General features: G+C 46.7%; 2 protein-coding genes across 6 annotated transcripts in view; both read left to right on the forward strand.

Moving 5' to 3' along the window:
- Positions 1-1,108: 1,108 nt before the first annotated feature.
- MEN1 (menin 1) lies at positions 1,109-35,966 on the forward strand. Of its 3 annotated transcripts, none has more exons than XM_029612500.1 (10): positions 1,109-1,284; positions 1,839-2,308; positions 2,626-2,834; positions 17,521-17,649; positions 17,799-17,839; positions 18,181-18,268; positions 18,814-18,950; positions 32,750-32,876; positions 32,968-33,123; positions 33,762-35,966. In XM_029612500.1, the coding sequence occupies exons 2-10, from the start codon at positions 1,867-1,869 to the stop codon at positions 34,182-34,184; spliced, it is 1,752 nt and encodes a 583-aa protein (XP_029468360.1). In that variant the 5' UTR covers positions 1,109-1,284; positions 1,839-1,866; the 3' UTR covers positions 34,185-35,966. The 3 variants fall into 3 exon arrangements, with proteins under 3 accessions (XP_029468360.1, XP_029468362.1, XP_029468361.1); XM_029612502.1 differs by having other exon boundaries at positions 1,111-1,284; positions 1,839-1,954; XM_029612501.1 differs by lacking the exon at positions 1,109-1,284 and adding an exon at positions 1,509-1,648.
- A 4,898-nt stretch (positions 35,967-40,864) lies between these two features.
- The window catches only part of MAP4K2 (mitogen-activated protein kinase kinase kinase kinase 2), an 81,395-nt gene continuing 51,121 nt past the window's right edge, over positions 40,865-71,138 (forward strand). Inside the window, exons 1-4 of one of the 3 annotated variants that reach the window (XM_029612497.1) lie at positions 40,865-41,056; positions 57,347-57,433; positions 59,973-60,030; positions 61,088-61,178. In XM_029612497.1, the coding sequence (XP_029468357.1) occupies positions 40,943-41,056; positions 57,347-57,433; positions 59,973-60,030; positions 61,088-61,178 (350 nt within the window). In that variant the 5' untranslated portion in view covers positions 40,865-40,942. The remainder of the gene's footprint in view (positions 41,057-57,346; positions 57,434-59,972; positions 60,031-61,087; positions 61,179-71,138) is intronic. The other 2 variants (XM_029612496.1, XM_029612498.1) reach the window with 2 other exon arrangements.

Raw genomic sequence — 71,138 nt, forward strand, 5'->3', positions numbered from 1 at the left:
CTGCTAGGCAAGTAATGGGTGGTAGCAAAGGAGCTGATGCTAGGCAAAGGGTGCATGGGTGAAAGAGATGCTCTTGCACAAGGGGGAAAAAAGAGAATGCTGGGCACAAAATGGGAGAAAGAGGGGAAAGGGTGGAGGGATGAAAGGGGGATGCAAGATTCCCTCCCTACTTGGGGGGGGGGGGGCTGGAGAGAAAGAAGAAGATGGCCAGGGAAACTGTGTGTGGTTTGAGAAGAGATACAAGGCACAGCATGGGGGGAGAAAGAATAGGCAATCAGGGCACAGAGAGAATGGGGAGGGGGGAGAGATGCAGGGGAAGGAGAGTTGGCAGAAGGGGGATGTTGAGCAATGGGATAGGGGAAGAGAAGGATGGGGATGCTTTACTAGAACAACGAAAAAATGAGCTCAATTTACTTTACTTGAGTTACTGCCAAGCAGAGAGACAGCTATGCATTTTATGCCAAAGGAAAAGGTGCTGTACCAGAATAGCCACTAGTAAGTGTGTGTGGGATGGGGGTGCATAATTCTGAATATTCACCCAGGGTGCAGAAAGAGCTGGTCCCAGCACAGCAGTTCAGGCAGGTGTGCTGGCAAAGGGGACGAAGCAATATCAAGCGGCAGGGGAAACCTTGCTTCTAAATTGGGTGCATATTTTTTCAATGTGCACACATCCCCCTCTCCTGGGCACCAGATGCAATAAACAAATGAGCTGCCCCGCCAGAAAGGACACGCTAGGGACAAATTGTGCTTTCCCTAGCGTGTCCATGGCATCGTGCTGGGGTTGGTAGTTTGTTCCCGGAAATCAAAGAGCAGCAGAGGGAATCTGTTTTTAGGCGCATCGCGAATTTAGTGTCCTAAGCACTTAGGTATGTTGTCTATGCCTAAATCCGGCCGTACTCGCTGCATGTTCTGGAAGGCGTGGGGTAGGAAAAGACTGATGTCTAGAAAACCGAATAAAAATGGCTCGGGTATATGTGGTAGGTCGGAGTCCGTAAAATCTCCAGTAAAAGAGACTACAACACCCACCTGCGCCTGGATCTTCGTGATGTCACTGAGTGCGACAGCTGACGAAGAAACGACGGGTCCGGCTTCTCTTTGTGACGTCATCCGGCGCGACCAAACTAGAACTCCGTCCAGTTCAAAGCAGTTCTAGGCGCTATCGGATTACGTTAGTATAGAAAACTACAGTTCCCCGGAGGCCTGGTAATCTGGGGTGGAACTTAAAGGGGCGGTGGGAAAGCTTCAACTCACAGCTTGGCGTACGGCCCTGGGAGCGCGAGGAAGGTAGTGAACCTTTTCTAGTATTTTAAGGCTCTGCGCTCCCTCTTGCGTGTTAATACTGCTGTTATTAATATGTTTCCTCTGTAGGGTCTGCCTAGCTCTGAGGCTGACGCCTTTCTATTTAAACCTCCTATTGGCGCTCAGGCACCTCTTTTGTTGAATGGAAAATAGAACTACGATGAAGTGCATCAATGTTGCTAGCCCCCAAGGGTGCTGCGGGCGCTTGGAAATTATACACAGGGTGGGCATTTTGCAGAAATAAAATAGGGGGTAGGTACTATAGAGCTTCATGATGAGAGCCGGGTGAGACGGGGTAAGGTGAGATGCTGTGCATTATGGTTCCTTGATGAGAGCCATGTGAGAAAAGGTAAGTAAAGAAGCGATATATGAAAACTCCCCGATGAGACCCATGTGACAAGGTGTAAAGAGAATCTGTACATGAGCACCTTACGAGGGATGATATGGATTACATATGATAATTAAGGCTGTTCTGATGTTACACATATGACTTACTCGTTCCTTCACGAGTATGTGTACTCTTTCTCCTGTCTCTGTAGGTCTGTGCAGTGGAGGAGAAGAAGTGACATGGGCCTCAGCAAGGCACAGAAAGCATTCTTCCCTCTCCGCTCCCTGGAGGGGGTGGTTCAGCTCTTTGAGGCAGAGTTACAGCAGGGTGAACCAGACTTGGTGCTGCTTTCTCTGGTGCTGGGTTTCATGGAACATTTCCTAGCTGTCAATCGTGTCTTGCCCACCAACGTGCCAGGAGTAATCTTCGAGGCTGTGCCAGGCCCTGACCCTGCCTGCCCTACCTATTTCCCTGTACTGGACCTGCCCATCCTGGAAGCACTGTATGCTCGCTTTACGGCACAGATCCGTGGTGCTGTGGACCTCTCGCTCTATCCCCGGGTGGGGGGTGCCTCCAGCAGAGAGCTAGTGAAACGGGTGTCTGACATCATCTGGAACAGCCTAAGCCGGTCCTACTTCAAGGATAGAGCCCACATTCAGTCGCTCTTCAGCTTCATCACAGGCATATGTCCCCCATCCCCTTTTCCATCACTGACTCATCCCTTCATCCTTCTGTCTCCTCATTAGGGATCCTCCTATAGCAAGGCCTCTTACCTTACTCCTTCTCATCTGGTTCTTGTCAGGGATCCTCCCACTGCAAGACCTCTCTTCTTAATCCTCCTCATCCAGCTCTCATCAGAGATTCTCCCTCTCAACAAATTCTATTTTCTTTCTTGACTTTCTCATCTGTATTCTTAATTATTGTTTTATTTAGACCCATTCTCCTTTCTGATCTTTTATATTTGCTTCTTATATTCTTGTTTTTGTTTTTCACTTCAGGTACTAAGCTGGACAGCTCAGGTGTGGCTTTTGCTGTGGTGGCAGCCTGTCAGGCCCTTGGCCTCCCAGATGTCCACCTTGCACTGTCGGAGGACCATGCCTGGGTGGTCTTTGGCACAGAGGGCGAGCAGACAGCAGAGGTCACATGGCACGGGAAGGGCAATGAAGACAGGCGTGGGCAGACTGTGGATGCTGGTGTGGCTGAGCGGGTGAGGAGAGGTGCTTTAGAAGGAACCAGGGAAATCACGATGTAGTTATTTTGTATTGTAATTAACTGACTTTCATACCCAGTTATTTTTTTTATTTAAGGAAGAAAAAAGTGACTTGTATAGTCAAGCGTTAGCAGCTGTTTCACTTCTGTAACGTAATAATGATGGCAGATGGTCCCTCCAGTCTGCCCAACAATTTGCTTATGGTAGTAACTGCCACTCCGTGCAGGTTATCCTCATGTATTCTGTTAAGGGTAGCAACTGCTTCTCTGTGCAGATTTAACTCTTTTTGTTAAGGGAGAGGTTGTCTGTGATGGATCCCAAGTATGTGCATTTAACTACACACTAGAAGTCATCAGTGATACTGATAGAGGGGAACTTGTTAACACTTTGTCCCATCACATTTGTCTTCAGATTAATGATGTGCCTGAAATTCTGGCGTGCATTGGAGATATTCTTTAGTGTGAGTTGTGGAGCAGTAGCATCATCAAATAATCAGAGAAGTAATCTGGAAGTTAGAGAGCAATCTGAGAAGCAGAGCAACCTGGATACAAATCCCACTGATGTTCTTATGATCTTGGGGAAAGTCACTTCATCCTCCATTATTTCAGCTACAGACTTGGGACCTGATTTTATAAAAGTTTTTCTTCCATTCTGTGTCTGGGGGGGGGGGGGGGGAAATGCTTAGTAATTCAGGGATTGTAAATCCTCTGGGGACAGGGAAATGCCTCCTGTACCTGAATGTAACTCTCCTTGAACGTCTATGAAAAGGCGGGAACTAAATATAAGTAAAAACCATAGAAATGTGATGGCAGAAAAAAGACCTTGGTCTATCTGGTTTGCCCATGCACACCAACTATTAATTTCTCTAATGTTTCTTCTTTTGAGAGGCTGAACAATTTTCCATTAGATCTTGCATGCAGGTATATGCCATCAGCTGTTGATACAAAGGCATGCTTTAAAAGGAGCACAAGGAAATTCCAGAAAAGTGGAGGGGCAAGGACACATCCCTGTTTGACCCCGTTGTGTTTGTCTTAAGGCCTCTGAAATTGAGCCATCACATTGAATGGTGCCTTTCATCTTATCATGGAAAACCTTAATCAAGCTGAGAAACTTGGGAGGAGGGCCAATCTTTTCCAGCAACTGGAACAAAACCACTCTACCCATGAGACTTGAAGGCCTTAGTGAGATTGTTGAAAATGATGTACAGTAGTTTTTCTCTGCTCCCTACGCTTCTCCTGTAGCTGCCTCAGAGCAAAAACCATGTCAGTGGCTGACCGCTCAGCTTGGAAGCCTAACTGTGATTCTGGGTAGTCTGCAAGGATATGGAGTCTGTTTAAGAGAACGCGTGCAAAGATCTTGCCGTTCATAATTAGGAGGGAGATGCCACAATAGTTGTTGCAGTTGCTTTTGTTACCCTTGTCCTTGTGTGGAGAGATGATGGCATCTCTCAGAACTTGAGGAACTGCGCCTTCCATCATAAACAGAGAAGTTGGTGAAGGTGTCCAAGCAGCAGAGGTTTTGCACATTTGATGACTTTAGATGGAATTCTGCCCTTTCCAAGGAGACTTCCAGTTTGCTAGACCATCAGTGGTCTTGATAAACTCTTCTGTTGGCTCATCATCCAGTTCCCTCAAGACAGGCAGACACTTGTGAAATTGATGGTCTTGTCTGAAATAGAGTTTTTTCTGAAGTAAAAGCTGCAAATATTTATTTTATTTAATTTATAAAATCTTATATTCTGCCTCTTTCTGTTGGTCCTTTTGGTTTTGAACACTCATTGATGGTCTGACTTTAGGAAGGCTAGCTTGTTCTGTGTAGGCCCAATTGTCTTAATGCCATCATATATGCTTCTGATGTCACATGTATCTGCAGACATCTGAATACCTGAATTGATTGAAGTAATTGGCAAAGTGTCTAGCTGTCTTCATCACAATATTCTGGTTGCCCTTAACTCTTCTAGAATCTTTTGACTTGGGGAGTAAGTGATGTTCTTTGCTTCAGTGACTGGGATCATCTAATCTGAATGTACTTGAAACCAGTCAGTGGTTTTGCTGTGAATTTTACCATTTTTTTGCAGTGAATGCGATCTATTATATACCAGTTGGTGAGGTTGTTTGTGCATCCCCGGTGCAAAGAGATCCTGGCTGTTGGAGAACGAGTAGAATCGCTAGAGGAGCTGAGTCAGACAGAGAGGTATATAGAGGAGACCTTCAGGCACATAGTAGCCAAGACCCAACTCCAGTCCAGCAGCCTCTGTGCTGCTTTGGAGGAACAAGGTTGTCTGGTTGGAGAACATTACATTGGTGTAGCAGGAAGTGATCCTGAAGCAAGAACCTGCTCTCTAGGTGATGCATTATCCTCTCACATTGCCTCCAAGGGCTAGTGCCCAGGAAGGAAGGGTTAGGTCGGCCATCATAGTTGGAGATTTGATTATTCGGAATGTAGATGGTTGGGTGGCTGGTGAACATGAGGATCGCTTGCTAACTTGCCTGCTTGGTGCAAATGTGGTGGACCCTGTGTGTCACCTAGATAGGATTTCAGACAGTGCTGGGGAGAAGCTGGCTGTCATGATACATGTGAACATCAATGACATAGGAAAGTGTGGGAGGGAGATTATGGAAGCCAAATTTAGGCTCTTGTGTAGAAAGCTGAAATTCAGAACCTCAAGAGTAGCATTCTTTGAAATGCTCCCTATTCCATGTGCAGGAATCCCAGAGGCAGGCAGAGCTGTGGAATCTCAATGCATGGATGAGATGATGGCGAAAAGAAGAGGGCTTTAGTTTTATTAGGAACTGGAAAACATTTTAGGGAAGGGGGGAAGCCTATTCCAAAGGGATGGGGGCTCCACCTTAACTAGGGTGGAACCAGGCTGTATGTGTTAACCTTCAAAAAGATGATAGAGCAGCTTTTAAATTAGAACATGGGGGAAAGCTGACAGTAGTGTATGGTTCAGAGGGAGGTATCTTGAAAGAATACTAAAATAATAAAGGAGTCAGAGCATCCCAATACAGGTTCCAATGAAAGCAATAGTAACCCACGTGCCTATAAGTACCTGAGTTAAAAGATTTCAAAATACCCCTGACAAGTGATAAGTAGATTTAATACCAACAAAAACATATTTTGAAATGTCTATATACTAATAGCACAAGTCTAAAAAGTAAAATGAGAGAGAATTTATAGCACTGAATGAAGAGGTAGACATAATTGACATATCAGAGACCTGGTGGAAGGAGGATAACCTATCAAACGCTGCTATACCAGGGTACAATTATATTGCAGTAATAAGGTGGATCAACCTGCTGGTGGGATGCTTTGTTAGGGATGGCATAGAGTCCAATAGATCCTGCAGGAGATTAATTACCCAGTAAAATCCTTATGGGCGGAAATGTCCATGTGTGATTGGGAGGAGTGGAGCGGTGGGTGGTATACTACTGTTTATCTGGCCAAAATGAACAGATGGGTGATGAAGTTCTAACAGAGATTAGAGAAACTAATACATTTGGCAGCACAGTAAAATTGGGAGATTTCAGATACCCTGATATTGACTGGGTGTAGCGATCATGTTACTTGGTGGTTCGTCTTGTCTCACTGCTGCATGGTTGTGCTGTCTATATCTGGTTAGGATTTGAATAATCTAAAAGGAAAAAAAAAACAAACAGTTGGCTGCAGTAGGGAACTACCTTTCCCAGTTGCCATTGCTTACTAGCCTTAGGAATGTCTCAGCCAGGAATGGAGCCACTAACTGACATAGAGTGGCTATCAGGTATATAAAACGTGAAGGCTTTTTGGCAGAGAGAGGAATGAAGGAGGAGGAAGCAAGTGATCAGCTCTAAAGGGAAGCAGAACTTGGACCATAGCTAGCTTGAGAGAGGAATTATCTTTATTTAATCAGCCATACCCGGAGCTTGAGGATTGGCACCACCAAAAAGGAAATCAAAACGATTCATGTGAAACTAATTCCCTTAATTGTATATCAGCCAGATAAAGAACCAAAGCTGCTGGGTTTAAAGAGACTACTATTGAAAGAAAAATACACAGATGGTATAAAGGAGTCATGGGGGAGACGTATGTAGAAACATGAGGGAAAAAACAGGTAAACAAAAGGTGAGGAGAGATGTTAGAAGCAAGATATTTTGCATGTAAACAGACCGTTCTATTTCCTTATTGAGGTGTGCAGGCATTAGAGTCAAGTTCAAAGATCCAGCATTGTTCACATCTAATTAGTAAGCTTGAAAAATCGCCTCCATGACTTGGGGGAAGGCAGTGTTCAAACCCAAAAAACCCCAGGTCAGCGATTGAGTGTGAAAGAGACAGACAGCCAATGGGCAACAAGCGGAGCCTCCACATGGCCTGACTGGAGACATGACTAGTGTTCACGGATTCTAATCCTTAGTGGTTGAATAACTTTGCCTACATAAATCAAGGGACAAGGGCATAGAATTACATATATGATGCCTCTTGTAGTACAGTTGGAGGTATGATTTCAGGGGTCGTACAGTTTCCCCATAATGGGATGTATGAACTCAGTAAGTGAAAGTAACAAAGGACAAACCGAAAATTGTTGGCACGGATGGTGACCAATAGCTGGGGGGGGGGGAGATTGTGGAGAGTAAGGTAATTCAGAATGGACTAAATGGTCACAAAGGTTACGACCCCTACAGAAGGCAAATCTTTTAGTGTCACAAAATGCCGGGTGCAGTCTAAGAATGGACAAATGGTGACGTATAAACTGACATACCTGATTGGTCCTGTCAGAAAACAGAAGAGCACGAGTTATGCTCTCAGAGGAATCTTGTGGATGAAGGATGAACAATAAATCTCTAAAATATGCAATCAGCGATTGTGACAAAATCAGAACTAGAAGAGCAAAGGCACCCAAGTCTAAAGAATTGTCCTAAAGGTATATTATTCCACAATGAATGAGGATGAAAACTTGAATAATGCAATAATATGTTGCAATCTGTTGGTTCTAGAAGAGAGATGTCTCAAAAGAGCTAGGACCTACTGAAACCAAAGTATCAAGGAAAGTGATATGAGACTGATGTAAATGAAATTCAAATTGAAGATTTAAATCACAAGTGTGTAGCCAATCCATAAACATATAAATTGGATTAAAGTACCAGTCCATAAAAGAAAAATGCTGTTGATATATCAAGACCATAAAGGAAAAACAGTTTAAAAGGTGAGGTCTGAATGTGAATAGCTTCAAAGTGGGCCACAGAAGCAGGCGATGGAGAGGGCCATTGTTGCCCCCATAGCCATACCTTTAATTTGCTGATAGAAATAATTCTGGTTAAGTGCTAGTAGGTGAGCGAGTGCCACTAAGAAAGATGTCAGAATTCTTTGATCAGGGGCACGTTGGTCTAATGTGGCTTCAACAATGCAAATTGCTTCTTCCTGCGGTATATTGGAATAAAGAGAAGAAATATCCAACGTGACTAAAAAGAGAGAATCAGAAGGAAAAGGTACAGTATTCAATGTAGTGATAAAGTGACTGGTATCACGCACATATGATGGACAAGTGGGAACAAAGGGGCATGAAAAAAATGCACAAATTTTGAAAGAGGTTCAAAAATGGAACCAATGCCTGAGATGATGGGTCTGCCTGGGGGGGATGGGGTTTGAAGCGATTTATAAATTTTTGGTAAACAGTAAAAAGGAGGTATGACCAGATGTTTTTGTAATAAAAAGTCAGCTTCCCTAGAAGTAAGAAAGTGATTGTCAGTGCCTGATTGTATTAAAGTCACCAATAAAGCAACAGCACAACACAACTCTCTCTCAGCTATCAAACACAGTTCCTTAAATACTTACACCTCAACAGCCGGAACTGCTGCGGGGGAAACACTGTCATCATAAAAACTGTGTTTTATTGAGTCCAAAATTACTTTTTTTTTGTAATTTTTCAATTGCAAATAAAAATGTTTACATCAGTCTTCTAAATTTGTTCGTAGCTACTTAGCTTTTGTTTATAGGCAAGAAATTCAAACAACCTGACACCAGTGTTTCGAGAGCACTCTCAACTGCTCTCTGCTTCAGGGGAACTCGCCATCTTCGTATAGGCTATTGAGAAGTTTCCTAGAATGAATATATTAACTACATTTTCGTTGTAGGAGCAAGGATCCATTTTGCGAAGATGGCGAGTTCCCCTGAAGCAGAGAACAATTGAGCGTGATCTCGAAATGCTGACGTCAGGTTGTGTGGTTGAATTTCTCACCTACAAACAAAAGCTAAGGAGTTACGAACACATTTAGAAGATTGATGTAAAAGTTTTTTATTTGCAATTGAAAAATTACAAAAACAAGTTTTATGGTCTCAATAAAACACAGTTCCTTTGATTTATTTATTTATTTAGTGATTTTTATATACCGCGGCACGTAAAGATATACATCACCTCGGTTTACAGTAAACAATAAATTAGCAACAGGCTTTACATACAACAGGCTTTACAGGAAGTAAACAAATGACAGCAACAGGCTTTACATAAATAACTGAATTCAGGAGTGCCTAATATAACTACTTTAACTATTAAGAACAAATGCATATTCAAATTCAATAACGAAGCAGGAGAGCAATATATGCAATTGGCCTGCTACAGGCCTATTCCAATAGTTAATGATGCCAGCAGTTCCAGTTCTTGAGGTGTAATTATTTGAGGAACTGTGTTCGATAGATGAGAAAGGGTTGTGCTGTGCTGTTGCTTTATTGATGATTGAGATACTTACAGCTTGGCCTTGGTGTGAGAGTAGTTTGATTGTATTAAAGAGCAGATTGCAACAAAAAGAGAAGGTGTAGGATCAGATGGGAGGGGTTTATAGTATTGTAAATCTGAATGTTGGGTAACCTCTGCTATGTTTGAGGAACTGTCCTGTATGACTATGCCTCCTCCTTTGTGCACTGGTTTAAGAACAGTGCTAGAGTCTAAAGACAGATAAGAGAGAGAGAGAGCGACGTTCACATGCTGAAAGGTTTTGAAAACTATGGTAAGGTATCTCTTTACTTAAATTGTGAAGGATTACAGCATTCGAAGGCAGTAATCTGAGGGGCTGAGCAGAACCCACCGGGATTTCCTTGAAATTAGTCATATCAGATGTAAATGAATCTGAGGAGAAAAACAGTTTAAATTTTCAGCAAACATAGAAAACGTTGCAAATAAGTCTGTATATTAAATGCATTGTAAAAAATACAGTAGGAACAAAGGAGGTTTTCAGAGTGGTGGGCAGGCTTTTGTTTTATTCTTGCTGGATTACGTAGTGCTTTATTGGTGGGTTTGCTCAACAACAGTGTTTGCCTGCAAGTAATGCAAAATATGGTGGTCATCTAAACTTTTAGGTTAGCCACGAAGCGCGAGTACCGCAGAGGGCAAACTTTAAAATTGAGTTTGATGTTTAAGGCAGCTGAGGGACAAGGAGCAATGTATTTGCAGCGGTTGGTAAAAAGTTACACGCCAAATTGGAACCTACGGTCTACGACTAGGGCTTTTTTTTTGTGTCCCATCACTCCAGAGGTCTCTAAGATGACTCTTTGAAGGAGGATTTTCTCCATTGTGGGACCTGAACTCTGAAACTGTACCACTGGATGTAAAGGGGGAGTCAAATTTATTTACCTTTTAGGAAGAAGAGTCCAGATGGTCAAATGCTAACTTAAATAAATGAATTTTCAGCATTTTCTTGAATGACTTAGTATGAGCACATAATCTTAAACATTCTGGAATACTATTCCATGAAGCAGGAGCAGCAATGGGAAAAAGTCCTCTCTCATGTTTCTTCGATTTGTGTGGATTTAATTGGAGGAACAATAAGTAGCTGGGACTATAAGGACCAGAGTGGCCATTGCAGATTGTACATCTTTGAATAAAGAACAAATCCATGGATACTCAAAAAAATATCACTGAATTTGTGTATAATTGAAACAACTTTATATTTCACTCTGGCCTCAATCGGGACCCAGTGCAGGTCATAAAGGACCATAAACTTACTTCTGCTCATCAGAAGCAGGTAAGTTACAGAACCAAAAGAAAATAGGGTAGGTAGGTAGGGGTTAGGGCCTCATATTGATCGGAATTCTGTGCAACTTATGATACACAGAGAATGGATGATGGCAGTCCCAAGTACAGGGCATTGCAGTACTCCATACCAGTGAGCTTTAAGGCCTGAAGGATTGACTTGGTCTGATGGTAAAAGTAAAGGTTTCGGATTCCAAAGTAATCTAAGTTTGAAAAAGGTTGCCTTTTCCACAGCATTAATCTGTGACTTCATACATAGATGTTGTCAAGAATTACACCCAAACTTTTTACTTGTGGGCAAAATAAAATACCATGGTCACCAAATGTAAATTTTAAAGGCCTGTCAACTGAAGCAATCATTTTAAAACCATAATTTTTGGTTTTCTTGATGTTCAGATTAAATCTGTTGTGTGACAACCAGGATTTAATCGTGGAAAGAGAGAGTGATTTTATAAAATCAAAAGTAGCAGACCAGGTGGACAGAGTAGAAAAGGAAAAACTATATCTGCATACAGTCCGTAGTATTTTATGTTGTAAACCGCACTGGCCAGGCCTGGTAAATGAGTGAGCAGTACCTAAGAGCTGGGAAATAAATAAGCTGACAAGTTCCTAATAATAATAAAGAAAACCAATTACTCTAAGAAGATTGTCTCCTTGTGATTTCTGGGTGAAAGAAATTTGCAGATGGGATCACAAATTCAGGAATTTACAAGTCATCAAAATTAAGCCTCTAAGGAGCACCTAGAGAGTCATGCACAGCGCCCCAAAACCTGAAGACCACTATTAGTTGGGAAATCTTTTATTTGCTCTTTCTGCTTTGGGAAATGTTTCTCTGTGATGTTTTTGTATTTTAAATAGTAAAGGAGGAAATGCATTTCTGTTTCTATTTCGCCTGTGTACACTGCATACAGATTCTGGCTTCTTGGGGTTTCCAGTTCAATTTCGGTCTGCATATTTCTAATTTGTGGTCATTTATTCTGTATTTAGTGAGGGTCTTGTATTTTGTGTATGCGGCCAAAGTGAAGGATTTTGCTAGTGCAGGCTTTTACAGATTTTCTTCGGATCTAGGCACCAGTGGCTGAGAACTCTCCCAACTTCCCTGTTAGCTCCAGTGAAGTTGAGTGAGAGGGGGGTTGGGAGTAATGGGTTTCCCCTCCGAGATCTGTCATAGCTCCTTATTCTGTGTCTGGTGAGGGGGGAAAGCTTAGTAAATCAAGCCCTTAATGTGAGTCCTCATGAGTCTATTTCATGCTCTGTCTGTCCCTCAGTCCCGTTTTAACCTTAGCTAACCAGTCATCCTCTACCACCTAGCCAGTCAGTCACTCCCAAAGCTAGCCAGCCCACTCACTCCCTGTCAGCTCTAGCCACCAACATCCCCCACCCAAGCCTGCTTAAGGGCCGATGCAATATAAATCGCGGAAGGAGGGTGCTGAAAAGTCAACACCCGCTTTCTTAACGCACGCATGGCGCCCTCAAGGGGGGGGCGCCACGCAATATCTAAATTAGGGGGTCACGCTAGCAAGGAGGTGCTAGGGTCACCATTATCGGCAGCCATTTTCATTACTGGCAGATGGCCGGTTATGAAAATCGATGCCGAGTTTACCGGCATTGGTCTTCATAACTCGGCAGTCTGCCAAGTTTTGTGTTTTTTTTACTTAAAAAAAGAAGTATAGAAAAGCAGTTTTTTTTCTGCTTTTCTGTACTTCTTTTACCTATTCTCAGCTATTAATGCCTGCTCTAGGCAGGCATTAATAGTTGAGCGATAAATGTGCGTCTGAGACGCACATTTATTTTTCTGCCTGCGGAATGAATGAGTAATAGGCTCATCACATGCATTTGCATGTGATGAGCGCTAACTCATTCACTCCGCATCCGATGCGGGTTAAATAGGTGCTAATCCCCCTATTGCATTAGGGGGTGGATTGGTGCCTATTTAACTCGCGTCGGAGTGCGGGTTATACAGTGCGCTCGGCTACCAGATCCCTACACAGATAGAAAAGGACTCAACAAATCTGAGACACCAGATTGACATGGCACCTAGATATTTCACCGTGGAACCTGGGATTTTCTTGCCCTGATGCTGCTGCCCCAACAGTTGTTCCCTTCTTGTTGACAATGAATAGCTCTGTCAGTTTGCACTGTGCAGTGCCTGACGTCCTGCATCTCATGAGACTGTGATACCATCATGAAAGTTCAGGCACAGCGCAGCTCAAAATGCTAACTTAGCCAGGATATTCAGTAGCGTGGCAGCATTGCTGAATGTACCCGGCTATCTTAAAGTTAGTCATAGCGGATAACTTATCCAGCTAACTGAATATCGGAGTTAGCCAAATAACTTATCCGGCTAACTTGACATCTTCCCAGTCTGCTTATTCTCCACTCCCGAGCTTTCTGGCTAAAACCTAGCTGGATATGTCACTTATCTGGCTAAGTGGCACTGCTGGCTGTAGCTAGATATTCAGCAGCAGCACTTAGCCAGATAAGTCCAGCTTATCTGGTTAAGTTGTTGTTGTTGTTTGAATATAGGGCTGCAGGTGTCTAGGATTTGTCTAGTCCTTTGCTATTGTGTAGGGATCTGTAGGAGTCTGGCTTGTTCTGTTTTCCCAATATTAGGTGTGTTGATTTTCAAGGGCCCAGTGTAATATTTGTAGTACTACCTTTTCATAGGCAGAGTTGTTCATGTTTCTTGAAAGTTAGTGCTGTCATGGTATGACAGGCTTGCTACATAGGTGCAACGTTTTGTGTTACATCACAAAAGTGCCTGGTAGTGGAGGGAATTTGTGTTGCTGTTATTGAGGTGATACCAGAATTTGAATATGCTTTTTTTTTTTTTTTTGTATGATGTGTGAGGTAAGAGGAAGTGGTGTTGATGGAGGTTCTGTGAGGTGTGGTCATGGAATATTTGTTGCAGAACTGGAAGTGTAGGATTTCTTTTGGGGTTGTACCCCCTTCTGTAATAGGTTTGGATTAATGGCTAGACTGTAGACTTCACTTCCATATAAGAAAATGATTTGAATGCTGTCAGATAATTTTTTAAAACTTTATTTCAACATCCACAGCTACTACAGAAATACAAAGTGCCCACAGACTTAATATATTATAATAGGTATTAACTCATTTAACAGCTTGTGTAAGGATAACAAAGTATCACTCTCCATAGTACTGGCATGAATGGCGTGCCATCTATACCACAATGAGAAATCTGGCATCCGATCCTCTTAACAATACGGTAGTGTCTAAACCAAAGAAACACAGACATAGGAAAAGAGCTGGCAGAAAAGTTTAATAAGTTTTACTTAGGGGTTGAAATTGGTTGGAGGTTTCTTTGTTCTTTCACGCTCACCTCTCTCTCCCCTTCATAGTCTCCAGTCTCATGCTCCCTTACTCCCTGTATCTCTTGTCATGCCCTGTCTCCTCCTCTGTCCCTCCCTGTTTCTTGCCGTGCTTTTCCTTACTTTCCATCATGCCTTTCCCTTCTGCATCCTTTCCCTGTCTTGCTGGCTCATTGTTGCTCTCATTCTCACTGTTGGGTCCTATCTTTCCTTCCCTTTCAGATTCAAGTTTGGCAAACTTTATTGGCCTTTTCCATTTCGTCCTGCTATACCAGTCTAGTCCAGCAAGTGGGTTCTGTCCCTCCTACCAGCAGATGGAGGCACTGATTTCTCCAGCGATGCATGGCTACTATAGGTAGTGCAGCACAATGAGAATCCAGTTTACTCTGCCTCTAGCAGATGGTTGGACTCTCTCTGGTGCAGCAGAATTCTTGAAGAAGGCACTGATGCTATTTCGGGCCAGTATAGCGAGCCCGTTAACAGGGCTCCTAGTTCCACTTGGTTGAGCCAGAAGGAGGAGGAGAGAAATCTCTCTCACTTAAAAATAAAATAAATAGTAAGAACAGGAAGTTAAGTGAATTTGCGTGAAGTTCCTAACTGACAGGCCGATACAGTAAGGACGCGGGAGAAAAAATGCGGCAGTGCCGGGCGCCCGCTCGTTTGCCGCGCGCACAGTTCGGATCACATACCGCTCGATACAGTATTTAAATAGCATGCAAACGCAAGCCGCGTCCAAAGCGTGTCCAAGAAGCGTCCATGAAGCGCAATCCATTTTACTGTATAGAGCACTATATAGCGCCTATACGGTATCCTGGGTGCGCTGGTACCTGTCATTTCAAACGTCATTTCAAAGGACATTTGAAATGACAGGTACCAGGAAGTGGATCCCAACTTAAAGCAAAAAGAAAAGGATCAGAGAAGTATCAGCCGGCCTAAACTCTTGCCTGCCCAACCTAAAATCCAACGCACTGGGAAAGCCACGCTTCAGGATCGGGCAAACTTTCCCCCAGCCCCCGCTCACCTGCCCTAACCCTGTCCATGGGTGCCGATCTCTGGAGCAGCCCCAGGCCTCTCTCCCCTCCTCCCGGGGACAGCCGGCGGCGAGAGCGGCTTTAGCAGCCCGGGGTGGATCGGGCGCTCCCCATGCGAGGCGCGGCTTCCAGCAGCCCTCGCTGGCGATGGTGCATGAGCGCACGCCGTGACCTTGGACGTCCAGCCGGGCGCTCAGGTCACGGCATGTGCTCATTCACCATTGCCGGCAAGCTCTCTCTGGAGCTCCAAGCTCCAATTTCCAGTGCTTTTATGGTCTCTCCAAGTGTGTACATGGCAAGCAGTTTGTAGTACTTTAACGAGACTTCAACTATTCCACACCATAGCTCTGGTCCCATTCTTGGAGAGAGGACCCGTTCGATACTTCATCTACTTCATGGTCCCAAAGAAGTATGAATCTTTCAGACCCATTCTAGACCTCAAAGGAGTAAACAACCTCCTCAAGATTTCTCACTTCCAGGTGGAGACTTTCAGTGCTCATGGTGAGTATCTGTCTTGCTCAGATCTTTCAAAAGTCTATTTTCACATTCCCATTTGGAAGGAAAACCAGAGCTATCTACATTTTTGTGTTCTCCAGGAGCATTTTCAGTTCTGGGCACATCTTTGGTTTGGCTTTGGCTCTGCAGGTCTCTATCAAGGTGATGGTGGTTATGGCAGTGTTTCTGAGGCAGAAAGGAGTAAGGATTTATCCTTACCTGGACTATTGGTTGATCAAGCCAGTTCATACCAAGAAGGTATTTATGGCCTCCAACAGAGTGGTCCAAGTTTTAAAAAACTTGGGCTGGGTCATCAATTTTGCAAAGAGCAATCTGATTCCTTCCCAATCATTGGAATATCTTGGGGCTCGTTTCCACATGTGGGCAGGCCAGGTTTTTCTGATGATGGAAAGAGTAAACAAGCTTATGTTTCAGATGTACTGGTTTCTTACTCTGTTATCCACGAAAGCCTGGGATTACTTGCAGCTGTTGGGCTCCATGGCAGCAGCTTTGGACCTGGGACCTGGGCCAGGGCTATTGTGAAACCTCTTCGGCATTCTCTTCTCACTCATAGAATTATGAGGTGCAACTGCCATTGTCTGCTGGATGAAGCAGAGTCTCTTGTGGTTGTGGTGGGCAGTCTCTCAGAATCTTCTTGGGGTTTCAGTCTGACATCTCCATCCTGGATTATGATCACAACGGATGCTAGTCTTTCCAGTTTGGGGTGGGGGGCTCATTAAGGGTCTTGGTCTCCAGAGGAGGCAACTTTGTCCATCAACATATTGGAAACAAAGGCAATTTGTTTACTTCATTTGATTCGAGGCAAAGCAGTCTGGGTGCTGTCTGACAGTGCTACCGTGGTGGCATATGTGAACAGGCAAGCCAACACCAGAAGTCAGGCGATATTAGAAGAGACAAATCCTTTTCCCTGTGCAGAAGAACATCTGCAGCTTTTGTCAGCAGCCCACATTGCGAGACAAGAAAATGTGCAAGTGGATTTTCTAAGCAGAAATCTTCTGGATCCTTGCAAATGTCTCTGCCTTGTTGTGGTGCCAGTCCTGTCTTCCTGCCTTCTCCATGTTTCCTTGGCTTGGTCTTCACTTGCTAACCTTGGATCAGACACTGACCTCTCATTTCCTGCCACCTGTCATGACCCTGCCTGGTCTTCAACTACGCTTTTGCCTGCCTCAACCTCGGACTGGACACTGACTACACCTTTGTGTGTGGCCTGTCCCGACCTCAGCTTAGACTGACCATTCTTGCACTGTCTTCGGCCTGCAGCTGGCCATGGGGAAGAGAGCAACCTCATGGTACTCCCTCCTCACCTCGGCCCAAGAATCCACTCGGTGCCATGTTGCACCAGGACAACTCCTGGGATGTTGAACCTCATTTGGAATGGTATGCACAATTCAGATTTTGGTCTAGTGTATATGGTTTTCAGTCATTAGTGTTAGTCACTTCTCTTGTTTCCATATCCCCCTATCTTGCTTTTTTTTGTTTGCTATGAGCAGGAGGATGGAAATAGGAGGATTTTCTTTCTCCTCATTATAAACATGAACATTGTCTCATGTTTAACGTGTTTTTCAGTGCTGTGTCATAGGTATACTGGGTTCTCACTGTACTGTACCACTTATTCATAGTACTAATTATGTCACTAGAGAAGTCTCTGTACTCTGCCTCCATCTGCTAATAGGGGGAACATAACCCACCTGTTTGGGCTGGAATGGTGTAGCAGGACTTGTGGAAAAAATTAACAGGTAAAAATGTCTCTCTAATTTGTATGCATTGCCAAAGTAATACGGAAAGCGGTCTATATCATGCAGAGTTGGCTGTACCTGAAGGGATACTACCTGAGATGTGACCGGCAGATGGAAGTGGCTTTCATGGTCTGTGCCATCAACCCCTCAATTGACTTACATACGGACAGTCTGGAGCTTCTTCAATTACAGCAGGTGATAGCTCCCTTAAGCACCTTTCATTTCATGCAGTCAGCCTTCTGCCATTCATATGTACAGCCATAGTAACCTCTCTCAACCTTGTGATCTGCCATGCTCCTTCTGAGTCCAAATCTCTTAACTCTGCCTTCTTTTTCCTCCTGCAGAAACTGCTGTGGGTCCTCTATGACCTTGGACACTTGGAGAGGTCAGTGCTTGGCATTTTGCAGTAAACAGCTTTGCATATGGCCCCACTCCTTTCTACCTGGCCATAGCCCCTGTATCCCAGGACTGGTTAATTCTGATATGAGGGTCAGCAATGAGGCTGTGATCACTTGCCCTCCCCTACCCCCACACTGGAGCAATAGGAAACAGATATGGGTCTACAGGTTTCTGAATGAATTAGTGTAGGGCTGGAGATTGCAATTTGTGGATAATAGATTACTCTCCCCATCTCACTGGTTAATCACTCCCCAATTATGTCCCTCCAGAGAAAGCATGTCCAGGCTCTGACCTCCTCCCTTACTAATCTGTGACTCTTTCTGACAGGTATCCAATGGCGCTGGGGAATCTAGCTGATCTAGAGGAACTGGAGCTTACACAGGGCAGACCTGACCCCCTGTCACTCTACCATAAAGTATGTCATGGGACGACACAGGGGTGGATGGTCGGGTGTGGCAGTGGCGGGTAGCGTAGGATGGGTAGGAATCAAGAGAAACGAGAGATCCTGTGTGTTTCTCAGTCTGGTGTGGATGAGCAGACTAGGTAGACCATTTGGTCCTTTTCTGTTGTCCTTGTTTCTGTGTTTATTGAGTTTGAGGGACTGCTTGGGGCTCTGGAGTAAAGCCACTGAATTCTTTGCATGTTCTGACTTATGTTGCTCTGAAAAAAAAAAAATACCATAACTTGCAAAGAAGTGTGTGTGTATGTACACAGACTTACAGGAGACGAGATCACAGAGAATCTGCGCTGTGTATATGTGCGTGGGATAGGATGTTAAGCAGTGGTTCTCAACCCAGCCCTTAAGATCCACTTGGCCCGTCGGGTTTTCAGGATATCCACAATGAATATGTATGAGATATCTACATAGAAGTGGGGGGTTCAAAGCAACTTTTCATTTCTCCCTGCTTTTCTCTCTCTTTTTTTTTTCCCTCCTTTGTGTGTATCTCTCTCCCTCACCAGGCAATCGGGGCAGCACAGAAGTTCTACCAGAATGAACACATTTACCCTTATATGTACCTTGCAGCCTATCATTGTCGCAACAAGAATGTGAAGGAGGCCCTGGAAGCCTGGGCGGACACCGCTACTGTCATACAGGAGTGAGATACTGCACCCCTCTCCCCCTTTCTCCCTGACCACAAAGAGTAAACAAGGGCTTCTCAAACTTTTGGCCAGTGTGATCCCCATTTTAGAACTTGAAAATTCATATGACCCCAGAGGGCGACCAAAACAAATAAGCAGGGTTGCAGTCTCCCCTACTACAATCACTCCATTTTCACTCTCCCTGCAATCCAGCTGATCTCAACCTCCACCCTCTCCGGTCAATCCTTTTTTCTCAATCTCCACCCCTACAGAGAACCTCCTCTTTCAACCTCTTCCCCTCCAGCTGATGCGCTTTTATACTGTCCATTCCCTCTTACCCCCTCCAGCCTTTTTTTGGCATTTACCCAGCTGATTCTCTCTCACACCCAGCCCTTCTTATAACCCCTGGTTGATCCTCTCACGCCATCCCCCATTTCCTCCATAGCTTATCCCCATTCCCTCTCTGTTAGTACCCAGCCCCATGGCCTCCCTTCCAATCCTTTTCACACACACACACACACACCCCCAGCTGATTCCCTTTTACTCCCCAGCTCCTTCTTTACATCCTCCAGTTGATCTTCTAGCATTCCCCCTCCCACTCTTCACAGCCATTCCATCGCCACCTGATCCAACCCTCAAACCATTTCCTGCATTTGATCCCTCCCCTCAAGCAGCCCCTCCTCCAAACATCACCCTGGCTAGGGTCAGTGGCAACATTTTCATTTGGGTACCAGGCCAAAGGGGGATGACAACTGGTGGAAAGGAGGCAGATTGATGACGGGTGACACTTTTTCTCTTGGGTACGTTTAGTGGTGAGGGTGGAGAGAGGAGCAGTGGCAATCTCCACTGGCCCATACACCCTCTGTCTTCCCCCTCCTCCTTTGGCTGGTCCCAAACTTGAAACTGATCTGCAAGCAGCAACAGTTAGCCACAGGGGTTAGGAGTTAGAGCAAGTTTTCAGGCCCTGCAACAGCTCTGATTCCTCCTCATGCAGGGCTTCTTGTTATCGTAGAAACTCATGCAATGCTGCTGCATGGCCTGTGAATATGTGTTAGCTCAAAGATCACAACTGACTTCCACTACTAATGCTGCGGCTGCTGCTGGCACTTGAAGAGCACTGCTATTAAGGCATTTGTGACCCCAGCTGAAGGTTTCGTGACCCCATTTGGGGTCCCGACCCCTAGTTTGGGAAGCCCTGATGTAAATCTATCCCAGCTTGCTGTAGCCTCAGCCTATTACCGCAGTGGTGTTCACCATTGCGGAAATAGGCTGAGGCTACAGCAAGCAAACACATGATTTCCTAGCGTGTAGCCAGATGGACTCAGCACCAGTGAGTTGTGCTCTTCTGACAGCAGATGGAGACAGTCAGGTTTCAAAGCTGATATCACCCTAGATACACACCTGCAGTGACCTCAGCCCTTCAGTATTTCTCCGTCTCCAGCAGATGTAGACGTGTTTCCCCTTTGGGGATCACTGTACCTTTTGGAAGAAGAAATTCTACCTTTAAATTGGAGAAAAGATTGAGCCCCACTCTCCTGCGGTGATATCTAAAGGTTCCTCCCCCAGTTGAGAATTCCTGAAGTGATTTCCGAGATCCTTCAGAGGTGTGCCTTGGCCTGGTAGCCGGTTCCCGGCATGGACTTTGCTGGTGAAGCAGCCGAAAGGCAGCGGTGACGACCAAAGCCCCCCCCCCCCCGCAGCTGGAGACCGTCTCAGTACTCATCCGGTAAGCACTGAGCCCAGATAAATCTTCCTTTTTTTTTTTTTTTTTTTTAAACCTACCTTCAGAGAAGAGGGGTTTCAGTAAAACGTCCTCCAGTCTCCTTGCTCAGTGCGCCATACCAATGTTGTTCTTGATCTCATTGGGGCATAGGGAAGTGGGCTTACGAACGGGTTGAGTAGCCCCTTTTGGGCTAGGCCCCACTTTAAACTTGGTTGGCACACCACATTGTAGGCCGTGGTGGTGCTATCTTGCACGCGTCTTTGTGCGTATCTTATTGCCCGCCATAGGATGTTGGTATGCACAGTGCGTCACCTCTGTGCGTGTGCCGCACACATAACATCGTACGCATACTTACGCCTACAATAAAGTAAGAGCAGGAGACAGGAAAAGCTGGGTGGACGGGCTGTGCGTGCGCCTCAGTGCACCCTGCCTAGGCACTCAAACTTTGTGCTCATAAATTTTTAAGCACGAGCTGATCAAACACACAGTTACCACCAATAGCGCCAGCAGCCAAGAAACATAAGCGTCTTGTTCTCTGCGCTGCTTGTCATATTAGGGCTTCCCAGCCTGACCTGGATTCCAACTTGTGTCAGCATTGTGAGGAAGCCCAAGGGGATTTGTCCTCCCCGGACTTTGCTAAGCCCGGCTTCTCCCATTCAGATGATGGATTGGCAGCCTTAACTGGAAGTACTGCGGATCTGGGAAACCCCCTTGGCTGTGTCTTCCATGGGAGAGGTAAACTCAACAGGGTGTCCCGTCCCGCCCGCCCCCCCCCCCCGGGCTAGGCATGGACCTGGCAACCTTTTCTTGGTTGGAATTTTTCCAGGGACTACAGGCCTTTGTACAGGTGCCTCCCCTCCAGCAGATGGAGACAGAGAAAGTTTTACTGACATTGCCACTTAACATGAGGTGCCACCTGCAGTCCCTCAGTATTTCTCTGTCTCTAGCAGATGGTTGAGGTGTAAATCCTGCAGACTGAAACTTATAAAAAAAAAAAAAGCCTCAAACACCAGTTTGCTTGCCTCCCAGGGGGTTGTTGGGTCCTGCTGGGGCCATCCCTCCTGGTTTGTGAGGCAGATGAGCAGGGGGCTGGGGACCCTTGTTTGCTCGGTCCCTGTTTGCTGGACAGGGTAGAAAGCTGGAGGTTCCAGTTCCCTCACCCTGAAGGAGGAACGGAGCCTTCTGCCTGTCTTCTATCAAGGGAAGAGCTATTTGTCTTTAATTCCCTGTTTTAAATTTGGCTGTAAAGTTTTGTACAAAGATTTGTTTAAAAAAGAAAAGGGAAGAGACTAAAGGCAAAGAAGGGGTTGCAGTGGGACAGCACGCTTGCCCATAATTCTTCATCGCAGGTGATCGGGCGGCTCTTCTTTTAGTTCCTGTTCCTCCGGGGCTGTTTTTGTTATTGCTACGGCTCGGGGCCACGTTTTCAATGCTGCGCGGACTGGGCCATGCTGTGCAGTTCTTGGAGATGCACATGCCAATGCTCCCAGTGTCTCTCTGGAGGAGAGCACACCTCGGAGAAGGTGAGAACTGCTTCGGCTGGGCACTGCCAGCCAGGGAAGCGCTTGGCAGTGAGGCAGCTGGTAGATGAACCTTTCCTGCTGAGGGAATGGTGGCCATTTTGTCCACATTTTCTGCTGCCTCGTGTGCTGGATCCCTTGATTCCTGTGATTCTGGAAGAGCTGGGCATAAAAATTCTGCATGAAGAATCGGGTTTGGAAGAGGTGGACCCGGTCATGACTGGCTTTGGGTTCCAGCAAGGTCCTTTCCTTTTCACTAGTCGGTCAGCATTCTGGTGTTTAGGGAGTGGAATACTCCCGACACAGGCCTGAAGGTCAGCAGAGCCATGGATAAATTGTATTCTTTGCCAGAGGAAACACTGGAGCTCTTGAAGGTCCCTAAAGTGGATGCATCCATTTTGGCAGTTACTAAGAAGACTACCTTTCCAGTTGCTAGTGCCACAGCACTAGCAACTTCAGGATCGGAAGCTGGAAGTGCACCTCAAAAAGATATTTGAGGTGTTGGCTCTTGGGATTCAAGCAGCTGTCTGTAGCAGTTTCATGTTGAGGGCTGGCCTGCAATGGTTTCAGCAGTTGTAAGCCGACAGATCCTTGTCTGAGCTTGAGATGCAGCAGGCGGAGCAGCTGGAAGCTGTGGTGGCCTATGGCGCTGATGCATTGTATGATCTGCTCAGGACATCCTCCAGGACAATGATGCGGTTTTGGCCCGCAGGCTCCTCAGGTTGAGAAATTGGTCGGACGATGTCTCATCCAAGTCTCAGGAGCCTTGCCTTTCAAGGAGAAATTCCTCTTTGGTTGAGACTTGAAGAGATAATAAAGCTTCTCGGGGAGAACAAGATTCATAAACTTCCTGAAGATAAGCTGAAGCCAAAAGACTCCTTTCCCTCATGTTCCTGTTTTAGAGGAAATAGGCGATTTCGGCCTAACAGAGGGCAGGAAACTCTCAGCGCCAGTCCTCGGAAAGGCAGCCATCCTGGAACCAGTCCTTTCAAGGAAAGAGGCCTGGAAGAGAGTTCTTCCCAGGGAGGTGGTGGGGCCAAGTCCACCCAATGATGCCAGACTGATCCACTCTTCAGTGCCAGTCATAGGGGGCCGGTTGGCTCTGTTCTTACGAGGAGTGGGCTAGAATCACGTGAGACCAGTGGGTCTTAAGTGTGATAAAACAAGCTTAAGCTTTAGAATTTGCTTGGATGCTCAGAGATTTGTTCCTGGTCTCCCCGTGCACTTATGTGGGCTGGGAGCCATTGTTCCTATCCCATTGGAGGCGTGCAGGACAGGCCAATATTCCATTTATTTCATAGTTCTCAAGAAAGAGGTGAACGTGGCTCTGAAGGTTCCTCATTTTCGAATGGAGACTCTGCGCTCAGTGATTGCCTCTGTGCATAAAGGAGAATTCTTGGCGTCTCTGGATTTGACCGAAGCCTACTTACACACAGGCATATCCAGCCAGACCCTCAAAGATACCTGAGATTCGTGGTTCTAGGGGAACATTTTCAGTTTTGTGCTCTGCCCTTTCGGCTGGCGATGGCCCCAAGGACCTTCACCAAGTGATGGTCATGGTGGCTGCAGCTGTCAGGAAGGACCGGGATCTTAGTTCACCCCTATCTGGATGACTGGTTGATTGGGGCAAAGTCAGAATTTCTTTGCCAGGAGGCAGTGGATTTGGTCTTCAGATGACTATGGTCCTTGGGGTGGATAATCAATTTGTCCAAAAGTCACCTTTTCCCTTCCCAGACTCTGAAATTCCTGGGGGTACGTTTTGATACCAAGGTGGGGAAGGTCTTCCTCACTGAAGAGCAGATTTCCAAGTTGCAAGCTCAGGTCCACAGATTGTTGGAGAAGCGAGTGCCCAGAGTCTGGGATTACTTACAAGTTCTCGGGTCTATGACTTCCACTTTGGAGTTGGTTCCATGGGCGTTTGCTCATATGAGACCACTGCAGACAGCCTTACTATCCCACTGGGACCTGGTGTCCGAGTAGTTTCAGTTGCCACTCCTGCTTACGGAGGTTGTTAGGTCCCAGCCTCTCGTGGTGGCTCCTTCCAGAGAATTTGAGACGAGGAGTGGACTTCAATATCCCGGACTGGACGATCATCACCACTGACGCCAGTCTCTCCGGATGGGGAGCGCTATGTCAGAACCAGTCCATTCAGGGCCAGTGGTCAATGGAGGAATCTCTATGGTTCATCAATTGCTTAGAGAAGAGGGCGGTACGTTTGGCCCAACAGGCATTTCTGCCCTGGTGAGGAGAAAGCTGGTAAGGGTGTTATTAGACAATGCGACAACAGTGGCCTATATAAATTGACAGGGTGGCACCAAGAGTTGAGCAGTGGCTCAGGAAGCCTGGGAGCTAATCAGCTGGGCAGAACAGCATCTGGCGCTGTTAGCAGCTGTTAGCAGCTGTTAACAGCATCTGGCGCTGTTAGCAGCTGTTAGCAGCTGTTAGCAGCGCTGTTAGCAGCCTCTCACACAAAATATGCTTGCACGTTGTCCGTGCCGGACAACGTGCAAGCATATTTTGTGAGCTGTCAGCAGCTTGACCCTGGAGAGTGGGAGCTGTCAGAAGAGGCGTTGCCCCTTATCAGACACAGGTGGGGCATGCTGTGCATGGATCTAATTGTGACTTACCGAAATGCCAAGGCCCCATGGTTCTTCAGTCGAAGGAGAGAATGAGGAGTAGAGGGAGTAGATGCCTTAGTTCTACCTTGGCCGAAAGATGTTCTGCTGAATGTGTTTCTGCCTTGGCCGCTGGTGGGCATGGTCTTACGATGCATAGAGGATCATCCAGGCAATGTGATTCTTGTGGCGCCAGACTGGCCGAGGCGTCCTTGGTTTGTAGACTTAACATAGCAGTGGATGCTCTGGTATGGCTAGCTCAGCTTCCGAATCTTTTGCATAAACGCCTCATATTTTCAGATCAGGCAGCTTGCTTTTGTCTAGCGGCTTGGCTTTTGAGAGGCAGTGTTTGAGAGGCAAAGGTTACTCGTAAGGGGTTATCGCTACTCTCTTACAGTCCAGGAAAACTTCCACCTCCTTAGCTTATGCGAGGGTATGGAGAGTGTTTGAGACCTGGTGCACAGAGCAAGGAGTAGATCCTTTGCGAGCCTCAGTGGTTCATATTCTCGCTTTTCTGCAGAACGGTTTGGTAAAGGGTGTATCCTTCAATTCCCTCCGAGTTCAGATGGCGGCCCTTGGCTGTCTTCGAGGCAAGGTTCGGGGCTCTATCTTAGCTGCCCATCCAGATGTGGTGCGTTTTCTCCAAGGAGCAAAACATTTGCATCCTTGGGTTTGGAAGCCTTGTCCCCTCTGGAACCTTAACGTAGTCCTTAAGAGCTTGCTTGCAGCCCCATTCGAACCTCTGAGACTGGCGATGATGAAGGATCTCAATTTGAAGGTGGTTTTCTTAGTGGCGATTGGATCGGCTCGACGGATCTCGGAACTTCAGGCCTTGTCCTGTAGGGAGCTCTTTTTGAGAATCTCAGCGTCTGGTGTTTCCTTGAGAACGGTTCCTTCCTTTCTGCCGAAAGTAGTATCACCATTCCACTTAAATCAGTCGGTGGGGCTCCCAACCTTTCCAGCAGTGGATCTTTTGGTGCCGCAAGCAAGAGAGTTTCTGCCTGTCGGATCATCTTTTTGTGCTTTGGAGCGGTGCAGAAAAGTGGCATAAAGCGTCAAGAGGCTATTAACTCTGCATATATCTGTCAGGGTCGTCCTATCCCGGAGGGGTTAAGAGCAAATTCTGCCTGTACCCAGGCAGCCTCCTGGGCTGAGTGCCAGAAGGTTTCGCCGCAAGAGATCTGCAGGGCAGCTACTTAGAAATCATTACACACTTTCACCAGGCACTACCGTTTGGTTGTCCAGGCTCCGGAAGCCATGGGCTTTGGTGAAAGTGTACTTCGAGCAGGACTCTCACAGTCCCACCCTGTCTAGGGAAGTTTTGGTACATCCCAGGAGTATAGACTGATCTGGGTATGTACAGGGAAAGGAACATTTGTTGTTGTTTGCTAATTTTCGTTCCTGTAGTGCCACAGATCAGTCCAGAGTCCCGCCCGCTCGAGGAAAGGGAATTTTGGAGAATCCACTCAAACTGTGTTTTGTAATTACTCTGAAGAATGGCACAGGTTTTGTTAGTCCTACACAGAACGCTGTTATCTGTTCCAGTTTTTTTGTTCACTTCCCACTGCTCATTCAGGGGATGTGAATTGGTTTTTGGTATTTGTTTTGATTTTTGAGCTTGGGTACAGCTCAATACTGAGGGATTGCAGGTGGCACCTTGAGTTAAGTGACAGTGTCAGTAAAACTTTCTCTAACTCCACCTGCTGGGGGGGGGGAGGCAAAACCCAGGAGTGGACTGATCTGTGGTACTACAGGAACGAAAATTAGCAGGTAAGAACCAATTTTCCTTTCCTCGCTTGTGCCTATCCAGATGGAACCCCAGCCGGCCCCCTCTCCCCCTCCCATTCCTTTTGGCAGACCTTGAGGCATACTCCGCCTGACCAAGGGTATCCCTAGTGGGGACCCTGATAGCACAGATGACGAGCAAGATTCCTTAGAAGAAGGGGAACTCCCCTGGGATTAGAACCTTTTCGAATCATCTTACGGTTCTCTCATAGAGATGAATTGCTGGCCTTGGTTTCCCAGACCCTGGAAACACGGAGTTCCTGGAGTGGAATCTGTGACTGAATCAAAGAAGAATCCCATTCCTTGCTTAAACTCTCTTGCTACTTCCCAGTACTGGAAACAATCCAGGAGTTGATTGACCTGGAATGGGATGCCCCAGAAGCAAATTTTAAAGGGGGCTGGGCGTTAGAAGCTCTATACCCGCTGGATCCAGCAGTGAGAGAATGTTTGTGTTTCCCTAAAGTGGATGCACTGGTCTGCGCTGTCTCTGAGCGAACAACTATCCCAGTGGAGGGAGGAATGGCCTTAAAAGAAAATGCGCACGATAGATGGAGACTATCCTTAAACAAACCTTTGATGCAGTAGCAATGACCTTACAGATTGCTTCTTGTGCCCTGGTAGCACATTCGTGCCTACTTCTCGCTCAGGAGGTGGATGACTCGGGAGTGAACCCCAGAGCAGCTATGGAACCCACCACCGCCTTTTTAGCAGATGTGGGCCTGGATTTAGTCAGTACTTCAGCCAGAGGAGTTGCCTCAATGGTAGCGGCCAGAAGACAGCTATGGAAGTACGCGTACAACGTTGTGTGTGGCACATGCGCAAAAATGATGCACTGCACATGCTAACGTCCTATGGCAGGCAATATGAGATGCACAAAGATGCACACAATATGGTGTTGGCACAACCTACCATGCGGTGTGCCAACCAAGTTTAAAGCGAAGCCTAGCCCACTGAGGGGCTGCTCAACCCGCTCGTAAGCCCACTTCCCTATGCCCCAATGGGATCGGGAACAATATCTGTACAACGCGTCGAGCAAGGAGCCCGGAGAAAGTCTTACCGAAACCCCTCTACTCTGAAGGTAAATCTTCTTCCTCTTTTTAAAAAACAAACAAAAAAAAAACCGTACCTGGGCTCAGCGGGTACTGGCTGAGTACCGAGACGGTCTCTGCTGTGGGGGGAGAGGGCTTTGGCCATCACTGCTGCACTCTGCTTTCTGCACCCGCTGATTTCAGCAGCTTGAGCAGCAAAGTCCACACTGGGAATTGGTCCGCTGACGCAACCTCCAAGGCCAACTTTACAAAGATGCCCTTTAAAGGATCACTCCTATTCGGAAATGAATTGGAAAAACTGGCCAGTAAATGGGGCAAATCTCCAGGCTACTGGAAGATAAGAGGAAGCAGTTGCAGTGCCCCTCGCCTATGAGGAGCTAGTCCAGGGGCTCTCAAGTATCTTGACATGATTGTCAAGTATCTTGAAAAACTTTAATGATCCAAAGACAACGACAAACCTTTTCCGTCGGGAAAAAAATCAGCAGAACCAGAGGTCACGAGCTAAGGCTCCAGGGAGGAAGACTAAGAACCAATGTCAGGAAGTATTTCTTCACGGAAAGGGTGGTGGATGCCTGGAATGCCGTTCCAGAGGAAGTGGTGAAGTCTAAAACTGTGAACGACTTCAAAAGGGCATGGGATAAACACTGTGGATCCATCAAGTCTAGAGGGCGTGAATAAAGAGGAGGCATTCAAACACTGCACGGAGCGGCAGTAGCCACAGAGGCATTCAAACACTGCACGGAGCGGCAGTAGCCACAGAGGCATTCACGGAGCGGGATGCCAGTGGCCAGTAGTTGGTGTTCCACCTTCACGGAGCGGAAGGATGGAGGGCTGCTATCTCAAAAAATAAAAAAATAAAAACAGGGGTGGGTAAGAGTATGGGGTAAGGGTGTGGCCTGCTTGTTACAGCGGTTGCTACCCCTAATTGAGCTGGACATTCACTTGAATGCAGATACGGCGCTGCTCTCTAAATTGGTGGTGGGGTGGAGGGGAATTAGGGCTGGAGGGTACTGGAAGCCAATAGTAACAGGTGGGAGAGAAAAAAGGGGAAAAAAATGGATAAAGTGCGTAGCTTGCTGGGCAGACTAGATGGGCCGTTTGGTCTTCTTCTGCCGTCATTTCTATGTTTCTATATTTCAGAGGTTTCAGCCCTTTGGAAGAACTCTGGCCTTTCATAGGTGACAGTCCAAGAGAGGGGCAGGTTTGGGTTCAGGATTGTCCCAAACCTCCCAATGAAATTTTACCGACCCATCTTCAGAAGGAGGAGATAGGGGGTCGACTGTTTCTCTCTTTTACCAAAGGTGGGTCAAGATCACTTCAGACAAGTGGGTACTGGAAGTCATATGAGAAGGATATGTTCTGAAATTTCGCAGCACTCCTCGGGATGTATTCATGATGTCTCCTTGTCACTCCCAGCACAAAAAGCAGGCAGTGGTGATTACTCTTTTAAGGCTTCTCAGGATGAGGGCTGTAATCTCAGTATTTACATCCCAGGAAAATATGGGGCGTTATTCCATCTATTTCATCATACCCAAAAAGGAAGGTTCCTTTAGCCCTATCCTGGACCTCAAGAGTGTCAAGCATCACCTACAAGCGAGTCATTTTTGCATGGAAACCTTATGCTCTGTGATAATGGCCGTACAACTGACGGAGTTCCTAACTTCCCTGGACCTATCTGAGGCCTACCTACATATTCCAATCCATCAAGAACACAAACGCTTCCTACGCTTTGTCTTACTGGGTCGCCATTATCAGTTGCGGGCACTGCCCTTTGGCCTAGCCGCCATCCCAAGAACATTTTCCAAGATTATGGTGGTCATGGCAGTTTAGAGAAGAGAAGGAATCCCGGTACACCCATACTTGGATGACTGGTTGATTTGGGCCAAGTCAATGGAAGAAAGCCTTTGGGTGACCAACAGGGTGACCTCCTTGCTTCAGGAACTCGGTTGGGTAGTAAACCTGGACAAGAGCAGTCTCAAGCCTTCCCAGTTGTGGGAGTATCTGGGAGTATGGTTTGATACCAGGCAGGGCAAGGACTTCCTTCTGACCACACAGATATGGAAGTTAATGTCTCAGGTGCATCAGTTGATGAACACAATACGCCCGATGGTGTGGAGGTATTTCCAAATTCTTGGTTTGATGGCGGCAACCTTGGAAGTACTGCAGTGGGCAAGAGCACACATGCAACCTAGTCAACGCTCGCTGCTGTCACATTGGAACCTGCAGTCTCAAGACTATTTTTTTTGGCTCCATTTTCCGATGGGTGTTTGCTCTCACCCCAAGTGGTGGTTGCAGGAGGCTCATCTGAGCAGGGGGGTGTCCATGTCCTCCCCGAACTGGCTGGTTCCTACAACGGACACGAGTCTCTGAGGCTGGGGAGCTCACTGTCAGGAACTCACGGCCCAAGGATGTTGGATGGAGGAAGAGATCCTCTGGAACATCAATCGCCTGGAAGTCTGGGCAGTAAGGCTGGTGTGCTTGCAATTCAGCCACAGACTCCAGGATCAAGCTGTCCGCATAATAACAGACAATGCAATGATGGTAGCCTACATCAACTGCCATGGAGGAATCAAGAGCTAGCAGGTGTCTCAGGAGATAGACATCCTTATGAAATGGGCGGAAATACATCTACAGATGATTTCAGCCTCACATCACAGGAAAAGACAATGTTGGAGCAGACTTTCTAAGCAGGGAGAGTCCAGATCCAGGAGAGTGGATATTAATGGCTGGGGCCTCCCGTCCATTGACCTGCTGGCCACATCTCACAGTGCGAAGGTTCCCTGATTCTTCAGTGACAGAAGAGATCTGTGGTCCCTGGGGATCGACGCTCTTGTTCAGATCAGACCTGGCTAGAAGACGAGTTGCTATATGCCTTCCCTCCATAGCCCCTGCTGGGCAGGATCATTCACAAAATCGATCACCACTGGGAATTAGTCCTACTAATAGCTCCAGATTGGCCCTGGTGGAGACCCCCCCCCCCCCCCCCCTGTGCCTTCCATCGCACAGGGACCTGCTACAGCAGGGACCGGTCCCTCATGAGGATCATAAGACAGAATCGACTCATATCCTCATGAGGGACCGGTCCCTGCTGTAGCAGGTCCCTGGGCGGTGGGAGGCACAGGGGGATCTCCACCAGGGCCAATCTGGAGCTATTAGTAGGACTAATTCCCAGTGGTGATCGATTTTGTGAATGATCCTGCCCAGCAGGGGCTATGGAGGGAAGGCATATAGCAACTCGTCTTCTAGCCAGGTCTGATCTGAACAAGAGCGTCGATCCCCAGGGACCACAGATCTCTTCTGCCACTGAAGAATCAGGGAACCTTCGCATTGGCCCTTGAGAGGGCTCGCCTGATGAAGCGAGGATATTCTGTGGTGGTAAAAGCCATTTTACTCCGCACTTGGAAGTCCTCTTCATCCCTAGCATATGTGAAGGTCTGGAGAATATTTTGAGGCCTGGTGTGAGGAATGCAGTGTCCCACCTTGGGCGGTCAAAATCCCATTTATTCTGGAATTTTTGCAGGACAGCTTGAATAAAGGTTTGGCCCTTAACTCCTTGAAGGTGCAGGTAGCAGCTCTCTCCTGTTTCAGGGCAAGGTGAATGGAACTTCCCTGTTGGCTCATCCAGACATGGCCTGTTTTCTAAAGGGCTGAAGCACTTTCGGCCACACCTACAGTAGCTGGTGCCTTTGTGGAACCTTAATATAGTATTGGAATTTTTGGCAGGGCCTGCCTTTTGGCTACTGCATGGTCTTTCCTTGCGTTTATTAACCTTGAAAAAGGTGTTCCTGGAGGTTATATGCTTGGTGCGTTGCATCTCTGAACTGCAGGCATTGTCGTGTCAGGAACCATTCCTCCGGATGACTCCAGGAGCATTACAGCTTCGTACCGTTCCATCCGTCTTGCCCAAGATAGTCTCAGAGTTTCATTTGAATCAGCCCATTTCATTGCCTTCCCTAGATAAGCACAAAGACGTGGAGGAATACCGCCTCAGTCATTTGAATGTCTGTAGACTTTTGGTGCAGTATATGGAAGTTTCAGAACCTGGTCTGAAAGACGGACCGCCTATTTGTCCTTCACGGTGGAAGGAAGCAGGACGATCCAGCTTCACGGGCTACCATAGCTCGCTGGATTAAGGAGGTGGTCACAGGAGCCTATGGCAGGAAAGCCATTACCTTCTCACGTTAATGCTCATTCCACCATGGCTCAGGCAGTCTCATGGGCAGAAGCTAGACTGCTGTCTCCTGTCGCTATCTGCCAAGGGTCAACAGGGTCCTCCTTGCATACCTTCTCCAGGTTCTATCGCCTGGACGTTTAGGCCTGAGAAGACGCAGCCTTTGCAAGGGCAGTATTAACCGGACTGCTGGCAGCCTCCCGCCTTGATTGGGAATAGCTTTTGTACATCCGATTGGTTCTAAGTCCATCTGGCTACACGCTAGGAAATGGAGAAATTACTTACCTGATAATTTTGTTTTCCTTAGTGTAGACAGATGGACTCAGCCTCCTGCCCATGGCTGCCCAAGAACGGTGCCAAGGATTCGCCTGTGGAGTGGATATCGATTCCAAGAGATTACGGGTAAGTCGTCATCCAGTCCCTAGATCAGGGCATCTATAATCTTATTGGGGTTTAGTGTTTTTTTGGTTGAGTACAGTTACGGTTATCCATTTTTAATCAAGTTTTTTTTATCAAGTGTTTTTGATAGCATGTCCACAGTGGCTTTTGAAGAGAATACTGAATGGCTGAGGTCACTGCAGGGGTATATCTAGGGTGACATCAGCTTTGAAACCTGACTCCAACTCCCATCTGCTAGCAGGGGAGCACAACCCATTGATCCTGAGTCCATCTGTCTACACTAAGGAAAACAAAATTATCAGGTAAGTAATTTCTCCATTTCATCCATGATGGTTTCCCTCACACTACCCAGCCTACCTGGAGCATCCACATCAAAGACAAAAATTAAACAAGAAAATAGTTTTAGTATGATTGCAAGGTTTTTTCTGTTACTTCTGTAAATGTGATCACAGCCCAAGTAGAAGGCAAGTCTCCTTTACACAGCACATACAGGTGGCAGGTCTCCTTTATGCAGCACCTATGACCTTTAACTTAAGCTTGTCCTCTACTCATAGTTACAACTACTGCCGGGAGGATGAGGAGATTTACAAGGATTTCTTTGATATCGCTAACGACATGCTGCCCAACTTGTTGAAGGAGACGGGGAACTTGGCGGAGTCCACTGATGGGGAGAAGGGAGAGGTAGGACATCTCCGGCCCCTCCTCCCTAGTTTTGTGCTAGGCTGGTTCTGATTCATCTCTGTTCTTCCTCCTTCTCTCTTCACCGGTGCAGATGACTAGCTCTGCTCTGCAGGACCCTGAGTGCTTTGCACACTTGCTGCGTTTCTATGATGGGATCTGTAAGTGGGAGGAAGGCAGTCTGACACCAGTCCTGCATGTTGGATGGGCCACATTCCTTGTCCAATCCCTGGGCAGGTTTGATGGGCAGGTGAGTCTGGCATGGCACGGTGACTTTGAGTACATGTTGGGGGTGTTTGTCCAGCCCTTTGAGTTCATTGGGATGTTAGCCTGGTGCCATTGAGTATTTTAGGGAGGGAGAGGGGAAGGTGGACTGTTAGGCACATTTTATGAGTTTGGGAGGGTGTTTGCTCAGGCTCTTTAATGTATTATGAAGGAGGTTGTTTCCCTGCTGCCTTTCATGAGGATTTTTTCTGGCGAGGGGGAGAAACAGCTTGCCTGTTTTCTGATGAGTAGGTGGAGGGGATTGTTTGCCTAGTCAATTTGATGAGTTGCAGGGGAGCTTGCCAGCCTCTTTAAGTGGGGTAAGCTGTTTTCCTGGCTTCTTTCAGTTTTGGGGAGAAAGGGGTTTACTTGATAGCTTTTGAGTGGGCTGGGTTTGCCTGGTGCATTGTCTTGATTCTTGAAGCTGGAGTTTAAATGGGGCAACGTTTTGATATTCAAGGTTGAAATAAATTCTCATGAGGCAGAGCCTTGATACTATGGTCGAGGGGATGTACATACAGTATATCACAGTGCCTTTGAGGCCCATTGTAGACCAGGGTGGGAAAGGGAGATTCTATGTGCAATGTCTTAGTCACTTCTAGTCTTCACGCCTCATCTTTATAGGTCCGTCAGAAGGTGACGCTTGTCAGTCGCGATGCAGAATCTAATGAAGATGAGGAACAGTCCAGCGAGGACCCTCGGGAGGGTCGCCGCCGGGGTCCCCGGCGTGAATCCAAGCCTGAGGAGCCACCCCCACCCAAGAAGCCAGGGCTGGAAAGGCGCCGGTCCAGTGCTGGCCCACGCCCCGAGCGGGAGGAGGAAGAGGGCCCTGCAACAGCCCCGGCCCTGCAGGAGGGGCCTGTGCTGACCTTCCAGAGTGAGAAGATGAAGGGTATGAAGGAACTATTAGTAGCAGCAAAAATCAACTCTAGTGCTATCAAATTGCAGCTCACGGCTCAGTCCCAAGTTCAGATGAAAAAACAGAAAGTCTCATCCCCGAGGGACTATACCCTTTCTTTCTTGAAGAGACAGCGCAAGACCCTCTAATGGCCTAACAGTGAGAGACTCTGCAGGAAGGGGGGTTGTCTGTGTGCACCTCTCCTTTCACTGTGCTGAGACCTCATGCTGTACTCTTTCCTGAAGAGACAGCAGAAGATGCTCTAATAGCCTAACAGAGAGACTGGGGCCGGGTGAATGGGGATGAGGATCTGTGTATACCCCTCATCTCCTATGCTCACAACTTCAGACTGCATCCTCTTGTAGGAACGAACAATGTGAGCTGCTTTAATAGCTTAGCAGTACCAAACAGCCCTGTGTCTTAATGCACCCTTGTGCATGAGCTCTACACTCTTCCTTTCATGAAGTGACATCACAGCAGGAGATGCTGAAAGACTGGCGGAAAGGGTGCTATGTCTACCTTCCTCATTTTGAGTCCTGAACAGAGGGAAGGAAATGCAGGGAAGACTAATAATACTCCAGTACCCTTTTCCGATCCTGCCGCTGTTTGTTCTGGGAGCATGTCCTTGGTGTTTTGCTGCCCACATTGGGTGCTTCTACCTCCCTTCACCAGTATTTGAGGTTTTGGGTTAGAGATTGAAGAAGGGAATTATGTCAGGTGAGGGTTGGAATAGAAACATACTCTTGTAGAAAGATTCACTTCTTGAGGGATGATCCTGGCTGGCCGGCTATAGTTCTGTCTTGCTCATTTACCTTAAGAAGGAACCACCCCTCTTTAAAATTTGTTTTAATCTTTACAAAAATATATAAATAAATAAATAAAAAAATATATATATAGGGCCATACAGGGGTGAAGTGGCTTTGGGTGTCCAACTCCTGTGCCTGTTGCACCTTGCCACTAGCCAGCTCTCATCAGGTCCTGTACTCAAGGTTCCTAATTTCCTTTGTCCAGAGGGAGGGTGTGAAAGATCATTCACTTTACATCTGTGTCAAACATTTCTTTTTTTTTTCCTGTGGAGGAGGAAGACTGTGTTTTTTAAGTAGACATTTTTTATTTTTGTTAGGGGGTTTTTTTTTTTTTACTCAATAAAAAGATAACAGATGGAGGAAAGACCTTGTGCTCGCATCATCAGTTCCCATCCCCCCCGCATCCCCAACATAAAACTCAACTCTTGATTGGCATTTAAAATTGGCTGCAGTTTATTTCAACCAGAACCCGAGCCCTTACAAATATTGGATAAGAACCCCCCCTTAATCCGATTTTCCCCCCCCCCCCTTCCTCCAACTCCTCCCCTGGCCTCCACCGTCTTAAACCCCAATGGTGGAGATACCCTTCCCCCTTTCCCACCTGCTCTGCCTCGTGCCAGCGTGAGCAAACTTGCACCATGAACCTTAGCCCCACGGTTCGCCGGTCTTCCCACATAGCAGCCCCCCCCAGCTACGCAGGGCCTTAACCCCCTCCTCCAACCCTGCCCCCAATTCCCCTTTTAACAACAATAACGCTGGGCTCGGGTTATCCACCAACACTGCGACAATATACAAAACGATAACATGAATCAAGGCCGGGAGGGTGGGCAAAATTCTCCTTCCTACCTCCCTGCTTCTCTCGACGAACTGGCCCGTTGCTCTGCTGACGTCACCTGTAACCCACCAATCCCTGTTCCTAATTTGAACCAGCATTCACTCCTAACTCTCCCCCCTCCCATTACTTTACTTTATTTGTCTTCCTGCTTCCTAACATCTACACTTCCCCTCCCCCGTTCCTGCTGCTGAGCCTCGCGCGCTTTCCCTCTGTTACCACCGCCATGCTGTAAACCAGCACGGCGGTGGTAACAGATGGAGGAAAGACCTTGCGCTCGCATCATCAGTTCCCATTCCCCCCCCCCCCCCCCCCCCCCCCCGCATCCCCAACATAAAACTCAACTCTTGATCGGCATTTAAAATTGGCCACAGTTTATTTCAACCAGAACCTGAGCCCTTACAAATATTCGATAAGAACCACCCCCCCCCCCCTTAATCCGACCCTCTCCCCTTTCCCACCTGCTCCGCCTCGTGCCAGCGTGAGCAAGCTTGCACCGTGAACCTTAGCCCCACGGTTCGCCGGTCTTCCCACGTAGCAGCCCCCCCAGCTACGCAGGGCCTTAACCCCCTCCTCCAACCCCGCCCCCCATTCCCTTTTAACAACAACGCTGGGCTCGGGTTATCCGCCACAAAACAAGTCATTTACAACTTGTTTCCCCCACTGCGGCCATCTAACCTCTACTGCTTATCTCCTTCTCTAATCCTTCTTGAATGGTATGGTTAAAGAGATCCATTCCGATGTTGGATAAATGGACCCCATCTCCACTAAAGAGACCTGCTTCTCCATTCCACGCCCAGGTATGCCTGATCCAGAATCCCCCCTCCCACTCCATCCACCTCCCCATCTGCCTGTTTATCTTTTTGACACCACTCTTCCAAACCATCTCCTCAGCATTTCGCAAGCGAATAATAATGTCGGACCACCCCAACCTAACTGATGGCCACCTCGCCCAAATTTGTGCTAAGTCTTTTTTAATGCATGTCAGTAAATTTCTGCACGTCTTTCTTCCGACATCATTTCCCCCTAAATGAACAATTAGTACGTCCGGAACACCCCACATGTCCATTCGCTCGCTTAGGAAAGGCAACAGCTCGTCCCATTCCATGCCTCTGCGACTGAACCAAGCTAATTGCCACCCGAGGCGTTCCAGCTCCAAATGTTCCCCATACGGTCCTTTCATGGCACGTCTTTGCGCTCGTTGGATATATGAATGGCCCACGATCCAGGCACATTTGTGACCTCTCCTCCGCCCCCCCCCCCCCAGCTTCTGCAAAAGAAATAATGCATTAGTATCCATATCCTATATCCTCCCTTCCCCTCCCCACCCGTGTATACCGACTCTCTTTGCTCCTTGTTCTTCTTCTTCTTCTTTTTTTTTTTATGCATCTGATCTAATATAATCCCTGAAAACCTTCGATTTCCACCGACCTATACTTTTGATCCCCACATCGGATAATCCAGCCTCGGCCGCCGACGTCGCTGCCCCGATCCTGAAGGAATGAGAACTATATCTATTCGCATCCCTCCTGTCTGCTGCGATCACCATTCTGAGCATCTGAGCAAATTGATACTTGGTCAATGCCGAACCGTTCTCATGCATTAAAAAGGACCCCCCCCCCCCCCCCCCCCGATCGCTGGTCTTAACCGCAAATACCTCCAGGCGGAGCGCACTGGGCAAATAGTGACACTCGCCGTCGGCAATAACTTTATGGTAGTACCTTTGCCCTTCTGATATGTCTTGGATCTTGGTAGGAAGATCGACATCTCCTGTTCCCTAATGTCAACGCAATCATTCCTGATCCCCGGGGAGCCCTTATCCATCCCTGACTGGGCGACCAATTCACTGACTCGCAAAGCACCAAAGAACGCCCATGAAAACACCACGCTGAATAAAACCGCCTCATATGTAGACCAGCAAACCTGCGGTAACCGCTCAGTGAATCTTATCACGTCATGATACCGAATAGGCAATCGTTTATCTCTCCGCATACCAAACTGTTTTTGCCATCCCCCCAAAACTTTACGCAAGGGAAACTGCTCGGCGGGTTACCCCAACCGTGTAACTTTTGAAAGAAAGAAAACCCAACTAAATGCAACCGGGTCGTGGCCACCGACCATCCACCCGCCTTAGCCCATAGCACAAAGTCGACTAGCCATTGCTCCCTAACAAACCCATCTCCCCAACCCCTAGTTCCCAGAAAATTAGCCACTACAGCATATCCTTTGGAGTACGACGTCCAAGTACTTGGGGCTACGAAGTCTCAAATGAGTTCCCATTCTTCGGCTTGTGTGTCATCTGGCCAAGAATCCTTCACCGCACTTCTTCCTACGAACGTGACATCTGACGAAGAAAATCATATGACTTTCTACAAATTCTTCCTCTCCTCCATCTTCATGCCTCCCTACCCTTTTATGCCTTATTGTATTTTATGAATTTCGATGTTTTTATTCATACAATATTTATTCTTTTTATTATATTTCTTGTTATTTATTTGTTTATGTATTTATTTCTTTTTGTTGGTTTTTTTTTTTATTATTACCCTCCATTTTCTGTTCGCCCCCCCACCCTTGGTTTGTACCTGTCCCTCTTTGGAATCATCTCCCTTCACTGTTGTTTGACGGTTTTCATCGCTGTCTTAACACCTGTCTGTGCGCACTTAGCACTGGGGTGTGCCCCATTGCAATTGGAGCACGCATGCCGGAACTTGCATTCTGGGAATAAACAGGTAGCTCAATTGAAACGCCAACATACATCACCTTTTGGTGGAACCACTTTGCTTTCTTTTCCTACCATCCCTCCTGCCCGAATTGTTGCATCTCCTCCCACAGTATCTCCCCACCCGCTCTGTGTATCCCCCTTGCCCCCAAACCGTCCAGTGCTAGCCTTTGATAGCTTAGCACTTTTGTTAGTCATCTGCGTGAGCCAGAGATTAATGTCCTGAGTTCCTCAAGACATGAACCTGTTACTTGCCATCTTTTCTCTGAATCGCTCATCATAATTAAGCTACTCCCATCCTTCATAATCCCTGAATGCCCCCAAGATACTATTGTAGTATGCCAGTAAGGCCCCGTGCTGCTCTGGCCGGTAATGGCCCACCACACTGGCTAAGCGCAAAAAAACCTCTCATCCAATTTAATAGGTTTTTTGGCACCCGGACACCAGTCTCGGCCCCTTTCTTTTTCTTGCTTCCATTACCCCTCCTCTTCTGCCTTCCACCAAGCTGAAAATGTTAATGTACTTACGTTTCTTTATTCACTTACGTATCTTACCTGGCACTCCTTCCCAAAGCTCGGTCAAAGAAGCCAATGCTGGGTGCCCCATATCTTGCGCTGGCCCCAATCCTCCTCTCTCCCGCCTGCCTGCACTGGATGTCGAAGAAGATGTGTCTGACGAACTACTGTCTATATCACTGGAACTACTGACATGCCTGCGCTTCTTGGACTTAGCTCTAACCATATGCTCTTGCACCCCTTTTTGCTCGTTACCTTCCTCCGCTCCCCAGATGCAAGACTTAGCTGCCTCTCCCCTCGGACTATCAGCTCGTCCGAGCACGCTGGGATAAAGCGGGTCCTTCACCCATCGCTCTTCAGTGTATGATGTGCCCGGTCTCGCTTCTCCCTCTATATCTGTAATAGAAGAACACACTAGCCCCAGTACCTGCTCTGCCAGCAACTTGTTGCCCCGACTTCTCCGTTTCCTTAAAAGGTCCTCTTTCTACTCTTGATACTATATGTGCACTCCCACGCTCTCGTCATGGCTGCCGGTCTCTTCCCCAATCCCCTTCTCTGTCCTCCTTTTGAGAACTTGTACTCCATTCCCGCCAACCCCCAAATCCTTGCTGCATTCCCACCTTATGATCTTCCCTCTCCCTCCCATATCCGATGTCCCTATTGCCTCGCCATATCCCCTCCCTTTCCTGTCGCATGCGGCTGCACTCACCGCATGCCTGCTCGTGCTCGTGACTTCCGCATGCCTGCGCCTCCGGTCCTCCCATGGCTGCCGCTCCACGTGCTCTCCGGTGTCCTCGGCCATCTCCAGTCGCGCTGCCTCTGTTTGCCGCAAATCCCGCTCTTCGCAATCTGGGACAGCTTGCCTGTCTGCCCTTCTCCCTCTGTTGCGTGATCATGCCGGCAGGCCTCGTGTCCTTCCTGTGACTGCGGTCATCTCTCCACGCGGTGGCAACTCGTCGCTCTGCTATCTGCATTGTGTGCGCGCTGCCAGCTCTCCCCTACCAGACCTGTCCGCTGTGCACTGCCTGCCTGGGATCCCTACTGGGGGGATCCGAGTTGCTCTCTGAGGGCTGGGGGTGGTCCCCGACAGATCGTCAAGTACGGGGGGCGATAGGGGCTCTCCTGGACAGGGTCTGGGCAATGTCGCAAATCGGGTTCTGCCTCCGGCCCGCTTTCACCGGAACTTACTACCACTTGTTCCTTCTCCCACCCTGGGAGGGGGGTCCCGGGGAGGGCCCGGGGACTTGAGTGCTGGCTGACCCAGCCATGGGGTGAGCCCTTCCCCCCCCCCCCCCCCCCCCCCTTTCTTGGGACCAGCTCTACCCTGGCTTAACGTAAACTTTTTCTTTCTCCTAGCCTCCTCATTTTAATTAGCCTAAGCTACCTTGCAAAGCCATCCCCTCCGCTGCAATTTTCAACTTTATTTACTTTTCGATTACCACAGCACAAAATTCGCCTTCCTATCTCCCTGCTTCTCTCGACGAAGTGGCCCGTTGCTCTGCTGATGTCACCTGTAACCCACCAAACCTTGTTCCTAATTTTGAACCAGCATTCGCTCCTGACTCTTCCCCCCTCCCTTACTTTATTTGTCTTTCCGCCTCCTAACATCTACACTTCCCCTCCCCCGTTCCTGCTGCTGAGCCTCGCGCGCTTTCCCTCTGTTACCAGCACCGTGCTGAAAACCAGCACGGCTTGCTCTTAGAGTGACTGCTGTTCGCTGTAGTTATTTCGATGTGTTATGGTGTAGAAAGACTCTGGGATTCTGTTTAGCAGCCGGCGCTGAACACGGAAAAAAAAAAACCCCAAAAAAACAATGGAGGACGCAGCAGAGCCCCAAGCATGAGGTGCTGCTCCCGGAGCGTGACTGGAGTAAGGACCCAGAAGGCGAGGTGGTGCTGCTGCCTTGGGCGAGAGGAGGAAGCAGGAGGGGGAGGTGGTAGTAGATGCGGGGGCGGGGAATGGGAGGGAGCCATTGGGGTAGGGAAGGAGGAGCTGGCCGGAACGCTCTTGAGTTGCTCCTCCGCATCTCCCCGCTATGAGCTACCCGCAGCCCCCGGCCCAGCTCCGCGATGTCTCCTTGCAAGACCCACTACAGCACTACGAGCTTATCCAGCGCGTGGGAAGTGGCACCTACGGGGACGTCTTTAAGGTGAGGGGGGAGGAGGTCCTGAGAGCCAGGATGGAGGGGGGGGACGGGGGGGGGACGGCGGAAGTGGTCTTCGGGGTGAAATGGGGGCAGGGGGGACCTTGGGGAGTGGCAGGAGGAGGGAGGGGGATAAGAGTGGTAAAAGATCTGGCAGGGTCAAGAGGCAGGAAAAGGGGGTTCTGGGTAAGGGTGGGGGAGCAGGATTGTGAAACAGGTCGGGAGCGGGGATGGGATGCTGGGAGGTAGTAGGAGGAGGGGGCCAGAGATGTCCTGTTACAGGTGGCGCAAAGGGGCGCGAGGTGGGCAGAGAAGGGCCCCTGTGGCAGAAAGGCTGTGTCTCAATTATAACGGGCTGAAAATAGGATTTTAGCCAAATTTGGAGCGTGGCACAGACAGAGGACTCTCTTCAGGTGTTTGTGTGTCCCTAAGGTGGGAGTAACCTTCTTGTACCATAAGAGGCATCCCTAGAATGTCCTTGTTCACACATAAGAGACTGCGTGGGGAGAGGCACTGTACACACAGCAGTGACTTGGAGGCAGCTGTTTCACCCCTTTGCCAGCTGTTTCACCCCTTTGCCAGCTGTTTACCCGAGACATGGAGCAAGTCACCTGAAAGGCTGAGAGTGAGCGTTGACGGCTGCTGGGCGTCTCTTCCTGAGCTGGGCGCTGCTTCCTTCCTGTGTTTCGAAGCAGACAACTACACTTCACACACACACACACACACACACACTTTGTTTTCTCACTTCCTCTTATCCTCTCATCCCTCCCCTCCCTCTCTCTCTATCTTCCTATACTGTCCTCCTTCCTATCATCCTTCCTCTCTCTCTCCTCTGCTACCAATTCCTTCCTTCTCTCTCCACCCCCTATTCCTCCCCTTCTGCATATTTTTTCCTCCTATTCTGTCTTCTTCCTCTTATTTTCTATTTGCTCACTAGCTTTTTTTTTTTTCTTCTAGTTCCCCTTTTACATCTGTTTCCTTGCCCCTACTCTCTCTTTTCCTCTTTTCTCTGTTAACAAGGACACCCACTAGCCTGATAATAACAACAGAAAACACAGCCTAAGTTCCCCAGTCTATTTTCCATCTACAGCAACTCTTTTTTTTGTTTGTTTGTTTGTCTTGAATTTGGGGAGGAGGGCAGGTTAAGCAATACACTGAGCAGGAACAGCATACAGCTTAATTGGAAGGTTTTAGTTTAAGGAGCGTGCTCTTCTGCTCACTGTAAATTATTCCTCTTTCATTTTCTTCCCCAAGCTCTTTGCAGCCGTCTGTAGTAGAGGAAATGGTACAAGAGGGAGGGGGCAGTTACACAGGAGAACAGGAAACCTGGGTGTGTCCACAAGAAGGAACAGGAGCAAAGCAGAGGACCAGAAAGCCTCAGCTCATACCTCTGTCGCTCTGAGAGAGAGTGTCATACACACATGGTGTGGGAAGGGGAGAAACAGATAAGGAGCCAATATTTATGGATATAGCAATATCAAAATCAGGACCACTGGCACGGTGAAGCTCAGGGAAAAGAAAGACAGAAACAGTGAGAGACAATCTGTTCTTGCTTTGTGGAGTGAGAGGTTCTGTGCTTTGCAGCCCTGGAGATACCCAGCATGGAAAGGAGTGCGGGTGGGGGGTCTGTCATTGTAGTTGTAGTTCTCACTCCCTTTTCCTGTCTCTCCTATCCCTCCTATGCCTCCCTTGGGTCACTTCCATTGTCACTACTAACAATTACTTATAAAGATTCTAGACACCTTCATATATAGAACTCAATGTATATATATTTTTCAATTGTGCTTCACTTTTATCATCATCAATCTCTACAAATATTGTTTTAATTTAAATTTGCACATAAATCAAAGTTCAACTTAACTTAGTCTTGTAGTTGTATATTCTCTCTTTTCTGCCGCTTATGCTGACACAGTGTTTTGAGATCAGTATCAGGGGAGAGACATACATTGAAGAAATAGTCTCTTTTTAATAGCTATATTAAAACGGATTTGTAAACCAATCAGACTTCTTGTCTAGGAAATCAATCAGTGATCATTTAACCCCTCCCCGCAAAGCATTACTTAAAAATCATTTTAAATCACTGCATTTCATTCGATGGACCTCCTTCATGCTATTGGAGTCTACAGTCTGTAGTGTAACTATACAGAATTGCTCTCTTAAATTTAATCGACTTTCTCGATCTTCTTGAGGGACCTTACGTGTTTGATAACAGTATATCTTAACTCTTTAAAGGTATGGTTATGTTGAACGGAATGAGGTACCATTGGTGCCTGGAACTTCTTTGTGTGCATGTAAGATGTTCTCTTATACCCCATTTAGTGCATCCAGTATAGAGTTTTAAACACGGACATTATATAGCGTACAATCCAAAACAGTTTTCCTCTTAAGGCATCGTAGTAGTGATTCACTGGATGTATCCAGTTGCCACCTTCCATAGGTTTAGCACAAATCACACCATTTACAAAAGCAATGACCTAGAGAAATGGGCAAAGCACTTTGTTCAATAGAAGGGGAGGCTGATTTAATTACTAGGTCCTTAATATTAGGGTCCCACAAATATAATATCAAAGGCTCCTCTAAAAACACCTTGTGCCTGCATTGCCTCTAGGAGCAGGTGCAAGAGACTGCCTCAACAGCAGCAAGACTCTCTCTTATCACTGGTGCATCATGGCCTGGGGTGTGGAAAACATGAGCTTCATTCTATCTATGATGCTTTCGAGACAGCATTGAGAGTCTCTGCAGCAGGAATGTGCATCTGCAGAATGGCATGGCTGCGGGCCTCAGAGCTCTGACCAGAGGTACAGGAAAGACTCGCTGACTTGCCGTGCGAGGCAGGGTCAGAGGAAGTCTTTCTATCGCCAGAGGAAGTACTATCCTCCAGCCCCTTCCTTCCATTCGTAGAGGGTGAGCTCACATGGCTGTCCCAGGCAACAGAGAGCTCCCAACCCTCAGTCGGCTCCCTAGCCAAATCCAGGGAAGGTGTTTTGACTGGATCCTAGAGAGCATAAGCCAGCCACCTGTACCCAAATTGCTCACACACCCCCTCCCCCAGGTTACATTTCTTTGCAGATCTGTGGCTCAGTATAATCTTGGACCAGTGAGTTCTATCTGTCAAGGGTACCAATTAAACCTATTGGGTACCCTGTCAAATTGCCCCCCCCCCCCCCCCCGATGCCCGTTTGGAGTGTCAATAGTGCATCAGGAGGTACTGTTATGGGAGCTCTCTGCCCTCTTAATGGTCAAAGCAGTCGAGCCTGTCCCATCAAGGCAGGGATTCTACTACCGGTATTTTCTGATTCCAAAGAGAACGGGGGACTCCATCCCAACCTGGACCTGAGGGCCTTGAACAAGTTTCTGAAAAAATAAAAGTTTAGGATGGTTTCCCTGGGCACCCTGATTCCCCTCCTGCAAAAAGGGGATTGGCTATGTTCCCTCAATTTAAAGGATGCATACACTCACATCGAGGTCTTCCCAGGTCACAGGAAGTATCTCAGATTTGTGGTGGGAAAATAGCACTCTTTCGAATTTGAAACGGGGAATATCTTTCCAAAATCCCCCTATCCAAATTGTCCTAACAACGGATATGTCCACCTTGGGGTGGGGAGCTCAATTAGAGTGGCTCTGCACCTAGGGCTTATGGTCTGCCTAGGAAGCATGGTGTCAGATTAACTTCCTGGAGCTCCCGGCAATCAGAGATTGGCTGTCTAGCAGAATTGTCCTGATATAAACAGACAACCAAGTTGCAATGTGGTATGTCAATAAACAGGGGGGCACAGGGTCCCACTTCATGTGTCGGGAAGTGGTCCAGATCTGGTTCTGGGCCCTGTCCCATGGGATGGTACTTAGGGCCATGTATCTGGCTGGAATAAAGAATGTTATAGCAGACAGACTTAAGTCGTGCCTTCAAACCCCAAGAATGGTTTCTGGACCAGGGGGTAGCGAACCGGATCTTTCACCTCTGGGGGAACCCGGATGTGGACTTATTCACATCCCCCTGCAATAGGAAGGTAATTCAGTTCTGCTCCCTGTTCAGGTCAGATGGCAAACCAGCCTAGGATGCCTTTCCTTACATTGGGGCAGGGGTCTTCTGTATGCTTATCCTCCAATTCTTCTAGCCACGAAGACTATCTTGAAGCTTCGTGAGGACTGCGGGACTGTGATCCTCATAGACTCTCATTGACTGAGACAGATTTGGTTTCCACTCCTTCGGGAAGTTGTCCGTCCAGAAACTGATGAGTAGGGGACTTCCCCAGATCTCATCACGCAAGATCAGGGCAGGCTGCAGCATCCCAACCTCCAGGCCCTGTCGCTCACAGCCTGGATGTTGAGAGGTTAATCCTGCAGCCACTTGATGTCTCTGAGAATGTGTCTCGGGTCCTGGTGGTGTCCAGAAAGCCTTCCACTAGAAAGGCCTATGGACTGAAGTGGAGGAGGTTTTCTGTGTGGGGTGAGCAGAAGGCCCTAGATCTGTTCTCCTACCCCATGCAAAAACTGCTTGATTACCTTCTACACCTATTGGAGGCTGGCTTGAAAACCAACTTCGTTAGAGTCCATCTGAGTGTAATTGGCAAGTACCACCAAGGTGTAGATGGTGCGTCCATCTCTGTATAACCAATGGTTGTTCGCATCATGCGGGGCCTGCTTCAATTGAAGCCTCCCTTAAGGTCTCCTGCTGTGTCTTGGGACCTCAACAAGGTGCTATCTCAGCTGATGAAAGCTCCTATTGAGCTGCTGCGCTCTTGTGACTTGAAGTATCTGACCTGGAAGGACATATTTTTGGTGGTGGTTACTTTAGCACGCAGGGTCAGTGAGCTCCAGGCCTTAGTGACTTATCCACCTTATACCAAATTTTATCATGATAGGGTGGTCTTTTGTACGCACCCTAAGTCTCTGCCTAAGGTGATGACAGATTTCTATCTTAACCAGTCAATCTTCCTGCTAACATTATTTTCCCTGGCCCCATTTGCACGAAAACGAACGAGCCCTGCACAGTTTGGATTGCAAGAGAGCCTTAGCCTTCTATCTGGAGCGGACAGAAGCCCATATAGACAGTCCACCCAACTTTTAATTTCTTTTGACAGGAATAGGTTGGGAGTTGCTGTTGCCAAACAGACACCATCCAATTGACTAGCAGACTGCATCTCCTTCTGTAATGCCCAGGCGAGACTGCATCTTGGTGGTCACATCAAGGCTCATTCTGTTAGAGCCATGGCAAATTCGGTGGCCCACTTGCAAGCATAGAAACATAGAAACATAGAAATAACGGCAGAAGAAGACCAAACGGCCCATCCAGTCTGCCCAGCAAGCTTCACACATTTTTTCTCTCATACTTATCTGTTTCTTTTAGCTCTTGGTTCTATTTCCCTTCCTCCCCCACCATTAATGTAGAGAGCAGTGATGGAGCTGCATCCAAGTGAAATATCTAGCTTGATTAGTTAGGGGTAGTAGGGGTAGTAACCGCCGCAATAAGCAAGCTACACCCATGCTTATTTGTTTTAACCCAGACTAGGTTATACAGCCCTTACTGGTTGTTTTTCTTCTCCCCTGCCGTTTGAAGCAGAGAGCTATGCTGGATATGCGTGAAGTATCAGTTTTTTCTTCTCCCCTGCCGTTGAAGCAGAGAGCTATGCTGGATATGCATCGAAAGTGAAGTATCAGGCACATTTGGTTTGGGGTAGTAACCGCCGTAACAAGCCAGCTACTCCCCGCTTTGTGAGTGTGAATCCTTTTTTCTTCTCCCCTGCCGTTGAAGCTATGCTGGATATGCGTGAAGTATCAGTTTTTCTTTTCCCCTGCCGTTGAAGCAGAGAGCTATGCTGGATATGCGTGAAGTATCAGAGAGCTATGCTGGATGTGCATCGAAAGTGAAGTATCAGGCACATTTGGTTTGGGGTAGTAACCGCCGTAACAAGCCAGCTACTCCCGGCTTTGTGAGTGCAAATCCTTTTTTCCACATTTCCTCTTGCTGTTGAAGCTTAGAGTGATGTTGGAGTCACAGTAACCATGTGTATGTTTATTGAATAAGGGTATTGTGTCCAGGCAGTAGCCATCATTCTGGCGAGTCACCCACTCTTCATTGGCGGCCTCTTGACTTTATGGATCCACAGTGTTTATCCCACGCCCCTTTGAAGTCCTTCACAGTTCTGGTCTTCACCACTTCCTCCGGAAGGGCATTCCAGGCATCCACCACCCTCTCCGTGAAGAAATACTTCCTGACATTGGTTCTGAATCTTCCTCCCTGGAGCTTCAAATCGTGACCCCTGGTTCTGCTGATTTTTTTCTTATGGTAAAGGTTTGTTGTTGCCTTTGGATCATTAAAACCTTTCAAGTATCTGAAAGTCTGTATCATATCTCCTCTGCTCCTCCTTTCCTCCAGGGTGTACATATTTAGATTCTTCAATCTCTCCTCGTACGTCATCCGATGAAGATCCTCCACCTTCCTGGTCGCCCTTCTCTGTACCGCTTCCATCTTGTCTTTGTCTTTTTGTAGATACGGTCTCCAGAACTGAACACAGTACTCCAGGTGAGGCCTCACCAAGGACCTGTACAAGGGAATAATCACTTCCCTTTTCTTACTCGATATTCCTCTCTCTATGCAGCCCAGCATTCTTCTGGCTTTTGCTATCGCCTTGTCGCATTGTTTCGCAGACTTCATATCATTAGACACTATCACCCCAAGGTCCCTCTCCTGCTCCGTGCACATCAGCCTTTCCCCCCCCATCGAATACAGTTCATTCGGATTTCCACTCCCCATATGCATGACTTTGCACTTCTTGGCATTGAATCTCAGCTGCCATATCTTCGACCACTCTTCCAGTTTCCTTAGATCCCGTCTCATTCTCTCCACTCCTTCCGGCGTGTCCACTCTGTTGCAGATCTTGGTGTCATCCGCAAAAAGACAAACCTTACCTTCTATCCCGTCCGCAATGTCGCTCACAAAGATATTGAACAGGACCGGTCCCAACACCGATCCTTGCGGTACACCACTTAAAACCGCTCTCTCTTCAGAGAAGGTTCCATTTACCATCACACATTGTCTTCTGTCCGTCAACCAATTTGCAATCCAGGTCACCACCTCGGCACTCACTCCCAAGCTTCTCGTTTTATTCACCAGTCTCCTGTGCGGAACCGTATCAAAAGCTTTGCTGAAATCCAAGTATATGATATCGAGTGCTCTTCCTTGATCCAATTCCTTGGTTACCCAGTCAAAAAAGTCAATCAGATTTGTTTGACAGGATCTTCCCCTGGTGAATCCATGTTGCCTCTGGTCCATCAATTCTCCGGACTGTAGATAGTTCACTATTCTCTCTTTCAGCAGTGACTCCATTACTTTTCCCACCACCGAAGTGAGGCTAACCGGTCTGTAGTTGCCAGCCTCCTCCCTGTTCCCACTCTTGTGAAGCGGGACCACCACCGCTCTTCTCCAATCACTCGGCACCACTCCCGTTTCAAGGGATCTATTGAACAGGTCACACAGCGGACCCGCCAGAACATCTCTGAGCTCCCTCAATATCCTTGGATGAATCCCATCAGGCCCCATGGCTTTGTCCACTTTCAGGTTCTTTAGCTCTTCCCACACATTTTCTACTGTAAAAGGATTTTCATCTATTCCATTTCCTTCCAGTTTCTTGTTGTGTAGAGATGGTCCTTCTCCAGGGTCTTCTTTAGTGAACACAGAGCTGAAGTATTCGTTTAATATTTCTGCCATTTCTTCGTCTCTCTCCACACATTGATCATTATCACCTTTCAATTTCACTATACCACTTTGGACCTTTCTCTTTTCGCTGATGTATCTGAAAAATGTTTTGTCACCATTTTTTATCTCCTTGGCAATCCTCTCTTCCGCTTGAAGAGCGGAGGAGATCTGCAGGGCTGTGATGTGGAGTTCTCTCCATACAATTTGCATCTCACTACTGTCTGGATAGGGCTGGCCAATGAGACAGGTTCAGCCAGTTTGACCTTCGGAATCTCTTTGAACTGTTGAACCCAACTCTCCTTGCCTAGGGCCCATTGTTTGGGTTCTGGCTGTCTCCCCCCTTGTTACCAACAGCACTGTGGTTGTTGTGCTCATTGGCACCTGGTTGGTACTTGTTGGTCCCCCTTTTGTGTTGGGGAGCAGTCTGCAGCTAGGGATTCATCCATGTGCGAGGACTGCCATCCTGCTTGTTCTAGGAAAAAGCAGAGTAGCTTATTTGAGACAAGTGTTCTCCTAGGACAGCAGGATGTTAAGTTCTAACAAAACCTGCCCGCCACCCCGCAGAGTTGGGTTTCTCCTATTTTTTTGTTTAAGTTTTATCGTTAATTCTATATTATGAGACTGAAGAGGGACCCCGTGTAGATGCATGGAATAGGACATGCTGGGCATACTCAGCATGCACAGTCAAAGTTCCAGAAACTTTGACATAATTTTCCCATGCCGGGCTCCATCCGATGATGTCACTCATGTGAGCACTAACATCTTGCTGTCCTAGGAAAACATCTGTTACAGGTAAACAACTTTTGCTTTACTCTTTCAGATAATTAGTCAATGGGACACTCCATGAAGTTAATAAGTAGAAGTTTAAAACAAATAGAAAATTATTTTTCACTCTACACACAGTTAAGCTCTGGAATTCATAGCTGGAGGATATGGTTAGTGCAGTTAATGTAGCTGTGTTTATAAAAGGTTTGGATAAATTGTTGGAAAAGAAGTCCATTAATTGCTATTAATCAAATTGTCTTCGAGAATATTCACTGCTATTACTGGCATTTGTAGCATGGGATCTATTTAATGTTTGGGTACTTGCCAAATACTTGTAACCTGGATTGGCCACTGTTGGAAACAGGATGCTGGGCTTAATGGACCCACAATCTGACCCAGTATGGCAATTTCTTATGGTCATGTTTTTTTGTCTTATGTTCTTTTACCAATCTATATTATATCAGTTGGGTCCTGTCAAAAAATATATATATACAGCTTTTATAGGAGGCCACAGACATTTCCCAAAATCTAATCATTAAAGATTGCCCTTTGCATTTAAAATCTTCCAGTTCTGAACATAGATGCCTAAATCTAAAAAACTGAGTAATAGATAGTCCTAACTTTAAGGGACATGGATGATAACTTTCAAACCTTAATAAATGTATTCTTCTCCACAGGTTTCCAATATAGCTATGTTTGTATATATCTTTCTTGCTTGGAAATAAAAATATCTAAAAAAGATATTTTCCATGGAATATCATGTAGAGTATTAATCCAGTGATGCAATGTATAGAGTGCCTCTACTGATGATGTCCAAATAAAGAAAATATTGTTTATATATTGTGACCACATTAGAATTAAAGACAACCACTGTATTTCCTAGCGTGTAGCAGATGGACTCAGAACCAATGGGTATAGTGTATTCCTGATAGCAGTTGGAGACGGATCAGATTTCAATCTGACGTCAGCCCCTAGTACATATACCCCTGCAGGAAGTGCAGCTCTTCAGTATTTTCCATAGCAGTTAGGGACTCAATGCCCACTAGCACAGCATTAGAGTAAATTTTACCAAACAAACCCAAATTAAGAAGAAATCTTACCTCTACAGATGAGCCCCGCTCTCCTGCGGAGACACCCGGTGGGTCCCTCCCCCAGTCGAGATTCCCGAGGCGATTTCCGCAATCCCTCGGAGGTAAGCCTCGGTCTGGCGGCCGACCTTTGGCAGGTACCTAGCCCCTGACATCGGGTGAGGCTGAGAGGCAGCAGGTGCAATCTCGAGCGCGGCGGTGAAGGTAGTTGCCCTCTCCCCCCGCAGCCGGAGACTGCCCGGAACGAAACCAGGAAGCGCCGGAACAAGGTAAGGTAGAAATCTATTTTAATATTACATGGTTTTTATTATTTTATAAAAATTACATAAACAAATACATCAAGAGGGGAGTGACTCTGAGCCACTCCCCCCTAACTAGGAACCCAAGTAATCCAATTATTACTTTTCACCCCAAGCCCACCTACCCCCAACCCCAGCCCATAAACAGGATCCATCGTCCACTGATGAGGTAATATGAAGAACAAGAAAAAGAATCCAAAGCCAACCAACTAGGTAAAGTAGTATGAGGTCATAGTCAAGGGAATCCACACGATATCACTCATTCAGGACTGCACTGCAAACACGTTGTGGCAAAGACTGCAAGTAGACATACCAAGTGTCGAGAAATCGCTTCTTATGTCATGGAGACATCCGCATGAGCGCTGCATCCAGAAGCATCATACGATGAAAACTGTTGCGTCAAGTCCAATATGATGGAGGAGTTAGATCCCTCCAGTGCATCAATATAACCTTCTTTCCCACTAAGCAAGCCTTACGGATAAGTAATCGAGGTCCCAAACCACGAATTCGCAATAGAGTAATGCAACCAAAAAGCAACCCCAGTGGCGAAACAGGGATATGAACTCCTAATAGTGTGCCCAAATACCGCACCAATTTAGTCCAGAGGCTATGTATGGGAGGGCATTGCCAAAAGGCATTGGACAGCGAACCCAACTGGTGTCCACAACGTGTACACGCAGGGGAAGGAGAAATTTTAAGATGAAAGGCTCCTTGTGCCGATATATAGCATCTGCGTAAGAATTTGTATTGCATTTCTCTGAAATAAGAATTCACTGAGATTTGGGACACTCGTTTCAAGGGCGCTTTGAGTATATATGCAGAAATTGTAAATACCCCGTCTCCATTCCATCGTTCTACCAGAACAGAGCATGTGTCCACTACAGACAACTGTTTAAGAAGCTTATAATACTGTGATAGCGAAGGCACTTTTTCTTTTTCAAAGGAGAAAATAGCATCAAGCGATTTAAAGTGAGAGGCTTGCCTAAAGGATGAGGGGAGGGAACCCACATAATGCTGCAACTGTAAGTAAGGAAAGACCTCAGTGGCAGAGAGGGCATCATTTTCCCGAAGTTCTGCAAACGGCAAAATTTTCCCCTCCAAATTTAATACATGCCCTAACACACGTATACCTTGAAGATGCCACCTCTTAAATGCCACTGTTTGGGAACCCGAAGTGAAATCGGGATTACCTCTGATGGGAAGAAAATAGGCGCATATACGCGGTATTTGTAGTAATCTCGTAAGCCTTAGCCAGGAAGTTCTGATGGGCTTAGTAATGACGCTCTGCACAAAAAACATGGGCAAAGCAGCTGCTGGGGCTTGCAAAACAAATTTAAGAGAAAAAGAAGTGGCCAAAGCCCCATCTGCCGCGACGTTGATAACAGTGGAGCTATCTAAAAGCCAATCTCGCACCACCCGGAGATTGCTAGCCAAGTTGTAAAGAGCTAAATCAGTTACTCCTAAGCCCCACACATCCCCATTTCTCCCGCATCCAGACCAAGGGAATACGCGATTTCCCTCCTCGCCAATAAAAGATACGCTGAGCCTTGTCCAACTGTTTGAACTCAACTGAACGTAGCTGTAAAGGCAAGTTTTGAAATATATACAGCCACGCGCATCTTCAAAGCACAACTGTATTATACGCGCATAAAACCATGGCTCCACCTGAAATTAAACCCAAAACTCAATGTCTTTGCCCAGCATGCCATATTAGAGTGGCACAGCATGAGGAGACCACAGACATCTCAGAGGAGGAGCCAGAACCCCTGGAGGAAGGGGAACTCCCTCCGGGGACAGAGCCCCATCGAACTATGAGATGATTCTTCACCAAGGACGAACTTCCAGACCTAGTCACGCAAAGCCTGAAAGAGCTTGCCATTCCGGACACAAGCACCTCGGGGGAACCTAAGCCGAACCCACTTTTGGAGGGACTTCATCAGACCTCACGTTACTTCCCACTATTACAAGCAGTCCAGCAACTTATTGACCTGGAATGGGAGGCCCCAGAAACCACATTCAAAGGGGGCCGGGCTCTGGCAACCATGTATCCTCTGGACCCCGCCGCCAAAGATCTCCTGGCATGTCCAAAAGTGGATGCCATGGTCTGTGTGGTCTCGAAGCACACTACTATCCCAGTGGAAGGAGGAGCAGAGCTCAAGGATGCTCAAGACCGATGTCTGGAATCTATCCTCAAGCAGTCCTTTGACTTCTCTGCTATGTCTTTACAGATCGCGGGCTGCTGTGCCGTGGTGACACGCGCCTGCTTAGCACAAACCAGGAACAACACTCCGGGGGAAGCCCTGGATCTGGTACGCACGGCAGCCAGAGGAGTCTCATCCGCAGTGGCAGCCAGAAGACAAATCTGGCTCAGAAACTGGTCAGCCGACGCATCCTCCAAAACAAGACTCACAAGGATGCCCTTCAAGGGACAGCTCCTATTCGGAAGCGAACTAGAGAAACTAGCCAACAAGTGGGGCGAGTCCCCACTGCCACGGCTACTGGAGGACAGGAACAAGAGAAACCAGCGATCCTTCCTACGGACCTCCAGGTACAGAGGGTCACAGCGCTTCAATCCATATAGAAGCTCATATCCGGAGGCCCTCCCCTCAGGCCGGAGTCAGTCCTTTCGGAACAAGCACAATAAAAGAGGAGCCAGCTTGGGTCCAGGCCCCAGCCACACCCCACAATGAGAATCAGATGACCCATCCAAAGGAAGAAGCCATAGGGGGCAGACTGGCCCTATTCTACCAAAGATGGGTCGAGATAACTTTGGTCAAGTGGGTCCTCTCCATCATTCGAGAGGGATATTACCTGGATTTCCACCACCTCCCTCCGGACAAGTTTGTGAAATCTCCCTGCCACGACCCTTCCAAAAGAATGGCAGTGGAAGCTACACTGACCAGATTGCTAGCCTTAGAGGCTATAACACCGGTGCCTCCACAACAAATAAATACTGGCCATTATTCCATCTATTTTATCGTTCCCAAGAAGGAAGGAACGTTCAGACCTATCCTGGACCTCAAGGCGGTCAACCATCACCTGAAGATTCCCCGCTTCCGCATGGAAACCCTACACTTGGTAATAAGGGCGATACAACCAGGAGAGTGCCTTACTTCCCTGGATCTGTCGGAGGCCTACTACACATCCCGATCCATCAAGAGCATCAGTGTTTCCTACGCTTCTCGATCCTGGACTGTCACTACCAGTTCTGGGCACTACCCTTCGGGTTAGTCACTGCACCTCGGACGTTCACCAAGATCATAGTGGTAGTGGCAGCAGCACTGAGGAAGGAAGGAATCCACGTGCACCCTTATCTAGACGATTGGTTGATCAGAGCGAAATCCCCAGAGGAAAGCCACCAAGCCACCAACAGAGTCAAAACCCTACTGGAGAGCCTCGGTTGGGTGATCAACACAAACAAAAGCTGCCTGCAGCCTTTCCAATCTCTAGAATATCTGGGAGTCCGGTTCGACACCAAACAAGACAAGATCATCCTGACACTGACAAGGAGATCAAAACTAATGACCCAGTTACGAACCCTGTTGAGCGATCCTCGCCCCACAGCATGGGATTACCTACAAGTTCTCAGCCTCATGGCATCCTCACTGGAGGTAGTCCCATGGGCACGGGCTCACATGAGACCCCCTACAACGCTCTCTTCTATCACGATGGAATCCTCTGTCCCAGAACTACACCATCCGGTTCCAGCTCCCGAACAGAGTTCGGGCCCAGTTACGATGGTGGCTACAAGAAGCCCATCTGAGCCAGGGAACGAGACTATCCTCCTGGATGTTCAGGCTCGGGAGGACACTGCTTTTGCAAGGGCAGTACTAAGTGGGTCCCGGGCAGCCTCCCACCCGGTTCGGGAGTAGCCTTTATACATCCCATTGGTTCTGAATCCATCTGCTACACGCTAGGAAATGGAGAAATTACTTACCTAATAATTTCATTTTCCTTAGTGTAGACAGATGGACTCAGCATCCCACCCACGGCTGCTGTTACTCATGGAATTCTCGGGGGACATCCCCGGGAGCGAGGGAATCAAGGTAAGCCATGCTTTCCTTCATCTAGGACACCCATCCTACCGGGTGTCGACATTTCCCGGTTGAGGGCACTGGCGGTCTCCAGCTATAGCCAATTCAACCAGTCCAAATTAATCAAGTTAACCAAGTTATAAAGTTAATCAAGTTATTCATGTTATGAAGTTATTCAAGTTATTCTAATTAGTCAGTCACACATATATCCACAATGCTTTTTGAGGAGAATACTGAAGAGCTGCACTTCCTGCAGGGATATATGTACTAGGGGCTGACGTCAGATTGAAATCTGATCCGTCTCCAACTGCTATCAGGAGTACACTATACCCATTGGTTCTGAGTCCATCTGTCTACACTAAGGAAAATGAAATTATCAGGTAAGTAATTTCTCCAATATATAAATATATAATTCTTCAAAACTGGGATTGCTACATTAGGTGCCATGGAAGATCCTATGGCTATGCATTGAGTTCTTACATAATAATTTTCATCAAATATAAAATGATTATTGTAAAGTACCACAGGTGCTAAATGAATCATAAACTCATGGGTATATATGGTGGATTAATATGATTTTCTAAAACAGCTATAATTGGATGCTAAAGCATTTTGTGGAATATTGGTAAACAATGAAGTAACATCCATTCTTACCAACATTGCTTCCCATGGAATATCTTGGGCATATGATTTCACCTGTGGTACTTCTCTTTTTAGAAACCAGTCTATAAACATAGATAATGGTTCTTTTAACATGGATCCATTATAGTCTATTAGGTGGACTAGGTAAAGATTTTGGGATCTTAGGTGCCTCTATTTCTTTATTTAAAATCTTTTCTATACCATCGCTAAGTTATATACCATCATGTAGGCACATAAATTAATGTAGGTGGATGCATACTGTAGTACATTCTAACAGGTGCCACCAAAAGTTCAGTTACAATATATCGTTAAAGACAATCAATTGTTTAGTGAAGTAGGTCATGACCTACAATATATTGTTAAAGACAATCAATTGTTTAGTGAAGTAGGTCATGACCAGGTGTACCTGTAAGGTACTGTTCACGGGTAAAATTCATATTACAGTGTTTACAATTGTGTTTATTGTGATATAGAATTCATAGACTATTCTTAGAATAGTGCTGTGTGTTGGTGCTCTTCTGCCTATTCCTGTGTATTTTCTATTCTCCAGTCTCTTTATAAAATGCTTGTTTAAAAAGCCATGTTTTTAATCTTTTCTTAAAGGTTTTGAGATCTCTTTGCAATCTGATCTCTAGAGGCATTGTGTTCCAAAGTGTAGGGCCTGCTAAAGATAAGGCCCTTTCTCTCGCTTGGGTTAGTCTTGCTGTCTTTACTGAAGGAATGGTTAAGAGTGCTTTATTTGATGATCGAAGGTTTCTGTGTGGGACGTATACTCATAATGCTGTGTTTAGCCAGTCCAATTTTTCATCATGTATTAGTTTATGTATGGTACATAGGACTTTGTATTTAATTCTGTGTTCAATAGGTAGACAATGTAATTCCGCCAGGGTTTCAGTTATATGGTCCCTCCTCCTTTTTCCGGTTAGTATTCTAGCTGCTGTGTTTTGAAGTATTTGAAGTGGCCTTAATGTTGTATTCGGGAGTCCTAGTAAAAGGGCATTACAGTAGTCCATGCTGGAGAAAACTAGTGCCTGAAGTACTGTTCTGAAATCAGCTAGTTTTAGTAGTGGTTTTAGTTTTCTGAGTACCATGAGTTTTGCATAGCCTTCTTTTACTTTTAGCGATATGTGCTGTTTTAGATTGATTTCAGGGTCCATTATTATTCCAAGGTTTTGTACTTTTTCAGCTAGTTCAATTTTCTGGTTGTCTTTGAGGATTATTGGAGTTTGGATGATTTAAATATTTTTCCATTCTAAGGGTAGAAATTCTGTTTTTTTCAATATTAATCACAAGTTCCATTCGGTTTCGTAGTTGTTTTATAATGTCTAGGTACATGTTAGCTAGGTTTAACGTTTTCTCTAACGTGTCCTGTATTGGTAGAATTAGTTGAAGCTCGCCTGCATAAATGTAATGTATGATTCCTAGTCCTGCAAGCAGATGGCATAAGGGCAGCATGTGTATGTTAAAGAGGGTTGCAGACAGGGCTGATCCCTGCGGTACTTCTGTTTTGAGATTGACTTTTTCTGATAATGCATTGTTGATCTGAGCTTGGAAGAACCTATTATTTAGATATGAACTGAACCAGTTTATTGTTTTGCTGTGTAATCCGATTTCTTCTAGTCTATTTAGTAGTATTTTATGGTTTACTGTGTCGAAGGCTGCTGCTAAGTCTAGCATTATTAGAATGTAATGTTTACCGTTATCAAAACCTCTTAGAATGTTTTGTTTTGTTTTTTTTTTAATTTGACAATTTTTATTCATTATATAACAAGAACGCACAAGCACATAAGAAGCCAAACAAAGAATATACAGCATTCTCGAAGTGCACGAGAGCCACTACCCTGTGGCGCCTCGAAGAGGTAACCCCCATTCCCCCCCCCACCCCCCTCCCCCCTTACAGAGTATCCAAATAGTATCATACAACAAATACGAGTCTCCAATGATGTTATCTGTTAGCGAGAGAAGTAGTGTCTCAGTGCTGTAGTGCTTTCGAAATCCATGTTGAGATGAATACAGTATGTTATTGTTATCTAGGTGTTCAGTTAGTTTAGCTATTAAGGGAAGATTTGATACTGGGCAGTAGTTGTTCAGGATCAGGGGGTCACTGTTTTTTTTCTTTATGATTGGTTTTATAATTGCTTCTTTCAGTATATCTGGCATAGTTTCTTCTTCTAGGGATAGGTTTATGATCTTAGCTAATGTAAGGGAGACTGTGTTAGCTGTTTTCTTAAGTTCAAATGTTGGTATTGAGTCGATTTTGTGTGGGGCTGGGTTTATGTTTTTTAGCATGTATTCCACCTCCATCTCGGATATCTCAATAAATGACGACCATTGGTTAACGTCTCTTTTTTGCATTTTAATTTCTTGATTGGTAGTGGTTGGAAGTTTCTTTCTTAATTTAGTAATTTTGTCACTGTAAAAATTTGGCGATTTCGTTACATTTTGATTCTGGTAGATTTTGTGGTGATTCTTGTTCGTCATTGGTGAGATTTGATACTATTGAGAATAGGGTTCTTGGATTGTTAGCAAACTTTTCTATTTTATTGCTGTAGTATTCTTTCTTAACATTAAGGATTAGTTGTTTGTAAAAATGTATTTAGTTAGGGTATCGGTTGTTTTATGTTTTCTCCATCTTTTTTCCATTGATCTGGGAGTCCTTTTTGCATCTTTTACTTTTTCGTTATGCCAGGGATTATTTTGTATTGCTTCTTTTTTACGTATTGATTTGATGGGGTTGATTTCATCAGCTATTTTTTTGGTTGAGTCTAACCATGTTTCCGTAGCAGAACTGCAGTTGTTGTAATCAATATTTGTTAGTTTTTCCTCTAGTTTGTCGTTTAGTTTTTCAATATTAAAAGGTGGTCGATATTTAAATTCTATGGGTTTATAATTTTGTTTGATTTGAGGTTTAAGGAATTTTACATTGGAATGAATAAGGAAGTGATCTGACCAGGGAATTTGCGTGTAATCAGTTTTACAGTGTTTTAAACAGTTGTGGTTGATGAAGGTGAGATCCAGGGAGTGTCCAGCTTTATGTGTTGATTTGTCTGTTATTAGTGAGAAACCTAATGCTGTCATAGCGTCTATTAGTGTTTGGCATGTGTTTGATAATGGGTGGATGTCCATGTGAAGATTAAAATCTCCTAGCACTATGGTAGGTTTAGAGATGTTTAAGTGTGTAGTAAGGAACTGAATTAATGGTGAGATATTTAATTCTAGGAGGCTTGGGGGGCAGTAGATAAGGCATATTTGTATATTGTTAGTATCAAAAATGGCGATTTCATGATTTGGGGGGGGGGGGTGTTATTTGGATTGGTTTACATTTAAAAGTTTTTTCAATAATTAGTAAGAGTCCACCTCCGCGCTTATTTATTCTAGGGACTGAAAACATCTTGTAATTTCTGTGTGCTATTTGATTTTTAAGAACTACGCCTGCTTTTTTTTAACCATGATTCAGTTATTGCAACAAAGTTTGGTTTATTGTGATACAGTAAATCCGTGATGATTGGGGATTTTTTTGCGATTGATTGTGCATTTAGTAAGAGGAATGTTAGCATAAGTAGGTTGTTTATGGCTGAGTTTTTTTTAAATAGGGGTCCTTTTTATCTGTATAAGGTTATTGTGTGAGGTTTTCTTTGTCTCTTTTGTTCTATATCTTGTATTGTTCTTTAAATAATTATTTTCATATTTACCTTTGTTCATGCAGATGGAGATTGGTTGTTTAATTGGTAGTTCACCTTTCTTGTCCATTTTGCAAGTTGACAAGTTTTGACTTGTGGGTTGTAAGGTTGTTCTCGGTTGCTCAGGGCTGTACGAAGGGGCGTACAAAAGGGCATGCCCCTTTGTTGCGCCTCTTTGGTGGGTGACACTGGCGCCTCCGTTTCCCTCTCTGCAATTTAAATCCCCCCTCTTGGTGCGCTTAAAGCAGAATCATACTGCTCTCAAAACACTGTCAGTGTTGGCGTAAGAGGCACAAGAGAGGGAATATATAAGATTAAGTTAAATTGGAATTTTAAGTTGTATGTGCAAATTTAAATTAAAAAATATTTATAGAGACTGATGATGATAATGGTGAACTACAGTTGAAAAATACATATTCATTGGGTTCTATACATGTAGATCTCTAGTATTTTAATAAGGAATTGTTGGTACAGTGATAGGTAGATTTTGCTTTGTAGTTTGGATTTTTCTACTGGAGGTGCCATTGATCTGGTTTGGGTCGGAAGGATAAGGTACTTTCTCTCCCCCTGCCCTCTCTCTCCAGGGACTACTGTCTGTGGGTAATAGTCATCGAGTTGGGATGTGATGATGTCTCCAATATCTATCCCCTGCCATTCACCCTTTACCTTCCTCCATTTCCACCTCTTACCTATCACCAACCCTTCTTTTCTGCTACAGGCACGGAACACCAGGACAGGGGATCTCTCTGCTGTTAAGATTGTCAAGGTTGACCCAGGTAAGGAAGAAAACCCTCCAGATCCTCTTCCCTTCCTGTTCCTCAGCCTCTGCCCTCTTCCCGGCCTGACTATTTCTTAAGTGCCCAGAGGCACAGAAGCAGTGGGTGGGATTTCCACCAATGATGGTGGAGTCAGGGGAAGGAAGTGATTGGCAACAGTGATGAATCACACCCAGGGTTCCTGGAAGAGGTTTCCCCTGACCCATGCCCCACTATCTCTCCTCCCCAACCACCAAGTAGTATACTCCTCTCTTCCCCCCCCCCCCCCCCGATCAGTGAGATGTCTCTCTTTCTCATCCCTCATCAGCCTAGTGTCCCTCTCTTTTTTTCCCACTCCTCCAGAATCCCTCTCTTTTCCCACTTCTAATGGCAGTGGCTCTGAGCTTTGGCACAGACTGCACTCCCTCCTTCTCCAGCAGCACTGCGGCAGGCTCCAGCAAAAATCTCTTGCATGTCCCACGCGTGCATCTGGCTCCTGTGCTCTGCATTTCTGCTGGGGAGCACATCAGCCCAGGTGATAGCATGATGTGGTCACACAGTTGCCACCCTTCTTTTATTTTGTGGCGTGGAAATTAATGGCATAGCCTGGAAAAGTTGTCATCCTGAATATGTGGCACCATAAGCAGTTAACTATGCATGAATCCAAGCAGTTAACTATGCATGAATCTTATTTATTTATTTATTTATTTATTGTTTTTGTTATACCGAGTTTCATGATAGGCATCACATCAACCCGGTTTACAAATAACAAGGAGTGTAAAGCATAACGTAACGTAAAAAACAATATTTTCAATAAGAACCTTGAACTTTAAATACAGTGAATCAGAAAAAGGGAGAGGGAAAGTTACAAAAAACAAGGAAAATAAACTTGGGATGGAAGGGGAGAAATTGAACAGCACAATATTTACATTTCAGCCTATGTGTCCCCCACCTCCTGGCCCCTTCTCCCCTCTCTCCCAGGTCCTTTTGCTTTTATTTCTGATGTCCCTTCCCCTTCAGCCCTGGGGATGTGCTCCTGTACACAGCTCTGACTTGTTCCCCCTCTCTTCCTTCTCAGGAGATGACACCACCTCCATTCAACAGGAGATCAGCATGCTGAGGGCCTGTCAGCACCCCAACATAGTGGCTTATTTTGGTAGCTATCTCAGGTAAGTATTCACTCCATGTTTTTACCTGCTCTTTTTATCCTCCCCCCCCCTTTTCATGGCTCTGCACAGGCATTTGTGTTAGAAAGCTTCTGCATGTTGGTTACATGGTCCATCGGGCTATTTCTTTCCACGGTTTAATAAATTAGTCTATAAGGTGCCACCCGACTCCTGTCATTTTTGCTACACCAGGCTAACAAGGCTATCCCCTCTGAAGATTTTTTACCCATTGGGTGTTAAGGGCAAATGCAGGGAGCAGTTGTAAGATCTTGAGGTTAATTTTACATGGGGCAATAATTAAACAGTCTGCACTGGTGCAAACATTGTGGGTAGTTCTTACCCCCAGGGTGTGCACCAATAATCAAAGCAAAGCTATGTCTGTAGTTTTGCTTTGATTGTCATGAAAAAAGTACCCACAGAGACTTGTGCCTGCTTTTTCCAGGCAAAACAATGTGCATAGTTTTGAAAATCCAAACCTGCTTGTTGTAGCCTACCTCAACTTAAATTTGCCCACAGGAATGCCTCCACAATATGTGGGTAAAAGTAAGCACTGTGTTCACCCTCTGTGCCAGTAAAGGTATGCACCTTGTTCAACAGTTTGTTAAAAAATGCTATTTCTGCTGGTAAAACACAGTTTAGTCTTGGAAGTGGCTTTCATTCTTCTCTCTCCATGTCTATTTGATGTTGGTTTAATATGTTATCTTTCCATCCGCTATATGGTCTTCCTTTGGTTGTCCATTCATTTTAGCAATGCATGTAAACTTTTGGGGCAGGTTATTCCATGGCATTCTTATAAGATGGCTAAACCACATATTGTAGGACAGACTGTAAGCCTATTCTGTGTCGAATCTCTTCATTTCTGGGACTGTCTCTCTGTGTCACTTCTAGTGTCATTTTGACATCTCATTTCTGTTGTTGTTTGCTGTTCATGGATTGGTGTTAGAGTTCCATGTTTGGCACTGATTATGTAATTTGTCCAGTGATCTGGAACTGCTGAAACCTGACACAACTTGTTGCATTTTGGGAGTTTGTTCTGAACAGGGAAGGGGAAGCAAAGCTTCAGGGCCCTCCAGAATAAACTGGCAGTCTCTCCAGTAGTAACTCTTCACATAGGTACTGCTGTTCCAATGAAATAAAAGTTTACGGAATTAAAACCTCTTTACTAGTGACAATCTCGCACAAAACACATATTTCAGGAGGTGAATCATTATCTTCCCAACATTACAATTATCCACTACCCTGCTCAGTATCCCTTGTATTTACTGGCAAGCACTCCTATGGGGAAAGGGCTGTAAGGGTTTTATTTCTGGGACACTTGAACCTGTGTGCCTTGAATCACTTATCTCCTCCTTTTATGCAGCGGTTGTACATTCACTCTTTCCTTCTCTTTTGGCTTCAATACCAGAACAGCCACAGTACACCAACTGGAATAGTTAATGTAATCTCCTTCCCACAAAAAGGTGCATTGTTCCTCTGCAGGTTTCTAGAACACAGTCTAGTGAACTCGGTGATCAGGGAACTGCAGGAACAGGCTTTTCTCCACACTGCAATAGATGTAGATAGAATTTATGATCACATTGATTCTAATAACATCTTGGTAACAGAACAGAAGATCGGTTGATACTGAATAAAGCCATTATGACCAGCTGTATAAATAGTTGAAATCTCAGTATAATATGGGTTGACTATATGAAAGCCTTTGATAGCATCCCACAATATTGGATAATAAATTGTCTTGAAATAGAGGGACCTAGAAGTGAGAGAAAAATCAGATGGAGTAAGTGGAGTAAATATCTTTTACCAAGTCTTGCTGAGTACCCGCACGTGGTTACCTGGTTGCATAATCTAGTCTAATCCTCAGCCAGGCAGCTACTACTATTAAAGTATCTTCAATGTATGTACCCGGATCAGTCCAGACAGTGGGTTGTGTCCCCTGTCCAGCAGATGGAACCAGAGAAAAAAAAATAACTGAAAGGCATACCATATATGGGCATAGCTCACCCTGCGCTTCTCTGTATTTCTCTGGTTCCAGCAGATGCAGTCAGACGAACCTGTGGTTCCTCTCCTCAGAGATTTTTCAGTGTTTTCTTCTCATACTTTGCGTCAAGCAAGTATTAAAATAAAAAAAAAAAGGTTGGAACAGAGTTTTTAAATTTACAGGAGACAGTTCTGTCTCCTAGCTCTTAAGGAGTCCTAGGAGGGATTTCCCCTTGATTATTCAGCCTAGGACTCCAATTCCCAGTAGCCATAACAATTTCCCTACACAGGGGTGATACTGGTAGTCCAGTCTCTTGCCCTTACTGTTTTGGTCTCCCCTGAGATGTTCTTACCTCAGGTCCCCTTGCAGAGATGTTGCCATTCCTCTGTTGTGGTGAAAGTTCAACAAAGTTTAAAAAAAAAACAAAAAACAAAGGGGATTAAAGGAGACAGTATTTCTGCTTGTTTTAATTTGAAGCAGAGGGAAAAAGTCTATTTATGCGGCTGTTATGCCGACCAGCAGGGATTTAAGCGCCTCACAGTTGTTTTGCCAGCTCCTGCGTTTCACTATTTTTTTCAGCTCGGCTGATTTCTTGCCGCCTGATGCCGAGGTCACCTCTCTGCCTCGCCTGCGGGGAGCCTGCTTCGTGGCTCTCCCGCAAAGGGCTCTGCTCTGTCTGCTTACCTGGAGGAGAAGGACCCTCTGGGACTGCATCTAAGTCAATGACCCGGGGTCGGGTCGCTAAGCGTGTGTCCGGGCCAGCCCTCCCTCAGAAAATTGTGGGAATGGCGGCCATTTTGTGCCTGGACCTCGAAGCAGTTTCAGAGCCTCAGGGGGGAGGGGAGCCCGATTTATTACACTCTCCGCCTGACTTAAGCCCCATGGGCCCCCCTGTTACAAATTTTGATTCTCAAGGGGGCCTTCCCCCACAGGTACCTGGCAAGCCTTACCATGGTTTTTCCACAGAGTTCGTGCTTCTTCTACATAGGTCTTTTTTGGCCAGCTTGGAGGCACAGGGGGATCCTGTTCTGGGCCCTCACCCAGCTAAGATTCCTCATTTGGTCGGTGGCCAGTGCTTTGGCCCACCGGACCCGCAGGGGGCTATTAGGGTCCACACTGTACCCGGGGGCTTAGATACTCTTCACCCTCCGCAGCCTGCTCCTTTGCTAGATTCTGATTCAGAACCAGATCTGCTGCTTGTGAATCCACCCGTAGAAGGAGATGACCCATGGGTCCTGCGGTTATTTAAACGCGAGGAGCTGGATCCGCTTATTCCCTTTGTTCTGGATGAACTAGCGACTGAAGTCCCACCGGAAGATGCCACCAGTGCCTCCACTTCTGCCAGTGCAATCCTAGCTGGATTACGGGCTTCACCTCGTACCTTCCCATTTCATCCTATGCTTATGCAGCTCCTACTCCGCGAATGGGAATCCCCCGATTCTGGCCTCCGGGTGGGCAGGGCAATGGATAAGCTGTATCCCCTGCCAGATCCGGCCCTCTATATGCTTAAAGTCCCCAAGGTTGATGCTTCTGTGTCCGTGGTCACCAAACGCACTACCATCCCAGTGGTGGGGTCAACGGCTTTAAAAGATTTTCAAGACCGCAAGTTGGAACTATACCTCAAGTGAATTTTCGAGGTGCTGTCCTTAGGGGTCCATGCGACAGTGTGTAGCAGTCTCATGCAGCGGGCGAGCCTTAGGTGGGTTCAACAATTACTCAGCACCCAGAACCTCCCGGCTGCAGAGGCCGAACAAGCAGAGCGGCTCAAAGGGGCAATTGCGTATGGCGCTGATGCCCTTTATGATCTCTTTCGGGTGCAGGCAAGAGCCATGTTCTCCGTGGTCTCCACTAGGCGACTCCTTTGGCTACATAACTGGGTGGCGGATTCCTCGTCTAAGTCACAGTTGGGCTCTCTTCCCTTTAAGGGTAAGTTGCTTTTTGGGGAGGACCTGGAACAGCTTATTAAATCCTTGGGAGACAACAAGGTTCATAAGCTGCCTGAGGACCGCCCTACACAGTCCAAATTCTTTTTTCCTTCGCGCTCTCGTTTCAGAGGTCAACACAGGTACAACAAGCTGTGTGGGTCTTTTCAGCGGAATACCCCTCCAGATCTCAGGCATGGTCTTATTCCTTTCAGGGACGTCAGCCGTTCCGAGATGGAAACCCCCAAGGATCCGGTGCCAAGTCTTCACAATGAGATGTGGAAGGCCCATTCCTCCATTCCCATCTTAGGTGGACGTCTGTCCTTTTTCTTGGGGAATGGGCCAAAATTACTACGGATCAATGGGTCCTGGATGTGATCGGAAATGGTTACGCTTAGAATTTGCTCGAGACCTTCCGGACCGCCACCTGATATCTCCTTGTGGCACTTGGAAAAGGCCTGCGGTGTGTCGAACCCTCGACAAACTCCTGGAGCTAGGGGCCATAGTTCCTGTTCCTCCAAATGAACAAGGATCCGGCCAGTATTCCATTTACTTTGTCGTGCCCAAGAAGGATGGCTCTTTCCGACCGATCCTAGACCTCAAGTGGGTCAATCGGGCTCTCAAAATACCCCTGCAGGCAGTCATAGCGGCAGTTCGCTCCGGCGAGTTTCTGGCTTCTCTTTCGGAGGCTTACCTGCACATCCCTATTTGCAAGGAGCACCAAAGGTTCCTTTGCTTCGAAATTCTAGGCTGGCACCTACAGTTTCAGGCTCTCCCGTTCGGACTGGCCACCACTCCTCACATGTTCACCATGGTAATGGTGGTAGTAGCGGCTTTTCTTCGGCAAGAAGGAGTCCTAGTCCATCCCTACCTGGATGACTGGCTTATCCGGGCGAAGTCGATGGAGCTCTGTGTGATGGCAGTGAGCCGTGTTGTATCATTGCTTACCTCCCTCGGATGGATAGTAAACTACTCCAAGAGCAACCTTAAACCCTCTCAAGTTCTGGAATTTCTGGGAGCTCGCATTGACACCCACGAATCCAAAGTCTCCCTACCCAAAGCCAGGGTGCTCAAGCTCATGAATCAGGTACAGCTTCTTGTATCTCTCTTGCAGCCCACGGCCTGGGATTACCTTCAAGTACTGGGCTCCATGGCCTCCACCATAGATTTGGTTCCCTGGGCGTTTGCGCATATGCGACCCTTGCAGAAAGCTTTGCTTGCCCGTTGGAAGCTGGTTTTGGAGGATTTTCGGGCAATTCTACCACTTCCTGAATCTACTGTCGTCAGCCTATGGTGGTGGCTCTCTCTCGACCACCTCTCGAAGGGAATGCCCCTGGAGTCTCCCCAGTGGATGATTGTGATGACGGATGCCAGCCTCTCCGGCTGGGGGGCAGTGTGTCAGTCTCTATTGACTCAGGGCCGGTGGTCCACAGTCCAGTCCAATTGGCACATCAACCGTCTGGAGGCCCGGGCGGGCCATCTGGCTCTCAAGTTCTTCCTTCCCTTGCTTCACCACATGGCGGTGAGAGTCCTCTCAGACAATGCAATGATGGTGGCTTATATCAATCGCCAGGGAGGCACCAGGAGTCGCCTGGTGGCCCTGGAGGTCAGCAAGCTGTTCAATTGGGCGGAGTGTCACTTGGAACGCCTGGCGGCCTCACACATTGTGGGGAAGGAGAATGTTCAGGCTGACTTCCTCAGTCATCAGTATCTCAACCTTGGAGAGTGGGAATTGTCAGAAGAGGTGATGGACCTAGTCATACACAAGTGGGGGAATCCCCACCTGGACTTGATGGCCACCTTGAGAAATGCAAAAGCTCCCAGGTTCTTCAGTCGCAGAAGGGAACATAGCTCGGAGGGCGTGGATGGCTCTGGTCCTGCCCTGGCCTAGTGATGTCCTCCTCTATGTATTTCCCCCATGGCCTCTGGTGGGAAAGGTACTCCGAAGGATAGAGGTTCACAACAGGCCAGTAATTCTCATCATGCCAGAAAGGTCCCGCAGACAGTGGTTCGCGGACCTTTTGAATCTCATGTCGGACGGCCCTCTTCCACTTGGTCACCTCCACAATCTCCTCCGACAAGGTCCTGTATTTTTCGAGCAGGCGGATCATTTTTGTCTAGCGGCCTGGCTTTTGAACGAAGGCATCTAAGAAAGAGAGGCTATAAGGAGGAAGTCATTTCCACCCTGTTGCGGGCTTGTAAAACTTCTACGTCGCTGGCGTATGTTCGGGTTTGGAGAGTGTTTGATAACATGTGTGCGGAACTTGGGGTTTCGACGCGCAAGGCCTCGGTCTCTCTAGTTCTCTCCTTTCTCCAGAATGGTCTCTCCAAGGGCTTGTCTTTCATCGCCTTGAGTGTTCAAGTCTCAGCTCTTGGCTCTCTTTTGGGGAAATTAGATGGTTACGCGGTGGCATCCCATCCGGATGTGGTGCATTTTCTTAAGGGGACTAAGCATTTGAATCCACCCGTCCGGCGTACATGCCTGTCTTGGAATCTTAACCTGGTCCTTCGGGTTCTTTGCGAGGCGCCTTTTGAACCTCTACGTCAGTCCACACTCAAAGACCTCACACTTAAGACAGTGTTCCTGCTGGCTATTTGTTCGGCTTTATTTTGTAGAGAACCCTTCTTGAGGTTCTCTGATTCGGGGGTCTCTTTAAACACGGTTCCCTCTTTCCTGCCAAAGGTAGTCTCCTCCTTTCATGTCAGTCAGTCAGTGGAGCTCCCTGCCTTTTCTCAGGAGAATGTTAAGCGAGTTCTTTTGCACTACTTACAGGTTTCTAATGATTTCAGAGTTTCCGATCATCTTTTTGTTTTATGGAGCGGCCCTCATAAGGGGCAGAAGGCCTCTAAAGTTACTATAGCTCGCTGGCTAAAGGAAGCTATTGCGTCCGCATATCTCTGCCAGGGCCGGCCGGTTCTGGAGGGTCTGAAGGCCCATTCATTGAGCTCGCAAGCTACTTCTTGGGTGGAGAGCCAGCTGGTTTCCCCACAAGAAATTTGCAGAGCAGCCACTTGGAAATCCTTACATACGTTTGCTCGGCATTATTGTCTCGACGTTCAGGCACCTATTTTTGGTTCCTTTGGCAGACAGGTACTCCGAGCGGGACTGTCTTGGTCCCACCCTAACTAGGGAAGCTTTGGTACATCCCACTGTCTGGACTGATCCGGGTACGTACAGGGAAAGGAAAATTGGTTCTTACCAGCTAATTTTCGTTCCTGTAGTACCACGGATCAGTCCAGACTACCTCCTGGTCTACTTTTTCAGTCCGCTCGTAGTCTTTTTCCTTTTGCAGCGCTGGTAAATGCCTTTTTTTATCCTACAGAAGTATTAAATAAAGGATTCATAAGGCACCGGATGTTACTTTCACAATTGTTAAGAGCTATGTATAACACTGTTCCAAACTGGTGTTATATTATTACTGTTGAATTGTTACTTGCTTGACCTTATTCAATTTCTTTTTCTGCTTTGTTAATGTTTATACTGAGGAGCTCAGGGTGAGCTATGCCCATATATGGTATGCCTTTCAGTTATTTTTTTCTCTGGTTCCAACTGCTGGACAGGGGACACAACCCACTGTCTGGACTGATCCGTGGTACTACAGGAACGAAAATTAGCAGGTAAGAACCAATTTTCCTATAGGAAGCAAAAATAAAAATTCATATTGACTGCATATTGCCCAGAATAAAAAGGTGCCGACCCTTAGTCTAAGCACTAGTGTTAAGCATGCAGGTACTGAATCTTCAGGTGAACATAAAGTCCTACTGCAGCTATAGGCTATGGTGATGCTGTCCATGGACACACTGCAACAGCCAATAAACATAGAAGCTAATGAAAAATTAAGAGGGTTTTCTACTACTAGGTGCATCCTTGAAGACAAAAAGGAGATGATATAATCTTGGGGAAATGGGAGAAACCACAAATATTTCAGCAAAATGGGAGAAATAACAAATATACCAACAAAATCTGATGTATCCTGCCACCAGGTCAAAAATGTAATCTGACAAAGGACATTACAGAACTGCATCACAATAACTATTAATCTGTCTTTAAATATATAATTTCCTAGCATGTAGCCAGATGGACTCAGAACCAATGGGTTTATGCTCCCCTGCCAACAGATGGAGACGAAGACAGGTTTCAAAGCTGACATCATCCTAGGTACTCCCCTGCAGTGACCGCAGCCCTTCAGTATTTTTCCATCTCCAGCAGATGCGGACATGCTTTCCCTATGGGGATTGCTGTACTTTTTGGAAGAAGTAATTCCTCTTTTAAATTGGAGAAAAGATTTAGCCCCGCTCTCCTGTGGTGATACCTAAAGGTCCCTCCTCCAGTTGAGAATTCCTGAGGCGATTTCTGAGATCCCTCAGAGGTGTGCCTTGGTCTGGGAGCCGGTTCCCGGCATGGACTTTGCTGCTAAAGCAGCTGAAAGGCGGCGGTGACGGCCAGAGTCCTCTCCCCTGGCAGTGTACTCAGCTGGTAAGTGCTGAGCCCAGGTAAGTAAAAAAAGAAAAAAAAAAGAAGAGGATTTCCTCCTGATTCAAAGATGTTGGAGGGGTTTCGGTAAGACTTCCTCCGGTCTCCTTGCTTGGCGTGCATACTGATGTCGTTCCCAATCCCGTTGGGGTAAGGGAAACTGGGCTTCCGAGCGGGTTGAGCGGCCCCCTGGTGGGCTAGGCTCCGCTTTAGGCTTGGTCGGTACACTGCATGGTAAGCCAAGGCAGCGCCATCTTGTGAGCGTTTTTGTGCTTATATCACCTACCATAGAGCTTCGGTACACGCAGTGCATGTCGGCTCTGCGCATGCGCTTTGCACATAACGCTGAGTGCGTACATGACGCTCACAACTTACTAGGCACAGAATACAAGTAAAGCTAGGTGCATGGGCTGTGCGTGTGCCTTGCTGTGACCCGCATAGGCACCTGAAATCTGTGCGCACATCTGCTTTACATCCAAGAGTCGCAAATCTCTCGCGTGATTGACTTAAGTGGAATAATGACACCACTTTTAGAAGGACGGAAGGAAGGAACCACCCGCAACGAGACTTCAGATTCCATAATTCTCAAAAAGGGATCCCTACATGACAAAACCTGAAGCTCCGAAATCCTTCTAGCAGAACAAATTGCTACTAAGCAAACAACCATTAAGGTGAGATCTTTTATAGTAGTCCTTCTACGAGGCTCTAATGGAGGCGCACACGTACCCTTAAAGAATAAGTTAAGACTCCAAGAGGGACGCAACTTCCATACTGGAGGATGCAAATGCTTTGCCCTGGAGAAAGTTTACCACATCTGGATGTACAACTTAGGGCAACTCCTTTCACCTTGCCTTGAAGACAGTCTAAGGCTGCCACCTGAACTCTGAGGGAGTTAAAATGCTAGCTCTTTCACCAACCCTCTTTGCAAGAAGGTCAAAATATGTGCTATGGATGCCTGAGTAGATTCAACTCCCTGTTCCGTGCACCACGCCTCACATACACCAAGGAGGTGAAAGTCTTTCTAGTTTGCAACAGAGTGGAAATGACATCCTCAGAATATCCTTTCTCCCTTAAGCGTTTCCTCTCAAAAGCCAAGCCACATGACAGAAGCAAGCCGTCTGTTATGAAAATGTGGGACCTTGGTGCAGAAGCTTTAGTAGATGAGCGAGTCACAGTGTCCCGTCCACCACTAGATTGATCAGATCTGCAAACCATGGCCACCGAGGCCACTCCAGTGCCACTAGAATCACATCTCCCAGATGAATTTCTACACGCCACAATATTTTGCCCACAAGTGGCCACAGTGGAAACATGTACAGAAGAATACCCCGCAGCCAAGGAAGAACCAAGGCATCAACCCCTTCTGCTCTGTGTTCCCTTCTGTGTCTGAAGAAGCATGGTGCCTTGGCATTTCGCTGAGTTGCCATTAAGTCCAATTGGGGGTCTTCCCCATCTGCATCGGATAAGATGCTTTACTTCCTCTGACGATTCCCATTCTCTGGGATCCAGCTGTTGTCAACTGAGAAAATCTGCTTGCACATTGTCTATCCCGGCTATGTGAGAAGCCGCTAGTATCGCCAGATGCTGCT

This window comes from Rhinatrema bivittatum, chromosome 8 (assembly GCF_901001135.1).
Source record: "Rhinatrema bivittatum chromosome 8, aRhiBiv1.1, whole genome shotgun sequence".
Classification (NCBI taxonomy): Eukaryota; Metazoa; Chordata; class Amphibia; order Gymnophiona; family Rhinatrematidae; genus Rhinatrema; species Rhinatrema bivittatum.

Coding starts and splice junctions, on each gene's coding strand:
- MEN1 (XM_029612500.1), top strand. CDS start 1,867: ATGGGCCTCAGCAAGGCACAGAAAGCATTCTTCCCTCTCCGCTCCCTG. Junction 18,269..18,813: donor CCCTGTCACTCTACCATAAA/GTATGTCATGGG, acceptor CTCCCTCACCAG/GCAATCGGGGCAGCACAGAA. Junction 32,877..32,967: donor CTGATGGGGAGAAGGGAGAG/GTAGGACATCTC, acceptor TCACCGGTGCAG/ATGACTAGCTCTGCTCTGCA.